Here is a 71085-nt window from a genome sequence, read left to right as displayed (position 1 = left end):
CCCGCCAGCTGAAGATGCAGCCCCTGCGGAAGGCGAAGACGAAGAACCAACCGCCGAGTAAAGGGTGAAACTCGAATAACTTTTTAGCAAATACAATCCAAAGCTTATGTGCATATCAACCTTAAACAATCATTTTTTTTCGTTTCTGGCGAACCCCAATCAATCAGTTAAAATCGGTTTATGCCGCTTATGCATTGCGTTGTGCAAAGTTCTGTAGTAGATAAAATATAGCGACACGTCTCCTCCCCAGGGGACATTGGAAATTGATTATAATTGAGTTTAATTAAATTGAAAAAGAACACTCACCTTCCAGTTGGAACTGTTCCACTCTTGCCGGGTAAGCGAGAAGAAGAACTTGGCCGCGTTGTTGCTCTTGTAGTCGGTGTACTGCGAGGTGAGTTCCCATTTGTGCAGCACTTTGACCTCGTCGCGACTGCCTTCGCCTTCCGGCTTTGGGATGGTATGGGCCAGAATCAGATTGACTCGGAACACTTCGTTTTCCGGAACGTTCGGCTGCTTTGAGTAGTTCTCTTCGTCCCATTTGAACGTTCCTTGGAGACGAGTTTTCTGCTTGTTGGACACGAGGAGGGTCAAATGCTTATCGCGACCGATGTGTATCGTATTCAGCTGAATTAGGTTGATAACTCTGAGAACGTGGTTGACCAAGGAAAACGGTGCACCAGAAAGGACCTTGGCGTTGTCTAGCACATCCGTCTCCAACATAAACATGACGTTGTCTTTCGTATAATCCTCGTGAGCTCTGGCCATGAACTGAATACCCAAGTCCTCGAATGTGTATCCAAAACCGGCGATTTCCTCTTCCTTAGGTTCAAGTCGATCTCGCAACACCAGAGAATCCGTCGGAATGTTTCTCGTTCTACTCTTCAGCGATATTCCACTGGTTAAACCATCCGGTCGATAGAAAGCGTAGCTAATCGACTTGCTGGCAATGTCCCACACGATTTCATTGTTGATCGGTATGTACACCAGGAAGCCCTGCTCGCGAATTGTCGAGTACTCGATGTCCTCAATCGGATTGTAGCTTCGAATTTTGACTACGGCGTACGATGAGTACCGGAGATCCACCTGATTGCTACGAGCCACCTTGTCCATCATCATCTGCTGGGTGGTGTTTCCTCGGATCGTTGCCAGGACCGTGTTTTCGATCAGGATGTCCGCCGGAGTTCCGATGAGCGTCGGTAGGGCGTACTTGATCATGAAGGGCCGCCGAACGATTTGCATGTTGATGTGGCTGTCCCGGAGCAGGAAGTTGATTCGGTTGATCACTGTGGATGGAAGAAGAAAGGGTCGTATATAAAGTGAAACGCTTAGAGCGGGCGTGGCGATACTTACGGTCTCCATCGGTTAAATTGTGGAAGGTGGTTTGATTGAGATGGTACGACAGCACAGCCTTCCCTTCAAACTGGACGATGAACTCAAAGTGCAACGGAGTTGGATTCGAGGTGGGCATTTTCATCGATTTCAGAATGTTGGACAACCGATCGAGCTTCAGATAGCTGGAGTTGAGTTTGGTCAATCGATGAATAACGGCATCCGTTAGACCACGGGCTTTGATGTAGAGCTGTAGATGGATGGAAGGAATTAGAATGGTATGAGAAATTATTTGTTAAAACCGCCGAAACCTACCCCTAGCTGGCCGGTGAACCGTCCCAAAGCTTCGGTGTCGAATTTGATGTAAGCCATCATGGGTAGATCGGTTCGGTGGCTACCGATTAGCAAGGCTTGTAGCATCGATCCGATGTGGAACTTGCGATCCCTATAGTCGAACAGATAGTTTCCTGTAACCCAATACTTGGATGGCGGTGTCTTGGGAAGCTGTCGGGTCATGTAGGCAAGGAGTTGCTTCCTAGTGATGGTAATCATAACGATAGATAAATCGTAGGGATAAAAACACGATCGAAAAACTTACAAATGCTGATAGCACGGATAGGTCGTTTCCGATATACTGAGCACCGTCGTCCGGTAGAAATTGATCATGTGCGGATCGTTTTCGTTCTTGATCACACTGTACAGGCCCAGCAGCCGGCCGGGAGTCGGATTAGATACCAGCAGCATCGTAAAGGCAGCCACCCGCAACTGCAAAGGACTGGATGTCGAGTGGAAGATGGGCCAGTAGGTTTCATAGACCTGGTTCGGCCTAAGATGAGCCGTAGGCATTGTTGCCCACATGGCCAGGAAGCGGATGTCGGTGTTCTGAGGATAGTCTGCCTTGATGATCGGGTCCAAGTATTCGGCTACGTTTTCCAGCTGCAGATTTCCCAGTGCTTCCAAGTAGAGCATCTGTTGTTCGTATTCAAAACTGTCTGTGGAAAGAATGGGATTAGCATGTATCCTACCACCAGACATACCTGATAAGTTCTTGCTGAAACCAAGCCGTCTGACCGGGTTCCAGTTAGAATTACATTACTCAACTTACTCAAAAACATATCGAAGTAGATCTTGACGTACTTCTCGAAATTGTCAGCGGTCATTTTGCCAGCTATGAACGTGTTGTAAATCATAGTTGCGTAACTCAAAACCGCTGCATGTTTGATATCCGGACGGTCTGTTCCAAAGCTCAAGAAAACCTCACACTCCTTGACCACTTCGTACGACGGTTCGGACATGTAGAATGGCAAAGAAATCAACAGCTGCACTGCCGTAGCCGGGTTGACCTGCTGGTTAATGATCAAGTCTCGCGTGAGCAGTATCGTTGGCGAAGTTCCAGTACGAGGAATTATTTCCAGTAAAATGTTTCTTGCCGTCTCCTGGCGATAAGACGTTCCTAGATCAATCGATTCGAACAGCAACTTCAACGTTTCTAGATCCATCGTTCCCATCAACCGGATGATCTCCGACACAGTTTCATCGTATGGTTCTTTGAGCTTTAAATCCACCGATTCCAAGTTATCCGCCAAAGTGTTCAGCAGATCCGCCGTCTTTTTCACCAAGCTGTCCTTCGATTTGGGACTCCTTCCTCCGGTAGCCTCTTCATCTGGACTAACAAACAACATTGGACTGAATAGTAGTGACATTCCCTGAACAACGTTGAACACCTGATCCGGTCCGTCGATGGAATTGTGCGTTTCATACTTCAGTTGAATCTTGGTGTACAAGAATTGCGGATAATACGACTCGAACGTTCGTACGTTGGTTCGCATTGTTCCGTCCATTTCCAGTAGAATGTAACGATACGGTTCCACCTTCCTCAGCTTGTAGTTTGCTATCCTGGAAGTGATGGCTTGGTTCTGCTTGTCGGGAGTACAAATGTTCAACGGAATATTGCTCCTCGTCAGATAGATCGCGCCCGGATAAATATTGCAGCCACCCATGTCGTAAGTCTTGGAAATTTCAAACACATTGGATTTGTTAACCACGAAGTACTCGGTCGGACAGTTCCCGAAAATGCCTTGTTCGTCCACTACGTAAGCCCCGGGGCTGTCACCGTAAACCTGAAGAAGCGACGCCATCGCACGTTTAATGTTACCGGACCAGATGGGTTCGTTTTCTTTGAAAAGGACACTTAGGACGGAACTATCGTTGGCCAATGCTACCCGGAAGGGCTCCAGCAGGGCAGTCACGTTGCTCTGGTCCGGAAAATGGTAATCGTCCAAGGCGATCTGTGTTGATAATGGAGGGCGGAGAAAAACAGCGTTATCTTCTGTTATGTGAAGGAAACTTGTTAAGGAATAAAAGTATTGTAGCTGCCAGGTGGAGAGAGTATTTTGAGACTTAAATGATAAATGGAGAGAACATCATTGCGTCGCCGAACAGAGTTGGTATCGTTGACGATAAACTAGCTTTGGAGCCCACGATGCTAAATGAAAGAGCTGTAGAACATCAAGGCTATCCTAGATCAAGGCTACTGAAATCTCCCGGCTGAAGCCTCAGGAAGTACTTCACGCAAGACTTCACCGTACTCTGTTGAAGATATGGAATGAAAATGAAGACGAATTACCTGCTAACTGCTTGAAAGGCCTCATATGTCTCTTTATAGAAAGGTAAACAAGCTGGAGTGCGTCGATTACCGAGGAATAGCATTCGTCAGTTCAGCATACAAAATCGTGTCACGTATTCTATTCAAAAGATTGAGACCGCTGAAGGAGTTCTTTTTCAGCGAATACCCAGTTGGTTTTCTTGAGGGCCAATCAACGAGGGATCAAATGTTTAATGTGCGACAAATCCTGCATAAATTCTCTCAGTATAACTTGACACTTCTATTTATTGATTTCAAAACAACGTACATACGTTTCAGTGAAAATAAACAAGTTATGACAGATAATGATAGAACATGGCTTTCCGATGAAACTGATTAGGCTGATTCGTGCCACGCTAGGTGGGTCTAAATTAAGTGTTTGTGTTACGGATGAAATTTCGTCGTGCTTCGTGCTTCACATGGTTACAAATGCTCCTAGATTCTGCGAATGATATCATTGGAATTGACAGTCGAGCCGTGGAAGAGGCATTTGTGACTTTTGAAAGGGAGACAACAGGAATTTGCCACACAATCAGCACCAGCAAGTCGAAATACATGATCACTGGTAAACAGCGTGGGTCCATTAGTAATGTTGCTAGCGAAGTGGTGTTTGGTGGTTTTTTTTTAAATAATTGAACGTTTAAAGGATTCGATCAAGAAGTAAGTCAAACTACTAAAACATGGCAGGCTGCGCTGGGCTGGACAAGTCGCACGTATTCCGGAAAATCGACAAGCGAACATAATATCAGTAGTGAATCAGGGAGAGGCCGGTGACTCCGTGGCAGCTCGTGCAAACGATCTAATATCATAGCTGATCAATCCAAATTTGATTCATTTTTTGTACAGCTTTTTTGGCCAACTATTTATCATGTGTAATGGATCCTCTGTATACTAACACAATCACTATGAACACTATGACAACAACAAATTTTACTCACCTTAACGGCTAGGTTTTTAGGATCATACCGCTGCACGTGCAACCATCCGATCATCGTCCAGACGTAGTTGGACTGAGAATGCAGATCCGGAACCAGCGTGACATCAGCCTCCAATCGATATACGATTTCGCTCTTTGGTGGAAATATATCGAACCCATCGCCGCACTTGATGCAGACTGCAACTGATGCAGTGATGAATTGACGATCGTACATGCAAGAGAATAAAAACACGTTGAACTTTCATCTCAATACGACGCATCCATAATAACGATCAATTGAATTTGCAAATTTCGAAATTGAATTGAAAGATTCGTTCGCCGCGAAGCGCCAAGCAAGCACACTGTGTGTGATCCCGTCAGCAGTTGCCATTGGTTAGGGTCAATGGCAAATTGAGTTAGGAGAGCGTGTATGCTGCTCAGGCGCCAGCCCCCAGTTGCTTGAGTCAGAGAATCCCGCTGATAAGGCCGCGGCCGCAACGGCGGCAATGATCGAGAAGCGAACCTCACAACGCAACGCAACACCCTTATCACAATGACGAAACCGTGGGCACGCCGGCATCCCATGTGCATCGATGCTACTTCGTCACAGTTCTGTATGTTTCGGCGGGTATGCTTGTTCGCGACAAAAATTGGACAGATGATTGGGAAAATGGTGCTCCAGGGGAATTTGAATGATCCGGAACATCTCAAAACTATGTACTTAACAATGCTTATTGATCTTCGAAATGATGCAGAAAACATTAGCAATACACAATACTCATTGCAGCAGCAAAAAATAGTCTCAAGTATTGAACTGAAGTTTTGATTTCTGAGTTTGTCTGACATCTCAAAAGTATCTTGGAATGGCTTGTATGGGGAAAATGTGCTGATTTATGACTTGATGACGGCACGTTGGCACCCCTCCAGGAGGTCCTTCTGGGATTCCTCCAAGAAATTCTTCATTTCTCCACAATTTTGTCCCAGGACTCCTCCAGGATTTTTTTATGGGATTCTCAAGGAGTTCTTGATAATATTCTTCGTTATTTAGGATTATTTCAGAATCTTCTTTTGAGATACCTACTTTCTTCTAAGATTCCTGAAAGATTCCATCTGAGGAGGAAAACCAGAAGGAACTTGCTGGAGTATTTCCTCAAAGAAATCATGTGGAAACTTCATGAGGAATGCCATATATAACAACTGTAGGAGCAGGAGGATTTTCTCCAATTACCCACTAATAATCTCTTGGAGGATGTCCATAAGAAACATCTGACAGAATTCCACAAGGATGTGCAGGAATTCCAAACGGAACCTTTGAAGGAAACCAAAAGAGTTCCTAGATGAATCCTGGAAAGGTTTCCTAAAGAAATGCCGTAAGTAGTTTCTGAAAGAATTCCAGAAGAACTTCCCGGGAGAATCCCGGCAAGAGTTCCCAACGGAATCCCGGAAGAAATTAACGAAGGAATCCATGAAGGAGTTCCTAAAGCAATTCCAGATGCAATTCCTGACAGAAGCCCTGAAGAAATTAATGGAGTTCTTGAAGCAATCCCCGAAGTAGTTCCAGAAAGAATCCCGGAAAAGTTTTTGGAGGAATACTGAAAGAAGTCCTTGTAGGATTCCTGGAAGGCTTCGAAAGAATTACTGGAGACGTCCCAGAAGGCCGGGGCCCGTGGCGCAATTGGTCACACGTTTGCTTCATAAGCAGATGATCATGGGTTCGATCCCAGCCCCGGCACTTTCGTCAGTTGTTCTTTCCCCCTGAGATAGGCTGACCAGATTTGTCCCGTTTGAATACGGGACACATTTCGGAAACTCAACAAAAGCAAATCAATGTCCAAAAACAGAACTGCATGATGTAAATAATGCTATTTCAGCTAGAAAGAACGAATAATTGAGTCAAAAACGTTAACTATGCTCCAGTGACGAGTGTTTGAAAATTTTGTTGTCCCGTTAAATACGGAACGGATGGTCAGCCTACCATGAAAGCAGCTGAAACTGACCCTCTTCGTTAGAAAGTGGATACGTCCGTAAACAAGAATGAGGGTGCATGGCTCAAACGGACCCGGAAACTTGGACATCGGCGAACGGCAACCCATAATGGACCCCCAATCGGGCTGGAAACAGGTACAACCAACAGCCACACATCAGCATCCTCGTGTTCATCATACCATGATAGCGTAGAAAGTGAAAGCAGCGCAACGGCAACCAGTTCGATATAGTAGAATAAGAATAGAATACATTTAGGCGCTGTACGAAGTGTAAGTACAGCTTCCAATTGGAATCGCTCACGCAGTGCCCCAGTGGACAAAAAGAGCTGTAAATTAGGTTAAGTGATCGAAGAATAAAAAAAATCTTAGAAGGAGCTGTGGAAGGAGTGAAGTCGCATGAAATTCCAGGAAGGAATCCCAGACGGAAGGTGTTTCTATAGGAGCTTCCTGAAGAAATCGCCGAGAGAACTCCTGGAGGAAAATTGAACATGTTGAACTTTTTCATCCAAGTCAAACGAAATCGTCTCACTTGCCCCGTCTAAACCCGCGATTCATGTGAGCTGAATTTAACCCTTTATAAGGCCGAGAGAACCAGGCACGGAATCCACTCGTTCTTCATTGGAATATAAAGTACATGTGGTGTAATGAACAAAAACGATTTTATTTTCAAAAATTCTATGGTCGATTTTGTATGAAAAAAAAATGGTCTAAATTTTAACTTTTTGTCAACAAAGTTTAAAATGTTATTTTGTGATGCGTTTATCAATCATGCTGATTTTTTCACAGGTTATTGCCCTAATATTCATAAATTACTTATGTGGATTTGAACTCGATTGGTCAACTATTTTGGACGATATGGCAATTTCAGTACATGTCCATTTATTATAGTACATTTTTTCAAAAGGCTGAGTTTCTAAAAGAAATGAAGCAATCAAGTTGAAATTTTGTCCACAAGTAAAAGGAACATAGGCCTTTCATTCCCCATCATTCGATTTTCAATTCGCTCACCATAACAGAATTTTGAGCTTATAAACCTTCATGCACTCAAAAATGGCAGTTTTTGGAGACACATTTTGTTCTAAAAAAAGCCCATTTATATTTGTTATGGCTCAAAAAAATCATGAGTGTTCACAAAGGCCTAATGTGTCTATCAGTTAAAACAGAAGTTGTAAAAATTTTCTAAACGAACAGAAAAAAATATATGTATAAGGTGGCAATATAGTTGCCACTGCCTTATAAAGGGTTAAGTCATCTGTCAGTGAGATGAATTCAATTCAGTTTGCTTACGCTCCGCACGAGTTGAACAATGTAAACACTTGCTTCAACTGAGATGCATTCAAGAGCATTCAAGTGAATACTCAAGTCATTTGCTCAGTCTAAACACATCATTCCATTGGATTGGACATCTTTGAGAAGTTAGCAAGTGAATTGCTCGTTTCAGTTAAACAATGTAAACCAGGCATGAGGGATCACGGAAGGAAATTCTAGAAGAATTCTAGAATAAATTTGTGGAGAAACCACGGAAGGAATTCCCGGAAAAGGCTGGTAATCTTAGAAAAAAATTCTGGAGGAATCTCAGAAAAGATTTCTACAGACATTTCTGAAGGAATTTTAAAGAAATGTAGGAACTCCTAAAGTAATCTTAAATTGCCATTAGACTGTTTTCTATGATGATAAATATTTGGGCAAACATGCCCAACACAACGTGAATCATGGAAACCTTGGATAAATGTCGGACAAATATATTGCGGATTTTTAGAAAATTTTCCACTCTGCGGTAGGCGCCGAGTTCTACCGCAGCTGTCAAAGTCCTACCGCAGCCATGAAAATGATCGTATCATTGAAAAGTTTGGTCAAATCAAAGCATGCTTGCAAAGTGAAATGTTCTGAAAAGCAACAACAAACAATGATCATCGGCGTCGTATCCAAGGCTTGATCCAAGGTATCGTTGGACTGATTGATGATACATTGGTGAAAATCATCAGTCTGACAGCTGCGGTAGCTTTTCAATCTTCCGAAAGTGGAAAATTTTCTTCTAATTAGCAATATTTGCCCGTCTAATGGACACTTTAGATGCTTCGTAAGAAATCCCAGAAAAAAATCTCTGGAAGAATCTCGGGAGTACTTGGACGAATCATAGACGGAACCTCTTTAGGTATCTCAAGAGAAATTCTTGGTTACGAGTGTAGACCTAAGGTTCTGAACTCCTGGGTAGTTTGGTTGATCTTGCATACGAAAAGGTTCATAGAACCTCATAGATAACGCAATGTTATGGTTTATTGCGGAAAGCAATTACAAAAGGATTCAATTAACCAATTGGGTTCAGGAAACTTACTAGCATACACTGAAAAAAAAGGTTTTAACTCGGTAATCCCGGTTAATCAACACTCAATACCCACTCCCACGTCCAGACTTTGTCGCGAACAAGCTTTGCACGTTTGAGAAGACCACTGATAACGAACGTATAGCATACATATATATGTATGTTGTGACTGAGTCCTGATGCCTGGTCCAAATTCTTGGCTTCTGTTTTGAAGTTTTCGTTGGACGATAGAGGCAATATAACTGTGAGCAAGCACTATAAAGTGTACTGTCTAGGCACTGATAACAACGAGTACAGCTGCTGCACGACGGAGGATGGCGCTTCCTTTTGAAGGAAATATTTTTCGTATGATGTCATTTCCGATTTTGGCGTATAAATCTCGTTCATTTTCGACATTTCTTCGATCACACGCGATTTTCAGTACACAGATCTAAATACGACATTGAAGGTATACTAACATGCAACAACCACTATCCACAATTTAGCCTCCATGACTTTGGAGGTTCCACTTAGCACCTTGACGGGCTGGATCTTGTTTCTAATCACTCAAGAATCACTGAAGTCACACCTCTCCATGGAAAGATCGTTGATCACCAAGTTAACAGTTCACGACTAATAGAATCCTTCTTCTCTGCCACCAATCAACCAGGCAGTATCCTTATCTTGATCCTTGTTCACACAGCACTATTCACACTTCACTTGACCCCTTCTTCCAGAGCTAGTTCAGAGAGACGACCGATCGCGCCGACGACGAGACGATGACTGAGTAGATCGCTCCCTAGGGAGCACTATTTATTCTGTTACAGTAGACTGTCGTTCGGGCACAGATTTGAGATTCAAATTTTTCTCCCTGTCCGTCCACTGTAGACCTACAGAGGGAATGTGAGAGTGCCTCTCGTTAGAATTTCAAATTTTCTGTTCTGAGAACTTTCTGTAAAGAGAGGACGAAGAAGTTTTGCGCTAGGCAAATACGGATATACTCTATGCGAGCAGCGGATCTTTCCGAGCCAGGATGGATAAAGAAAATACGGAGAATTCAAATTGGGATGCATTGGTGACGAGGACACCGAACCTGAACCATACCGAAGCATAGCAGTGTTGTTGCAATCCCTGTGGCGTGGTAATATCAGTGGCTGCCGTTTTCGAAATTATGGAGATGTTGGATTCAGCTTTCCAGTCAGTAGATTGAATATGTATCGATATGCAACAGCATTGCTGCAATGTTTAAAGAATTATTGCGGACGCATTCAAAGTGGATTCAGACCATGAATAGTGAGTAGGGGAGTCCAGGCTCGATCACAGGTACATTTGCAAGTACATTTAATATTTTGTCCGCAAATTTAAAACTTCAATAGGGTGAAAGCGCCAATAGTGGTAATCTCTGTTTCTTCTTTTTGATGTTTGGGCAAAAACCGTGTTGCATACAAATTATTTTTTTTTGTATGACTAAGCAGAGCGGACTTCATAGGATTGTCCAGAAAAGAAAGACCATCTTGTTTATGGACAGACTTGTTAGAATCCCAAAATGGCCGCCACAATGGCCGACTTCGGCACCTTCTCGCGATTTTGAGGGCACAAATCTCGTCGTAAACAAAACCAACGCACCTTAGCTTCTCATTTTAAGCTAATTACAAGTGAGCAAGAACAGAATAATAAAATGCACTGTTGTTTGAAGCTTGCTTCTTGAGATTTGTGCGTCTGAAGTTCTAATGCACTAATGAAGCGGGATGTCAAGACGTTTGTCCTTAAGGAATGTTTTAAAGAACCTATTTTAAGAAAAACCAGGACAAATTTCAGAGGATCCCAAAAGGCAGGAAGTATTTGAGAGAATACGTGAAGGAAACCAGGGAGGTATTCCTGGAGTAATCATATAATGAGTTTTTGGAGGAACCCCTGCAGGTATCTCCAGAATTCTTAGAAAGAATTTTCGGAATCCCAGGCGAATAAGGTGCTGTATCCTTTAAAGAATCTTTGAAAGAAGTTTTAAAGAAATCCCTAAAAGCATTCCCAAAAATGATCTGCAGGAAATCCGGGACAAGTTCCAGTAAGAATCCCGCAAGGTATCCCTGAAAAAATCCTTTGAAAGGAAACCTAGATGATATTCTTGGAGTAATCTTAGAATGAATCTTTGGAGGAATCTCATGAAAGAGCTCTGGAAGGGATCTCTGAAGAGATTAAGGAGGGGACCCGTGTAGGTAATTCGGAAAAGGCCCTGGAAGAATCACTAAAAATCTCTGGATGAACTCTGTGGGATTTCTTCGAGAATATCTCATGCATTCGTCTCGGAATTCCATCCAGGATTTTTTAAGGATCTCCGGGTACGACTTGGGATTCCTTCAGGGATTTTTTTTCAGGACCCCTCCCGGAATTCTCCTTGCATTTCCCCTAGGAGATTAGCCGGTTGAAAACAACAAAGCCGCGGGAGCAGATCCACTTCCAAGCGAGTTACTAAAAGACGGTGGAGAAGCACTAGTGAGAGCACTACATTGGATCATTACCAAGATTAGAGAGGTGGAAGTAATACCGAAGGAATGGATGGAAGGTATCGTGTGTCCCATCTACACAAAGGGCGACAAGTTGGATTGCGGAAACTATCGTGCGATCACACTACTGAGCGCTAGCTACAAGATACTCTTTCAAATTTTATGCCGTCGTCTATCACCGATTGCCAGAGAGTTCGTGGGGCAATATCCGGCTGGATTCATGGATGAACGCACTACAACGGGTCAGATGTTCGCCATCCGTCAGGTGTTGCAGAAATGCCGCGAATACAATGTGCCCACACATCACCTGTTCATCGATTTCAAATCGGCACGCCGCGGCGTATGATACAGTCGATCGAGAACAACTATGGCAGATTATGCACGATTCCCGGATCAAGGCGACGATGGATCGAGTGATGTGCGTAGTTCGAGTATCAGGGACGCTCTCGAGTCCCTTCAAATCTTGCAAAGGGTTACGGCAAGGTGATGGTCTTTCATACTTGCTGTTCAACATTTCGTTAGAGGGTGTAATAAGGAGAGCGGGGATAACACGAGTGAAACGATTTTCACGAAGTCCGTTAAGCTGCTTGGTTTCGCTGATGATATTGATATTATTGCTCGTAAATTTGAGACGATGGCGGAAACGTACATCCGACTAAAGAGTGAAGCCAGGCGGATCGGATTAGTCATTAATGTGTCGAAGACAAAGTACATGATGGCAAAGGGCTCCAGGGAGGAATCACTGCACCCACCACTCTGAATTTCTATCAACGGTGATGAAATCGAGGCGGTTGAAGCATTTGTGTACTTGGGTTCACTGGTGACCGCCGACAACGACACCAGCAGAGAAATTCAGAGGCGCATTGTGGCAGGAAATCGTACTTACTTTGGATTTCGCAGAACTCTACGATCGAATCAAGTTCGCCGTAACACGTTGACTATCTACAAAACGCTGATTAGACCGGTAGTCTAGGGGCGGGACAGTGCCTAATACCGGCGCTAATACTGCCTAATAAATATTAGTTTCGTAATCTTCACTATCCACCGAAACATTTTTTGTCTAGTATGTCATGAGTTTTCATACAACAACTAACTGTCACAAAAACAAGAGATTTAAATACGGTTTGACTGCGGTTTTTCTTCAACTTGTTCAATTGAAAATATTAATTTCCGTTGTTTGTTTTAGTTCATCAAATACCCTGTGCTTCAATTATCACCATCGACGATAAAGCTTTCGAAAACCCATGGCCAAAACTGTGCTGAGAGAAATAAAGTAGATGGCTCCATTGGATGGGATCAACAAGTATTTGTGCTGGTTCTGGATCATGATGCTCCTACGAAAAATGTATTACTGATTATAACCCTGAGCGTGTTTTGGAATCATGTATTTCTGTTGTTGGCAAACTGCAAATAAGACAAATAAACTTAATTTGGAAATTGACACTAGTTTTTTAAGCTTCCCTTGGTTATTTGACGTTGCATCTCTCATTTCCAGTTATACCTCTGGTTGCCTCAGAGATGGTTGCGTGCTGATTAAAATTAGATTGAGAGAGAATTGGCATTCAAATTAGCAGTAACAGTAACAGACCTGCGAGTATTATTATTTATGAAGTTCTGCACTCTAATGCCGTTTCCATTTTAAATGCCACTGTTAGTTCCAGACTGTGGGCCTAGCTCAATGATTTTTGGATATTGGACAACGAATGAACCATATGTCCAACATGCATACATTACATAACATTTCATTACATTTTGGTGTTTGTCCTATTATACGCATGAACTTTTTGAACATAACTGTGAATGTGAAGATATCACTGTTTGGTGGTCGTATCCACCAGCGAGTTCTTAGTTGATCCCCCCGGAGTGAGAAGAATGAAATGGAAGCGATTTATAACGATTTCTTTCGTAAATAGTCCGAGTCCTGATTGAATATGTTTCCCTTACAGCGATGAAATTTAAACGACTACTTTTTGGCACATCTTGTTGTTGTCATTGCAAATCAATCAAGCTCGATTGGCATGGCTTACTTGGTTAAATTATGGTATGACTTTGGGATTAATATTTCTTAATACTGCTAATTTCGCTAATTAATATTAGAGCTGTCCCGCCCCTAGCCGGTAGTCCTCTATGGGCACGAAATAAGGACCCTACGTGCAGAGGGGCAACCCTTGGAGTTTTCGAACGGAAGGTGTTGCGTACCATCTACGGTGGAGTGCAGATGGAAGACGGGACTTGAAGAAGGCGAATGAACCACGAGCTGCATCAGCTGCTGAGAGAACCAACCATAGTCCACACCGCGAAAATCGGGAGGCTACGGTGGGCAGGTCACGTCATCAGGAAGGAATCCCGGGACTAATTGCTGGAAACATCTCTAGATAAATTCCATTCGGGATTTCCCCGAGATTATCTCAAGCATTTGTTTCCAGATTCCATCCAAGATTCTTTCAGGATCTCCAGAGATTCCACTTCAAATTCTTTCAGGTTTTTTTTCTGAACTCCTCCCGGAATTCTGTTTGCATTACCCGTAGGGATTTCTCATCCAATTTCTCCTAAGATTCCGTCAGGTATTTCACCTGGGATTCCTTTAGGAATTTTCTCCGGGATCACTTGTGGGTTTCCTTCAAGAATTTTCTACTAAATTCTTACCACAAGTCTTGCAGATGTTCTTCCCAAGATTTCTTCAAGGATGTTCTTTGGGATTCCTCCCTGGTTTTATCCACGATTTCCAGCCGCGACTCTTCAACAGAACTATTCAGGGATCGTTCTAGTCTTTGATCCGGCGAAATTCTGCGGTGCCCTTGAGCAATCACGATAAATAGAGGGTTATTATCTGCGGAATTTCTTTCCTAAATGATTCGTCACTCTGTTAATTAATGCATCATTGAATATATTTTTAGAAAACTATTGAACTTGAGCTACGATTATCAAACGTTTTGTTCCAGAATGTTACAGAATTGGTTACTGAGTTTCAAACTATGTGTGATTGCATCTTATTGATTCTGGGTTTGTTGAAACGTTAAACATACTATTAAAAAAAAACGATATCTTATCTTCAGGGTAAGCCAATCAATACCAGAGTTATAACCGTTTCACTATGCAATCGCCCTTCGAAGCAACCGATAGCGGGAAGATTTGAGAAAAACGCCACTGTCTCCCACGTATGTATAGCTAAAAGTACAAACATCAACTTACCTGAACTAGTCCACAACTTCGTTGGTTTCCTCGCGCGCATCGGCCGCAATCGAAGGGTTGCATAGTGCAACAGAACTTCACTCTGCTTCGTCGCCGGCGGTCCCCGACCTTATGCAACACTGTGTGTTTTCCTAATGTTAAATATCAAGTACCATGAACGTAATCTTAACAGTTGCAAAAAACCTTAGTTCGGGTTGTTTTTTTTTTGAGTGTAAAAGCTATGTCTTCAGATTGAATTTACACATTCATTCACCTAAATTTAATTCCTAAGCTAGTGGTAGACTATTTCCAACGATAGGGGCTTCCATGGGTCCATGGTGAGATAGCGCTGATGTGATTTTAAGAAGCTACGTGCAAACTAGCTAATATCTTTTGTAGTTTTTCGATCAATTCCCTAAAATGAGAAAAAAGTGAGTTAGTATCATTAGTTAGTTCTGGAGCTCGATTTGAATAGGTCGTATGTGCTTTTGTCGATTAAAAATTCGATCAGTTGGATTCGGTTATTATAGCGAAAACCGTTGAAATTGAGCAAAGTTTATACATACAGCAGAATCCTCACAAAACAGGCTTTCTGTTCCATCACTAAAAGTTTGCAAATTATCTGCCATATTGCTACAATGACTAAAATAAACTGATAAAATTTTATATCGACAAAAGCATATACGACCTATTCAAATCGAGCTCCAGAGTTTATATGTAAGTAGCTTCAGCTCTAATTTCGTGAGATGATGTTTTCTGAAATGAACCTACCCAGCGCAGAAATTTTACAAACAATAAGTTAAACAATGATAACACAGAACAAAAAAAAATTAGTTCCTTGACAAATTTGTGCCTAATTCATCAAGTTGGTAATTTTCAATGGAAATCCAACCAATTATGGACTGCAGTGTATTCTATGACATCAAATATACTATTAGAAATTTTATATAAGAAAAATCCAGGTTCGATCAAAAATGCTAGAAGATCTTATCATTCTATAATCAGGAAGTTCCTCTTTTCTCTGACTAAATGTTAAACAATTGAACTAAATGTTAAACAATGAAATTTTCGGTTCCATTTGTTTTTCCGTGCATAATTCCACGGAAGTTGAAAAATATGCACTGAAAATCTAAAGCCAGTTGTTTCGTTTAATTCCCATTGAATTAACCTACTAAGTAGGTGGTGGTAGTGAACAAACGTCAAACAGGAGCAAAAACAATGCGAGCGCCATAGTGGTTTCGCAGCGCGGCGTCACGAACACTAATGCAAATCTACTGATTGAAAATATGCCCATTTGATTTTGCCAGGATCAGCTGATTTTTGTTTACTATTTTCAACCAGTAACTCAGGTAGTGTTCGTGTAATGCAACGTGTACGTACACGCAACACCACTTAAAGCAGAAACCACTATGAGCGAGCGATTAGCGAACTAAAGAATATTTGAATTATCCGTTAAAAAGGGAAACGATGTGAAGTGAGTAGAATGAGACGTCTGTTTGTCTATAATACTGCCCAAATGCAGGTTTTAGCAAAATAACGGACTGTCTCAGTGCAACACCTTCGGGAACGTCGTATCAAAATGTCAAAGAAGCGTAACGCCTCGTCGAGCAAAACAAGACAAAAATAGATTTACGATCCCGCATCCTCCATACCAACGTATCTAAATACCAAGGTAAGAATTCCAACTATTATTCATACTCTTTGCTTTTAGCATTTGAAGAGCAGTTGAACAGCATTATGATTGCTTCCAAGCAAAAACACCTCAAGCAGTTGAAATGCTAATGAACAGCCGAAAGCTTTTGAATAGCACAGTTTATGCTGATTCAAAGCAGCTATGCATTCGAACTGCTTATGTAGGGCAGCAAGCAGTTCAAATGCTTAAACTTTGAATACGGCTTATTCAAATGCGTAGTAATTACCTGGGTAGCTTTCATGAAACATTACTTTTTGCATCAACACATAACCATTTATTCTCACCCAACTGTTGAGAAGGGCGTATTTTCTGCTGCATAATGTCTTGCAACTCGAAAACATTTTGTTGGATCGAATTAATGTCTTCAATATGTTTGATATATGTGAAGAACTTTCAGAAAAAAATATACTGAGAGCCATATTCATCGCGGATCTATTCTGGTGGAAATAACCAGGAAGTCTTGTTGTGCATCATCCAGGAATTCTTGGAAGACTTCCACATGCAACTATTGGAAAAAATACATCTGAAAATGTTGGAGAAATCCTAGCAAGAATTCCTGAAGACATGTTAGGAGGGGATTCCTGAAGGAATTCTAAAAAGAACTTCTACAGGTATTCCATGAAAAACTCCTTAATGAATCTTTTTTATAGGCAAGGCATCCTTGGAGAAAACTCTTGAGCAAACCCAGCAGCAATTTCTAGAGGAATACAATCAAGCATTTCTGTTCGAGTGAGTGTTACTGATTATACTCATTCGAAGAGGGTATTCTGCTTAGAGGGTTCGAAAAGTCGGTACAAGAAGCATTTCTGGTTTAATTCCAAGAGGATTCAGCAGTTTCTGCATGCATTTCTCCTGGAATGCCTGAAGGGATGTTTTGAAAATTCCTAAGATACTAGGATTGCCTGAAGAACTCCAGGAATTCGTCCTGGTATTCCTGTAGGAAGTTACTTGAAGTTACTCCAGCGGTTGTCCAAAAATTCCTCTAGAAAATCTTCCTATAAATGTCTTCAGAGATTCTTCCGAGAATTCGTGCAGGAATTCCTCGGGGAATGTCTGTATAAATTCTGATTTGGATTCCTGTGCAGGTATTCTTGATAGGATTTCTTTAACAAATCCTGTTACTTATCCAGAGATTCATTTAGGAACTCCTCCTAATGTTCCTAATTGCAATACTCCTGATGATCTTCTAGTAGATAAGAGGAGATTGTTCCAGATATTACCGGTGAAAACTCTTCCAGATTTTTCCAGAGATTTCTTTTCTAGGTTTCATGCAATACCAGCAGGGAATCTTGCAGAGTTGAGAGTAATGATTGGAGAAATATCAGCAAGAATTCTAGAAAAATTCTAGTAGGAATTCCTGAAGAAATCCTTGCTGTAATTTCTGGATGCATTTTGAAAGGAATTTCAACAGAAATCCTTAAAGAAATCTCTGAAGGAAGGACAAGAGCATGTTCTAGAAAAACTTCAACAGAACTCCCAGAAGGAATTCTAGATCGCACGCAGAAATACTGGAGAAATTCTAGCAGACATTCTTGGAAGAATTTCTAGAGAAATTTCAGGAGACACTGATATATGTTGGCCCTTTACTGGCATTTACCAAATTTGCTGGCATGTCATAAACATACAGAAAAACTTGTAGTTAGTAGAAATCCCTTAAAATCCATTTTTAACCCGGCGATCAAACCGAGCATAACAAACGTGTTCGACGACAGCAAAGTTACGGAATGGAAATCTAGAACTCAAATGTTGAACGCATTTAAAAGTTGGCTCATCCTAATGATTCTCGCTAATTGGTGCGCGTGTTGCTAATTTGTCAGATTCCGGTTTCAAGATAAATGGGAGTTTCAGAGGGGTTCCAAGGCGTTTCAAGAGGTTTCAGAGGGGCTTTCAGGGTTTTATAGGGGACATAGGTGGCTTTCAAGGGAGCTTAAGGAGATTTTGAAGAGGTTTCATAGTGTTTCAGGAGATTTTGCTTGTGGAACTCTGGAGGTTTCAGGAGACTGTCGAGGGAGTTCAAAGCGTGTCAGAGGTTTACCAGGAGTTAGTGTGGATCTTAAAAGGGCATTTAAAGTTACATAGTGAATCGAATAGCTTTCAAAGTGCTTCAGGGAAATTTTTAAGGTTTTAAAGAGAGTCACGAGGAGATTTTAAGGGGTTTTCAGGCGTTTTAGGGGAGTTTATGGGTGGTTTCCGTGAGTTTTAGCAGGCTTTCAAGAGAGTTTCAGGGGGGTTACAAGGCGTTTAAAGGGAGATTAAAGGGTTTTCAAGGGCCTTTCAAGTAAATTGCAAGGGCGTTTCAGAAGGGCATCAAGGCGCCCCAGACGTTTCCAATGGGTTTAGTAGAGGCTTGTGGGAGTCTCAGGGCGTTTGAGGAGATCTCATGAGATTGCAGGAGTTTCGGGAGTGTCTTCCGGGACTTCAGGGGTTTGTGGAGGGGGGGGGGGTGTGTTGGATCTTTCTAGGACGTTAAATTATATTGGGGGCGTACAAGGCGTTTGATGGCATTTCAGAGGTTTCGGATGATGGAAGCTGTCATATTCAACTCCTGAACTCCCATATCGGAGTGGTTTCCGGAAGTTTAACGGGCTTTCAAGGGGATTTCTAGTCAGGGTTTCAAGGCGTTTCATGGGGTTTCGAAGGTATTTGTGTAGATTTGATGGGACTTTCACGGGAGTTACAGGGAGATTTCTGAGGGCTTTCAAGGGGTTTCAATACGTATAAGGATGTGAAACCCCAAGGGCATTTTGGAACAATTTCCGTGGATCTTTGGATGCTTTATACGGAGTCTCAGCGATGTTTCAACAGAGGTTTAAGGCATTCCAGGTCGTTTCGGAAAGATTTTCGGGTGTTTCAAGGGTTTCAAGGCCTTGCAGGGAGTTTCGAGGTGTTCCAAGGCGTTTCACGTGATTCCATGGGGCTTCGGAGGATTTCAATGGGTTTCAGGGGGCTTTCAAAGAAATCATCAAGAAGTTTCTGATGAGTTTCAATGCGTTTCAAAAAGTATGATTTCCCTATAAATTTCAATCGCAATGCGGAGCACGGAGACGCAATCAATTGCGTGCAGATTTTGCACTGTTCTTCTGACCGCAAAAAAAGAGACCGAAAGGCCTTTGTTCCAAAACATTGACCATGTTCATCCAGTCTAGAGCATAGATGACGACACAATTCGTAGTTGCTACTCCTACATGATTGACTAGAACAAACAGGTGCTTGAGATTAGCTTGTCGTCGTCAATGTGCACTTTCATGAATTTCAAGCTAAAAATAGATAATAACGACACCGGCTACGTCCTTACGGTTACCGGGGATGTGAAGGAATATAAGTTTAACGTTTGTTACTATTAGTGATGAAGATAATCAGGTACCTAGAGCCTACCTAGTAGGCACAAGGAATTGGCATCCCTATCCCACCAATGCAATGTTTTCGTAACAGCGGCTCAAGCGTAGGGCTCAAGCTGACAACCTATCTTTCAACACAGCAGCATAATTTTAATGCGGGGTGAGAAAACAAGAAGACCATAACAGTCCCCTGAGTAGGCACTGCATGAAATTCTCTCCTTCTCTTTCACTCATACAGATATTTTGTAAACAACAAGGCCACGAAACGTCAAAATCCCATACAAAATCAAAACAATGCAGTGCCCTATACTGTACTGTAGGTACTGGTTGTTATTGGACCATACGGAGAGACTGCAAAAGCCTTGGATTTGTAAACATTCTCATTATTCTTCATACGGATAAACTGCCGTAATTGACGCAACTTCTTTCGAGTATTCCCAAGTACACACTGAATGCGCCCCGTTCTCACTTACCCATGATTCCCGATGGCTGGATCCAGCTGGCTGTTGACGTGCTGCAGCATGGCAATGAACTGGGTCATACTCTGCACGACGGACGATCCGGCCGTCAGCCAAACCCGCGGCAAAGTGTACACAATCATCGAGGCCTTGTTGATGGCATCGGTCGGCGTGCAAACGCGCATCCCATTCAGGAGGTACCGATTCAGCAGCGAACCGATCGCCAGCTCTGTCAGGGGACCATCGGCAATGACGCCCTGCCAACAGGTGATGTTCCGCAGTAGTTTCAGTCCGCTGCAAAACTGCCGCTGGAAGAAGGACGATTTGGCTTCCTGCAGTCTGAAATGATTTCGAATAAAACAGTATGGTGAAAATCTGCACAAAATATACGTGGTCATCATCGTAACTTACTGTTTGGGAAACACTGGAATGAATACGTCGTTATCGATCGCCAGCTTTAGTTTGTCCAGAATGGCTTGGAAAAGTAATCTCAGCTGTTTGCAGGTTCGCCGTAGTGATGGATAATCTCGGCTGAGCCGATTGATCAGTCGCACTAGTTTCAGTGTTTCGGTCGTCGACAGTGGATCCCAAACCTGTTCTATCAGTACGGTCAACTTTGGAAGTACGATTTTCTCGATGAGCGTGGGTATTAAGCGCACATCAGGGTCTTCAGCTAAGCTAGCTTCCGTCTCGCCGGGTTGCCGACCGTAGAGGCAACAACTTCGATACCATGCTTCCCGTTCAAAGTCGATTGCGTCTTCCCCGCTAACCGGATTCCACGCGACGTACTTCAATCGGATCAGTGGCCCAAACACCTTCGGCAGACATAAACTGACGTAGGCATCTTTGTAAGAATCCAGCTCGGCCGAGCGCCAGTTCTGGAACCTGTCCAGAATCTCGCCAACTTCGCAATACTCTTCGCCTGCATCGACGAATATCTGCTTCGCTTCCAGGGCGATCTCCTTGAGCGACGCTTGGTACTGCGAAACTTCAATGTCGGCCACCTCATCATCGCTGGACATTCCATCGAGGTGGGAATCGGCCGTTTCGTTCTTCTCGCGATCCCTTCGGCGACGCGTCCGTCGACCTTCTCGTTCTGCGGCACGTCGAATGCGATCCGGATCGTCGTGCTGTCGTCTGATGCCCTCTGCAGAATAGAAAAAAGCAACTTTTACTCTGTGCTCGTTAGGGGTGGGGTTAAATGCTTTTTTATGTTTATAGTAGTTTTAATGTCATTGAAAGATGGAAACAGCATTAGGACGAACATCTGAATGACACGAAGCTCATACAGAGTGAAGAACAGAAGAGATGGTTATTACTGTCCCAGGGTGGTCACTACTTAGTCTAGTGGATAAGGATTTGGAATGCAAATTCGAGTTCTTTTTTCGTTCCGGTCGGGATATTTTCTCGATTTCTTGACATTTTGTATAAGTTGCTTGATAATCAATATACATAGGTAGACATGCAAGGGCAGGCAAAATGAGCCCTCCAAGTTCCAGTGGGAACGTAGAGCCCAGTAAAAGAAGATGAAAAAGAAGAACTTGCGGAGTCATCATTTGTTAATTGTGTGAAATTAGCATACGATGCAGTGACAAGATATGAGCTTTAACTGGTGTCAGAACCTGGTTTTCCGTAAAATAGTTATTTATGTAACGAGTTGCAAAAAGTTGATTTTTTCAGCACGAGTCGTACATTTATCCAACGAGGCTTGCCGAGTTGGATAAATACGAAGAGTGCTGAAAAAATCGAGTTTTGCAACGAGTTCCATACAAAATTTTATGCAATGATTTTTTCATAATGCAACCCATTTTAGTTGCATAATGTTCATAATGCAACTCAAATGAGTTGCATTATGAAAATTATTCAACTATTTTTCATTATGCAACTCATTTCAGTTGCATAATGAGCCAGTTCGGAAAAATTGGCCATTATGATACCAAAATGAGTTAAATAAAATGTAAATTATGATACTGAATTGCATAAACTTATTTTATGCAATTCAGTATCATAATTTACATTTTATATAACTCATTTTGGTATCATAATGGCCATTTTTTCCGAACTGGTTCATTATGCAACTGAAATGAGTTGCATAATGAAAAATAGTTGCATAATGTTCATAATGCATTATAAAAAAAAAACATTGCATAAAATTTTTTATGGAACTCGTTGCAAAACTCGATTTTTTCAGCACTCTTCGTATTTATCCAAAAATGTACGACTCGTACTGAAAAAATCAACTTTTTGCAACTCGTTACATAAATAACTATTATTATGCTAATACGTGCATCGCTAGATGGATCATGATCAAGTGTGGGGATCACAGACGAAGTGTCTGCTTCATCTGTGACCTTGGATGGTTTGGCGCTGTCTATAACCTACGTAGACACAATTTAGTCAATGTCAGACCCACCTCCCCGTCTTCCCTCGACTTTTGACATACAAAATGTTCTAAATTTGTATGGACCGTAGACTCCGGCCAGAACCAATCCCTTCTAGAGTCTACATAGATTATAGACAGGCCCGTTTTAAGCAGGAAGATTACTGTTCAACTGACAGTGAAGGAAGTTTTTGCTCCTCTAAAGAGGGATACGCAAGGAATGGCTTGCCCATGAACTTGACCAAAACGAAGTATGTAATGATTACGGATAGAGACAGATGCAGGCATAGCAAATGTGTTTGAAATTCTTGAAGATTTTAGAACGTGTTACAATGAGAATCACGTGTATAATGGGTCCTTCTAGTTTCGAGAAGCTCCAAATCTGTTCTGTACACGCCTGTGGCACTCCATAACAACAACCGCAGTAACTATCCGATTCAGATATTCAGATAGGTAAAAAATTGATTATATTCAAATGACACACATAAACGAAAAACCAATACTTACTGTTGGCGTCGGCCATCTCCTTGGCTTGATCCCTCACGTCCTGCCGTCTCCGTTCGATGAGCATGCTGGAATACTTGGCCATCGTTGCGATCGCTCGCTGCTCCAGCCCCACTATCAGCGGCAGTTTTTCGTCCAAGCACTCCACCAAATCGCTGACGTAGCACTTGATTTCCTGGTAGAACCGATACTTGGCCGCCGCAACCGGTGCCTTCTGCTCGCTCTGCAGATGATCCAGCTTAAGTACTTTCACCTCCTGGGTGATCCTTTCGATGTCGGTGATATGTTTGAAATTAAGTTCCTTTGTGGTTTGGAGTTTCTCATTCAGCTGTTTCAGGATCTCCTGCGGCATTCGGGGACCGGATGCCTTCTGGTCTTTTCCGGCTGTAGCAACTCGCGCAATGAGCCCGGCAGAAGCAGCCTTGGTGCTGGCCTTCGTCAGACCGGACGTTTTGGCGTACGCTTGCTCCAGAAGGGCACCCGTCGATAGGATACTATCGTCTTCGTTGGACTGATAGGACTGACTGTAACCCTGGATCATGTACTGCGAGATGACCGATTCCTGGTGAGCGGATACCAACTGGGCGCCGGTAACTCCCTTGCGAATCTGTTGATTTTCCCATTCTTTCGTCTCCAGGTCGGAATCCTCGGCGGAATCTGCAATGGATAGATGAGCAACTGTTTTAATGACATAAATTCTATTTTGTTCATAGGATCAAACATCGGCTCAGATCAATATCTCGTTTATACATTAGAACTCAGCGACCATTGCGATTCAATATACAGCGCTTCTCAGCAGAAGGTATGACAGATGAATACCGCCAGAAACTGACTGAGTGGTAAGAAATCACTGTAGGACGACAACCTAAGTCCTGAACTATGTACTGCAAGTGATGAGTTCAATGTTTCCAAGAACTACATTGAGTATGAAACTCTTTAAAACCCCTCTGAAATCCTCCTGAAGCTCATCTGAGAGCAGTAATCCAAAATGTTTTCAAATACTGTAGGCCTCTCAAGCTTTCTCAAAGCCTCCTGTAACGACTCTGAGTCCTGAGCAAGGATGGGAACACAGCTCAGAAGCGTGCAATAAAAAAAGGTGTATGCACCCTTAAACGAAAGTACACAGCGAATGAGTAACTTGCGAAAAGACACTCATATTTGCGTACGACTGGATCAGCACAAAAAATGTGCTGATCCGGTGTTACACAAGTTTGCATGAAATCTTTTGTCTTTTTGATCGCTGCGTGAAAGTTACTCCTTGCTCTGTGTACATCGATCTTTCTGTGTGGACGATTTTAGCCTTGTGGTTTTATCAAAAAGTTTGCCAAATGAAGTCATTAGGGAGGAAATTAGACTCACCTCGTGGAGAGTTGCTTTCGCAGGTCTGTCACGACATTAGTATGCGTGTGCGATGATTCCTACTCTATTCAGCAAACCACAAGGCAAAAGTCATCCATACATCGTTTTTTTATGCACGCTTCTGAGCTTACAAAATACCAAGTGACGTGAATGTAACTCTTTGCAAGTGAGTATTCCCATCCTTGGTCCTGAGAACCTCCGGAATCTCTTAATACTTCTCTGTGACCCGCTGATAATCCTTTGAAATGCCAAAACGATCATTGTGCCACTGAAAACTTCCTGAAATGCCTGTAGCCCCCTCGAACGCTCTGTAACACACCTAAGCCCTCCTAAACACCCGAAAACGACCCTGTACGCCTCTGAAACACACAGAACATCTTTTGAAACTTCCTGAAATGCTTAAAACCTTTTTGATCCTCCTAAAGCCCCGGGAACGCCTGCGGAATCCCCAGAAATACCTCTGAATACCCCCTGTACCTCCCTCGGACCACTCGCACCTGAGACTCACCGAAATCCCCAAAAACGCCCCTGTAACGTCTCTGAAACTTACTGAAAGGTCTCCGGAAACTCCCTTGTAGCAGTAAGCTTTTCTGCGTGGACAATGTGTGTATCTAGAACTAAACTGCCGCTGGAAGCATAATTGTCCCATGTGCATGGCAATATTGAGATTTTGCAGCCCATGATCATGTACCCTGGGGTACTATCATATGGGGGAATAGAAATAGGTACTTTGTTCCGAAAATTGTTGAAAAAATGCAAGGCCGATTTGTAACATTTTTAGAAGTTACATACCGTCAAACGGGGTGACTTGCAACACTTGATGTCTTCTGTCTATGTTTATCAACAAAAGATAAAAATCGAACATTTACATACCAAAACTCAGTTGAACTATGAAGTGCACATGCTATCTGAGTACCGTCAGTGTACCAGTAGCCGCTCATGACCCAATAGCCGCTCACTGTTGCAAAAATCAAGTTTTCACGCATAAATACCCCCTTTTCGTCGCTGATATTCTTGGACAATATAAATTATATGAGAGCAAAGCCATTTTATGCAATATTTACCAAATAACATAAATTTTAAAAACAAAACAGTGAAATTTTTTGAGCGGCTATTGGACCCAAAAAAACTGTAGGAAATTTTATGTGTTCCAATAACCGCTCACGCAAAAAAATACGTGAAAATCGTAAAAACTGTCGATTTTAGTACACATTGTATTTAATCACTAGGGACAATGGAAATTCGCGGCAAAATTTCTTAAATTTCGCGGACTACTATTGTGAATTTCGCGGCAATTTCGCGGTCTCATATTTTTGACCGTTTTGTTGAAAAAAACTCCAAATTTGCATGTCATATGAATGATTTACTTTGTTTTGTGAGGCGTAATCATAAATTCCCCCCAAAAAGCAACAAATTTGATAAAAAGTATAACCAAGCATACTGTCTAATATGTCATAAACTCGTAACTAACTTTACACTGTCTACAGTTATCAGTCAATTTATACTAAAATATTTAAAATTGATCGAAATTTGCAGGGTATTTTTACAATTTTACCTAATTTCGCGGCAATTCGCGCAATTTCTCAAATTTCGCGGCCATAGTCCAATTTCGCGGATTTCGCGGCTTCCGCGAAATCGCGAATTTCCATTGTCCCTATTAATCACTATTATACACTCCCGCTGAACAGGAAAAAATAATTGTAAAAACATAGAGTTGCAAAAATAATTCACTTTTCCGCAAAAGTCTATTTAAAAGATGGCATACATTTGTCCGTGAGCGGAATTAGGACCACTTTGGTCTCACACAAATTGTAATTAAATCATATTTTTATGAAAAGTTCTACATAAGTCTTGTTTTGTATCTGATTGTACTTAGATTAAACTAACTTAAAATGCAAAAACATTACAAATTGGCTTACCAGTCATTTAACAGATGATGTTTTTCTGCAAAACTGGCCTTAGATGAGCGGAATCTGGTACCCTGATGGTAGTAGCCACGATTTTTACTTTTATGAAAATAGTTCCAACAAAATATTCATAAATTTAAATAACATTAGTCTCAAAAAGTAACAAAAACGTGAGCCTCAAATCGTTGCCTGCAAAACAATGAAAACCAAATTTCCCAAAAATAATATTGTATATGCGGATTCTATACATAATGAGCTATATGAATTTCCATTTTACTTTATAAAAATATTATTTACAATATCTTTGTTATATTCATATGTTTTGAAATATTGTACCTAGACGGGGTGACTTGCAACACTCATTTTCTTAACAATTTAAAGTCCAGAAAAACGAAATATTGTTGTTTAACTAAAAATTCACCAGCAAAAGTCTGAAGGATCATCATATGAACTGAAAAATACATTAAAACTTATGTTAAATTAACAATTAGTAACTTGGTGTTTTTGAGCCCAATATTTCCATATAAAAATTCACAATTCAATTTCCTATGTAAAAACAAATACAAAAATAAGTATGTCAGCCCAAACGATATCACAATAGTAGCAAGAATACTTATCAAATATGCTTGAAACTAAAAATTAATATTTGCGTGTTTGAAAAGGGATTTACTTTGGGTGTTGCAAGTCACCCCGCACGACGTTTTGTATCAAAAACGACCTTATTTGGCTTTTTCAACATGAAAAAATAAATCAATCTATAACTTGTTCACTCTATTTTATAGAGGGGCCGGCTATTAAAACTATTACAAATAGTTTGAATTTTAAAATTGAGTTTAACCAACATTTTTTATTAATTGAAGCTGAAAAGTGTTGCAAGTCACCCCGTTTGACGGTAAGCGCATAAGCGTCACGTTTCATTGGAAATCCTATGGAACTATAAAATCGCTCCAAAACAAAAATTAGTGCTCAAATTCAAAATTGGTTGATGTTAGAACACGATTCAGCACTAATACTTCATAGGTGAGGCAATTTACTTTTTTCGAACTTTGGACGCGATTTTCTCGATTGTCTGCTTTTGCACATGGGACATTTATGCGTCCACCGGCAGTAAAGCTCTCTAACAAATGTGGAAAGCAAGCAAGTACAGTCCATTCAACACGAAATAGGGAGGTGATCAACAGGCATTAATGAACACTGATAGGCTTCGCGATGTAAAGGCGTCCTGGACTATTGTCGAAGCTCTCCGAAACCCCCAAAAACGTCCCTGTAATGCTTCCGAAATTCGCTTAAAAACTTCTGATACTTCCTGAAATACCACCGAAAACCTCCTGAAGCCCCTCGAACCACATGTAACGAACCTAAGACTCTCCGAAAGCTTCTAAAAAAACTTCTGTAACGCCTCCGAAGCCTTCCGAAAATCATCTGAAACTTTTTTGCCACCGAAAACCGCCTGAAGCCCCCTCTCGGACCCTCTGTAACCCACCTGATACCCTCCGAAACCCCCGGAAACGCCTAAACTAGCTAAAAATCCTCTGAAATACTACCGAAAGCCCCCTGAAGCCCCTTCGGACCACCTGTAATGCATCTAGAACCTTCGAAACCCCCGAAAACACCCCTATAACGCAATCGGAACCCCCTAAAAATCCTCTGAAATTTCCTGAAATGTCTCTGAAAACCTTCTGAAGCTCTCTCGGACCTCTGTAACGCACCTGAGATTCTCTAAAACCCTCGAAAAGCGCCCTTGAAGCCCCCCATCCAGATCCCGATCTAAATAGTTCGATAAGAAGCGCCAGAAGTTGACGGATGAGAAAAGCATTGCCGGAAGCCGGATTTGTCGAATGGAATTATACAAGAAAGAGAAAACAGCCGAGGAAAGATTACCTCAGCAATATGAGGCAGAAGATATGCGAAAATTTTACGAAACTTTCGACGGCGTGCGCCCGTGCGGAGAAAAACAGCGCCGTCTACCGTCATGTGCAATAACCGAGAAGAAGAATAATTTGCTGACAAATAAAAGGTGGTAGCTGCCGACTGGGGAGAGCATATATCGACACTTTGTTGAATGAAGAGAAGACAACTTTGTTCAAGAGGTTGGAGGAGTTTTTTGTCTGTAAATTCCAAGCTGGCTTTCGTAATCAAATGCGTTTACTCTGCGACAAATCCTACAGGAGACTGTTATGGTCTTCTTGTTTTCTTACCCCGCATTAACATTATGCTGCTGTGTTGAAAGATTGGTTGTCAGTTTGAGCCCTACGCTTGAGCCGCTGTTATGCTGGCTACGAAAACATTGCATTGGTGGGATAGGGATGCCAATTCCTTGATCCTATATCGATACCTGGAGTCTGGAGTACAACTCGCAGACGCACCATCTGTCGATTGATTTCCAAGCGACGTACGATTCAGTGAAAAGAATCGAGTTATGATAGATGCTGGTAAAGCATGGTTTTTTGAAAAAACAGAAACAGACACTTTCGTGCAACGCTGAATGGGTTGAGTTCAAGTGTACGAATCGCGAATAAGATTTAGACGTCCTTCATAAGACGCTCTCGAATTTGTTGTTCAATCTAACTGATCTCGGCCCCCTGTTGATTAGTGTATTTCACCACCCTTCCGTTAGTCAGTCAGTAGGCCTCAAATAATGTGCGACTGTGGGGAGGAATTAACAAGGCGGAAGCTCAAGACTAAGGTGGCCCACACTTATATGAAAAACAAAAATTTCGAAAAATACCAAGTCTTACCTCCTAAATCAGTTGTTTTGGACTCCCAGAAGCTACGTTCAAAATTTGAGCAAAATCGGTTGAGCCTAAAGGGGCGCTCAAAACGCTTGAAGTTTGTATGGGAAAACTTGGCCAAATGTATGCAGAAATTTTAAGTTTTCGAATTTTGCCGCTAGGTGGCGCTGTAAGCGTTCAATAATCAAACCCATTGGTATTATTGTAGGTGACTATATGCCAAACAACTTTGTCCAAGACCGCAAAGTGATCCAACGTCTGTGAAAAAAGTTATACCCTAGGAAAAGTGAGGATAAACTTTATTGTTATTTTTCCAATACATGTAAAGGAATAATATCAATAATGAAATCTCAATACTGTTCCTCACTTTGCCTAGGGTATAACTTTTTTCACAGACGTCGGATCACTTTGCGGTCTTCGACAAAGTTCTCTGGCATATAGTCACCTACAGTAATACCAAAGGGTTTTGTTACGACATCGCAGAAAGGCATGACCGTCCCAGTAGGCAATCAGTGTTCGAATCGCAGAAACGGTTTTGAACTAAGGAAGAATGAAAATGTGAATGAAAGAATGAAGCAAAACAAAAGCAGATGATAGACCATTACAAAGGGATGGAAGTGAAATTGTAGCTAGATGATGTCTCTAGTAATTTTGTAAGTTGCCAAATTGCAGGAAAATTAGCGTAAAGAAGCTAGGAAACGGTGTCGGGTCGTGGTGTGTACGAAGAATGAATACCAATTCTTGTAAGTAAGATTAGAAATTTGAAATTGGTGTAATTTAATTATTGAAAATAAACTCGTTTTAGTTTGAGCTGCCACAAAACAGAGCTGCTTCAGAAAATTGGGAAAACTATCCGAACATACTCAAAAAGAATTGAAAAATATTTGGATGGGCCTTCAAAATACCGTGATTCCAACATGATTGATCTGGAGAAACTACCTTGCGACGATGGTTCCATTGAACGTTCGGAAAATATGGACGGTTGTACTAGCGATTACTCTGATGTGCAAGCGGTAATGAAACGTTGCTTTGAAAACAACAATAAATCGGACAGAGCGCTGGTGCTAGGTGAGAAGTTGGAAGCATTGGAAGAGAGCAGAAGACGAATGGATCAAGAACTGGATATAGAAATACAAATAAAGCGGAAAGAAATGGAGTTAAGGCTGGAAATAGAGAAGAAGCGCTTGATGTCGGAAAAGAAGTTTCGAGAAAAGCAAGAAGAAGAAGAAAAGTTACTGCAGGAAAATATTTTGCGAGAGCGCAAATATCAATTAGATCGAATGAAGGCCAACCAACGATCGTTTTTGGACAACTTGAAGAAGCTGGATGCCAAAATTACGAAGCTGAAAACCAAAACTAAGCGTGTCGCATTGGGCAGGCAGTTTGAGGATGAGGATGACAGCGACACTGAAGATTCAGAAGTGGAGGACAATAAGTACATCAAGAAGCAGTCGAGTGACAAGGGCAAGCACTTCAAATTAAGCCAACACGGGCTGGGGCGGCCACAATGTGTTCCAACTAAGGCCCAGTTAGCTGCAAGAAGTGGCATGTCTAAAGCATTGCCCACTTTCTGCGGTAAAACAGAGGAATGGCCTCTCTTTTATGGAGCTTATCAGGCATCGAACGAAGCATGTGGATATACTGACGTGGAAAACCTGGTTCGATTGCAAGCCTGTCTAAAAGGTCCAGCCCTTGACATGGTTCGTGGACAATTGATACTTCCAAAGTCGGTCCCGAGGGTTATTGAAAAGCTCCATCAATTATTTGGGCGTCCTGAACAGCTGTTGCAGAGTCACCTGGACAAGATTCGGAGTCTGAAACCACCAGAAGCGAATAACTTGGCCGGCTTTATTCCTTTTGGAACTGTAGTTGAGCAGTTGTGTGAGCATTTGGAGGCAGCGGAAATTAGACAACACTTAATCAATCCGTTGTTGATCCAAGAACTTGTGGATAAGCTACCGCATAGTGACAAGCGAGGATGGGTTCGTTTCAAGCGCAGGAGTAAAAAGGTTTCTCTACGGACATTTACCGATTTCGTCTCGGAAATAGTTTCGGAAGCATGCGAAGCTAACGTGAAAATAGAATACAATTTTGCACATGATTATCGACTGGACAGTCTTCCGGCAAATACCGAGTCATTGCCAGCAACAGTGATGGAGGTCGATGATGGCGAAAATGAGGATTCACATCCTGATGAATGGAAGGATTCCAATCCGTGTGAAGAAACGCCTTTGCAACAACGAGGCGATGCAGTCGAAACTAGTGGACACATTCGAACGAACACAAAGGTTTTATTCCGAATGGTTCCAGTGCATCTGCATTACGGCGAGAAGACGGTTCGTACACTGGCGCTCTTGGATGAAGGTTCTTCAGTAAGTTTGGTCGAAAAAGGGCTAGCCGATAAACTAGGAGTGCATGGTGTCCATGAGAAACTCACTATTGAGTGGACAGCTGGCATCGGTCGAATCGAGAAAGATTCAAAACGTATGGACCTCTGGATATCAGGAGATAAAAAGGATGAACAACTGTTCATTGAGTCAGTTCACACCGTTGAAAAGCTGAAACTACCAGCACAATCGTTGAACGCAGTGAAGCTTTCTCAACAATATCAACATATACGAGGTCTTCCTATTTCCTCGTACAGTGGTAGACCGGAAATACTAATCGGGGTCAATAATATACATTTGTTTGCCCCGATTGACTCAAGGATCCGTGGAGCAGCTGAGCCGATAGCTGTGAAATGCAAATTAGGATGGACGGTTTATGGCCCAGGACAAGAACATCCAGTCGATCAAAGTCGTCACCTTGGGTTTCATAAAAGAGCAAGTGAAGACAATTTCAACGGTGGCTATGGAAACTCAACAGCAACGGAAAAACAAAATGAAGAAGGTAAAGTTCATAAACCGGTACACAAGGAAAACACCAAGAGCATGTTTAAGCGAATCTCAGGGAAAGATAATAGCAAGGGTAAAGAGCAAGAACAAAACCAAATAGTGTGTAAACGTAATGCGATGTCTGAAGAATGCGATGGTAAATCCAGGGCAGCATGCATTACTGGATCTTACGGGCTGGGGCTTGTTACGACATCGCAGAAAGGCATGACCGTCCCAGTAGGCAATCAGTGTTCGAATCGCAGAAACGGTTTTGAACTAAGGAAGAATGAAAATGTGAATGAAAGAATGAAGCAAAACAAAAGCAGATGATAGACCATTACAAAGGGATGGAAGTGAAATTGTAGCTAGATGATGTCTCTAGTAATTTTGTAAGTTGCCAAATTGCAGGAAAATTAGCGTAAAGAAGCTAGGAAACGGTGTCGGGTCGTGGTGTGTACGAAGAATGAATACCAATTCTTGTAAGTAAGATTAGAAATTTGAAATTGGTGTAATTTAATTATTGAAAATAAACTCGTTTTAGTTTGAGCTGCCACAAAACAGAGCTGCTTCAGAAAATTGGGAAAACTATCCGAACAGGTTTGATTATTGAACGCTTACAGCGCCACCTAGCGGCAAAATTCGAAAACTTAAAATTTCTGCATACATTTGGCCAAGTTTTCCCATACAAACTTCAAGCGTTTTGAGCGCCCCTTTAGGCTCAACCGATTTTGCTCAAATTTTGAACGTAGCTTCTGGGAGTCCAAAACAACTGATTTAGGAGGTAAGACTTGGTATTTTTCGAAATTTTTGTTTTTCATATAAGTGTGGGCCACCCTACTCAAGACGCAGAAGTGAAGCAGTGAAGAGTTCGTTATCTGTCGTAACCGGTTGCACGTTCAGGTTCAACTTCAGGAGAGAATGATACGTTTGTAGAGAAATGATGGTAGAAGTTCTTTCCTAGGAGTAGTTGCTGATTGATAGTGCAGCACGTAGTGAGAGATAAACTCTTTCTAAAACTAATTAAAAAGGTACTCATGTTAGCGAGTCAAACTGCCTACTGCTCGAGTCCGTTGAACTCTATTATCCGAGCGAAGCCATTCGCCTGCGTTTGGTCGGTGACGTACAGTAGAGAAGGATTCTCCATACGACGTAGATTCGTTAGAGCAAATTGCAAGCATCCTAGTAAGTATAGCTTGCTGTTCACGAACTACGCGATTTTCACTGTATCCGGTCAAGTTGTATGTTTCACGATAGTTTATTATCAATACTCACCTTCTCGTTGAACGGAATAGAACTGCTCCCGCCGTTCTTCGCGTTCCTTCGCACCCGTGATGGCCGCCATGTCGATTCGATCGTCATCCTCGTCTGACCCATCACCTGCTCCATCTTCTCGGACCACCCGTTTCTTGCTCTTATCCTCCTTGGGTTCATCCACCGGAATGAAATCACCTGAAAATGTCGTAAGATTAAAAACCGAATACTAGAACCAATCCGCGAAACCAACCTTGCTCCCTCGCTTTCTGCCGCCGTTTGCGAGCGGCATGAATCATGGCCGCATCCGGAATGACCCCGTTCTCCAGATACATCTTGAAGTTGTCCGGTTTGGCGAACCGGTGGTGGTGACCCTCGCCGGCGCTTTCATCTTCCTCTTCTTCCTCCGAGGACATGTCATCCCTGCCGGCACAGAGGGCAGCTCGGCCGTTCAGAATCTGCTGTTGCTGCAAGTTCGGATCGGATTTCTTGACCACCAGCTAAAATAGGTTTTGTGTTCAGGGGGAATGGGAAGAAAATAACAAGAAAGCGAGCAAAGATTAGAAACGGGCGAAATGACATGGTTTTTTGTTCAAGCGTGGAAAGAGTAAGCATTCACGGAGGGAACATTTGGATGCTCCAATAAACAAAAAGAGGAAGGCCACATTTTTAGCCTTAAAATTAAACTTACGATTAGGAGCCGTTTTTCGAGAAATTTCTTTTGGGGCTACCAGAAATTCCTACATTAATGACTCCAGGAATTCTTTTAGAAAGCATCTTGTGAAACATAAGAGAGTTTCTGCCTGTATGATCTCCTAATAAAAACTCAGAAGAAGTCCTTCAGAGGCACTTCTAGTACAATTCTCCAAGAAATAGCTGAAAAAACTCCTGGAGAAAGTTATTAGAAATCCTTGAAGTAAGTCCTAACGCAACTTCCAGAGGAACCTTCAGAGCTGAAGAGAAGATATTTCTGAAACCATTTCAGGGAAGACCGATTTTAGAAATCTTATGAAGAACACTGAAGAATTCCCAGAATCTCTTGATAAATGGCTACACAAATTCCAGGAAGAATTTGAGTAGAACGTGCTGGAGGTACCTTCTGGTAAAAACATCCCCTAAAAAGTTCTGAGGATATAAATATTTGAAAAAAAAAAGTTGGATTAATTCCCGGAGTTATTCTGGGAAAATCCACGGTACAGTCCCTGTAGAAGAACCCTTGAGTAAATCTCAAGCAATTCGGAGACGAATTAATGAGGAAATTTCTTAAGAGACTTTCAGAAGAATATCCGGGGAAACTTCTGCTGGAGACAATTCTTGAAGAATCTCTGGACAATCCGTCAGAACTTCCTACAGGAATCTGAGAAATCTTGTAGGAATACATAAACAATCCCCTGGAAAGAATACCTGCGGAAGTACCTGATGGATTCCTGGTGAAATTCATTGGGAATTGTTGAATAACGTTTTATTGGAACATATGGAGGAATTTTTGCAAGTGCTGCTGGAGGAGCAAACCTCTTTGCAGATTCCATTAACAATTCTTTAGAACATTTCTCTAGTGGAAGTTCTAATGTAACTCTTGGCGAAATCTCGAATTGGAAGGAGCTCCTGAAATCATGTTTAGAGAAATCTGTTTAGATTTTGTTTGCTGAAATTCTGACAAAGGCCCTGAAAATTTCTCCACATTACTACAGGAACATTCTCAATAGAATTCTTGAAGGCATAATTGAACAAATTTTCTAATGAACCTGATTGAAAAGAAAATCTCTGGATCCCTATTGAAACATCTAGAGGAATCCTTGAAGAATTCCTTCCGAAGGAATCCCCAGAGAAAAGGAGTACCTGTAAGACTTGCTCAAGAAACTCTTTGAGTTATTCTTCTAAAAAGCAATGAAGAAGGCCTATGGAAGATTTTCCTAATGAGTTGTTAGACGAATCTTTGAAGACTTTTTCTATTGATAGCAATGTCAATTCCTGGAGAATTAACAGAAGAAGTCTCAAAAGGAACTTCTTGAAGAATATTTGGACAATCCTCAAGAAAGTTACTAGAATTAATGAATAAACTTCTAGAAGAATACGTATAGAAGTTTCTAGAAGGAACATCACATCCTTGAAACAATTTATAGGGAATTTCATTGAGGAACTCATACAAAAACCCCTGGAAAAATAATCATTGAAAGAAGTCCTAGTGAATCATCTAAAGGAATCTTTGCAAAAAAATTTAAGAAAATTCTTTGAAGTACTCCCGGCGAAATTTTTCAAGAAGTACTTGGAACTCTAGGAAAAATCAATGTATACATTCCTAGAGAATCCGTGGGAGAAATTGTAGCGAAATTTCCTCAGCCATTTCTGGAAAAAATACTGAGGAAATTAACGGAGCAAATCCTTGAAGAACTCAGCTAGAATAGAATGTTTTGTTAAAAAAACAAATCAGGAACAAAATCCCAGATCTTTCTTAAGGAGTCGATTGAAAAATGCGTTTAGGTCCCATGGGGAGTCCTCAGAGATATTTTGCTAATGAAAGCCCTTAAAGAAACACTAGAGAAATCTTTGAAATAATGGATTGGAAATTCTTTCTTGGAAGAATAATCAGATTCTCTCCTAAAAGAAACCCTAAAGAAATTCCTGAATCCTTAGAGGCATTCTTGAATAAATGGAAGTAGAAGACTCTGGGACAATATTTAGGGGAATTCCCGTAAGAGCAGCTGGAAACGTTCTGACGATGTGTTCTGTAATTATCCTTCAATTATCCTCTACGAAAAAATGTGCATTTGTAAGGTTCTTTTGAGGATAACTACTGATCCTTATCCTCTAAAGAATTTTGATGTTTTAGCGCAACACTAACAACGCTGATGGGTTGATTTCTAATTACTTGAAGAATCAGTGGAGAAGTTCTTGGAAGAATCTGCAGATAAATTATGGTACAGAAATCTTTGAAGGAATATCTTAAATTTTCTGGAGAATCTTGCAAGATGTAGAAATGTTAAGCATTATATCTTCTAGTTCAAAATGTGGCATACCTCAAACACTTGTTTACTGGAACTTTGTCCCAAGTACCATATCTGATTTTATTATGATTTCAAAGCTGTCTTAAAACCAAACTTTGGTAATGATAACCGTAGTAAAATATGAAACGTTTCTATTTTGCAAGGGTTGTTCTAATTGCAATCGCATTATTGTTTGAGAACGATTAGCATGACCTCTAATAGAAATTCGAGACAGTGATCCCCAATTTCAATAAATAATTATATTAACAAAACAACAACTTATGGTTGAAAACAAAAACAATGATTGGAGACATCTTCAGCCATAACACTGAGGCAAAATTTGAAAAGTTTTTTTTTCAAATATATGATATTGTGTAACAGTATGATCTTCTTAGCATGACTAGGTAAAACTTTTGTGCGCATTTCATATTCGTAAAAAAACAATTTTGGATTTTTTTTTTGTGTTGGAATTGGTAGAAAAAATTGAATAATAATAACCTTACCACAAAGTCGTCTGTGCGTATTTCTGTTTGGATATTAGAACTAGATTTTTCACACTTTTCCCTTTTATGTTTGTTATCTTTGTCCGGCTCTTCCGAGCTGCGATTTTTCAGTGCACTGCTGCTACTGCTGTTGCTATTTCCGGGAGACGACGATTTGACGACGACGGCAGACTTTGACGACGATGAATCTCCACCGAAGCTGGAACCGTTTTTCTCGGCATGTTTTTTGCGGCGACGTTCTTTGTCCAGCGACTTCATGACCTTCTTGCTCTGGGAGGTTTTCTTCACTTGGAATATTTCGCCTTCCTCTGCGTGTGTAACGGGGGTTGATGATGATTTTGAAACGAGAAGAAGATGGGAAAATACTGCGATGATTGGGAGGTTCAATGGAATAATGCTGCGATGTGCTGTTAGGAAGAACATATTATTTTTATAAATCTATTTATGGCCGGGGGCGTGGCGCAATTGGTCACAAGTTTGCTTCATAAGCAGATGGTCATTGGTTCGATCCCAGCCCCGCACTTTCGTCAGTTGCTCTTTCCCCCTGAGAGCAGCTGACACTGACCCTCAGCCCATGGCTCAAATGTACCCGGATATCTGGACATCGGCGAACGGCAATCGGACTGGAAATAGGAACAACCAACTAACTGCCACATCAACATCCTCGTGCTCATCATTCTACGGTGATAGGCTAGAAAGTGAAAACAGCGCAACGGCAACCAGTTCGATATAAGAGAATTGAAAAAGAATACATTTTGGCGCTGTACAAACAGCTTCGCTGTAAGTACAGCTTCGAATTGGAATCGCTCACGCAGTGCCCTAGTGGACAAAAAAAGCTGTAAATTAGGTTGAGTGATTGAAGAATTAAAAAAATCGATTTATGTTTCCCGTGAAGGTCCCATAATTTGCTCCATTCACAAGAAAGGCTAAATGGAATGTGAAATCTTTCAAGCGATCACCATGTTGAATACCGCCTACAAAGTCCTATCCTAGGTAAACTTTCGTCGTTTATCACCTAAAATATATGAGTTCGTCCCGGGTAGAAGGAAATAACTAAAGAAGATCAAATTTTGCCATTAAAAATGAATAGCTGAATGGCAACATTTGTTATTGGTTTGATGGGAATAAGAGCTAAAAGAACAAAATTAATAACTGACATTGTACCGGAAAATAACTCAATAATAACTACTTTTATGCTTATAAGAACAAACCAAGGACAAAATATTTCAAAATGGAGAATAACTGAATAAGTTTTTATCGAGTTATTGAGAACAAAGTAAGTACAAAAGATCATCATAATTGTAAATTTTGTTCTTCAGGTTGAAAAAAAAAACTGTACTGTATGTTCAGAAATGTTTTGTCCTTAGTTTGATCTTATAATAACAAAATTAGTTATTACTTACTTTTCTCTGAACAGCTATGGCAGATTATGCACGAATACGGATTCCCGGATAAACTGATTCGGTTGATCAAGGCGACGATGGATCGAGTGATTTGCGTAGTTCGAGTATCAGGGACACTCTCGAGTCCCTTCGAATCTCGCAGAGGGTTACGGCAAGGTGATGGTCTTTCGTGCTTGCTGTTCAACATTGCTTTGGAGGGTGTAATAAGAAGAGCGGGGATAAACACGAGTGGGACGATTTTCACGAAGTCCGTTCAGCTGCTTGGTTTCGCCGATGATATTGATATTATTGCTCGTAAATTTGAGACGATGGCGGAAACGTACATCCGACTAAAGAGTGAAGCCAGGCGAATCGGATTAGTCATTAATGTGTCGAAGACAAAGTACATGATGGCAAAGGGCTCCAGGGAGGAATCACCGCGCCCGCCACCCCGAATTCATATCGACGGTGATGAAATCGAGGCGGTTGAAGAATTCGTGTACTTGGGCTCACTGGTGACCGCCGACAACGACACCAGCAGAGAAATTCAGAGGCGCATTGTGGCAGGAAATCGTGCTTACTTTGGACTCCGCAGAACTCTACGATCGAACAAAGTTCGCCGTAACACGAAGTTAACTATCTACAAAACGCTGATTAGACCGGTCGTCCTCTATGGGCACGAAACATGGACCCTACGTGCAGAGGACCAACGCGCCCTTGGAGTTTTCGAACGGAAGGTGTTGCGTACCATCTACGGCGGAGTGCAGATGGAAGACGGGACTTGGAGAAGGCGAATGAACCACGAGCTGCATCAGCTGCTGGGAGAACCAACCATCGTCCATACCGCGAAAATCGGGAGGCTACGGTGGGCGGGTCACGTCATCAGGATGTCGGATAGCAACCCGACTAAAATGGTTCTCGAGAGTCATCCGACCGGTACAAGAAGACGTGGAGCGCAGCGAGCTAGGTGGGTCGACCAAGTGGAGGACGATCTGCGGACCCTACGCAGAGTGCGGAACTGGAGACAAACAGCCATGGACCGAGTGGAATGGAGGCGGCTACTATGTACAGCAGAGGCCACCCCGGCCTTAGCCTGACCGGTAAGGTAAGGTAAGGTACTTTTCTCTGGAACAAAGTGAGTTATTATTTTTTGTTCTTTTAGCTTTTATTCCTAACAGACCAATGACAAAATTAGCTCTTCATCAATATTTTATTTAAAATAAAATAAACACTAAATAACTCATCAATAACAAAACAAGCTATCAGAAGAACTTATTTTACTATGATTGCATATTTCGTTCATTCAGTTATTTACAGTTATTCAATTATAACTCAGAAATAACAAATTTTGAAATTTAATTTTTTGTTCTTAGCGAGTTATTTAGTGTTATTCATAAATATCATAAGAATGATAAAATACGATGATGGCAAAATTTGTAATTATTTTGTCCTTGGTTTGTTCTTTGCCTCTACCCAGGGTGGAAAACTATCCTCCAGAAATTCCATCTTATCACCTGTTCATACACTTCAAGGTGACATACGACAGTACCCGATCAGAAAGGCATAACAAAAATTTAACAAAATTATATCAACGGTTGATAGATATATCACCGTTTGTTATATTTAGATATATTTGACAAAAAATGATTTGGAAACCTGATTTAATTATATCAGAATTATAACAAGGTCAGTTATAATACAAATAAATTCATTTTTATCATCTTTATATGAACGTTATAACAAATTCAGTTATAGTTTTGAAAATGCAGTTTATGTCAAATGAACATTTTACAGGTGGTATTTGGTACGCAGTTACGCCGCTGTGCGGTGCTACTGTGCTTGTATAATACAGTATTTTTGAAAAGTTTGAATCATGATCCAGACCTTTATGAAAGTTCAGGTTATTCGTTAAATTTATTTATCGACATACTTGTAAACTGAGAGTTATCCCTTATTGGAAGTTCAAAATCGATTTCTTGATTTTCTAGGTTCAAATTCACTAACACAAATCAAACCTTTAATAAACTAATGCAGTATTTTTGACATGTTTTAGTCATGATCCAAACCTTTAAGAAAGCTTAGATAGATATTGTCGCGCTTATCTTGGATTCTCTGCCAGCTGCGTTCGAAACGCGCAGCATCAGATGGCGCCAGACCGCGCACGTAAGCTTTGTACACGGTGTGCACCTTCTGTCTAAACTGTTTTTGCAGCCGCCGGGTGGGATCTGTCACGTATAATCAGCCACCTTGTACAAATCAAAGGGGCGCAATCTTTCCGCGTAAACTGCGGCTGGTTAACGTTTATTTGTCATTGAAATCATCGCCGTCATCAAACATTTGAAAGAAGTTTTTTCGATAAAAAAAAAATCTTGCTATGAAAATATATTCACACACACACATTCATGTGGAATAGAATGCAGTGAATATATTTTCATGGTCGATGTTTTGACTTCCAACGAGAAAACTGCTTTTGGTTTTCCGAAAAATGATGACGGATGCTTATGCCTTAAGATCATCAGTATCTTAGTGATGAGGCCACAATATTTAGGACCTTGGTGAATGATTCTATATAGCATCGCACAACAACAAAGTTAAAAAATGAGAAATGAGTATCCCAGATGTTGTCATTGTAGGTGAGCTAGATACATTGCTAGGTGATCGAAAACATCCTTGGTGGACATAGGATCTGGGACCATTTGGGCAGGGGGGGCCTATTATGAGCACTTTTCGCTATAACTCAGTCAATTTGTTACCACTAACCGTGATTTTTGAAACACGGTGAGATAAGTACCTAGCCATGTACACAAAATGAAGTCAATTGGTGTAAAATTTACTGAGTAATGGCGGTACGTTTTTTTTTGTTTGTATTAACGTGTATTTTAACTTAAAAGCTAATTCTACACTATGGCGGTAAGTGCTCAAAAGAGGTCCCCCTATCCAAATGATCCCATATCCTACACGGAACCGCCAAACTACCCAAAATTGAGTTCTTTTGACGCAATCCCACAGTTCCGCCCAATAAGCCAAATTTGAGTAAATCGATTAAACTCACACTAGGTAAATTGCCTTTACCTCCAGCAAAAAAATATACTTAAGAGTAGGTAAATTCAAACCAAGACCCCCCCTCATTCAACCCAAATTTGAGTATACCTACATTTACTCAAAATTGGCTTATTGGGCTCAAGGACCCCCATTGGGTAGATGCATCTCTGTTTGTTTTTGACAACACCGGTGGGGGAAAGAGGGAAAACAACCTAATTTTGGGTAACTAGTTTATTCGATACACTCAGCTTTGAGTAAAATCGGCCCAAAAATTAGGTAGTTTGATTTCTCCGTGTATGTCCACCAAGGATGTTTTCGATCACCTAGCAATCGTTTGACTCATTTGTCTATAACTCAGTTCAGAAGCCTAATATTGAAATATGATGTAGGCAAACTACGGCAAACTTTTAGATTAGTGTTTTTCCTACAATGTTCACCAAGGATTTTAACACTAATATTTACGGCGTAAAAGTGTTGATACCGCCTACCGATACTAAACGGTCGGATTTTTCAATCGTTTAGTATGAGTAGATGGTACTAGCGCTCTCAGCCTTTATATATGAAACTTAGAGCATGACGTCCTTGGTGATAATTGTAAAAAAACCCTAATTAACAAGTTTGACGAACATCACATTTTAATATTAGTTTTCTGAACTGAGTCATCTGAGCTATTGAAAAATGAGGCCAGGTGAAATAAAACATCCTTGATGCCCACAAATACTAGCTAGTCTTCTTTGGAATATATTTTAAACCGTCATGGCGTACACCCCTATTTAACGGTCCCCACTGGTTCTCTCTGAGAGTTTCTGTTGCAATAGCATTTCAAATAGAGCATCCGTGAAAACCAAATTGCTAAGTAACAACAAACTTTCATGTAAATTCAGAGCATAAGAGTAAGATAAGGAGAATGAAAAGAAAGATAGTTCTTGAACGATACTGATAGAGAGCATACCATTAGGGAGCTCGATCTAATTTAGAATATTGAATTGTTTGTGTAAAACCTTTTATAACAAGTAAAGCTGTTAGTACACAGGGTCAAATATTTGTCCAAAAAGAAACCAATGCTCAAACATCTTGTTTGACTCGATCGATTTTTCATTAGTGTCAAACTGATGTTGTTTCTTGAGTTCTTTCCTTGTCAAATATTTGACCCTGTGTACTTCAGGCCTAAGTGATATCAATACCTGTGACTTTAGTGTCTTAAATAATTACAGCTCGGAGACGAACCAGCCTCGGGCTGAAAATCTCGATAATGAAGACAAAAAAAATAATAATTACAGCTGGCACGTAGAAGATCCGGCAGTAGTAAATGTTGATGCCAGTAAATGCTTGCTGAACTAGATGATAGGGAGTGAAAAACGGTTGCACTAAAAATTTGTGAGGTCAAGTAGAGGTTGTGTATTAGTTATGGACCCTGCGCCTGTATTGGACCCCTTACAGAAAAATTCAAATGCCCAAATCAACTGTTTCCAGGCAACTTCCACCGGGGGAACATCAATTACATTGCTACACAGCAGTTCCTGGCAAACAAATCGCCCAGTGGCCACAAAAATCGGTCATTTTAACTATTTAATGAATGTAAACACTCAAAAGGGCCCACTATACGCACACTCAGGACGGTCCACTATAGGCACCGTCGGCTGTGAGGCAGATAACATGGAAATCAAATGGGGGTCCACTATAGGCACCAAGATATTTGTAAATAATCCTATAGTGGACCCCGGTAGGGTCTATTATAGGCAACGTCGATCCACAGACAAACAGACGTCTCACTCTAGTCACTTCTCATCGTTTCCCTTTTTAACGGATAATTCAAATATCCTGTAGTTCGCAAAACACTCGCTCGTGGCGCTCGTATCGTTTTCGCTCTTGTTTGACGTTTGCTCACTACCGTCATCTACTCAGTGGATTTGCGGAACACAGCATAATTAGCATTGGGCAATTATGGTTTCATGACGAAGATTTTAATCGTATTTCGTTGCAAGTGATACGTCTGATTGTCTTTGGTCGATCCATACTTTTAAATGCGTGTTTCACTGAAATAATAAAATAATGTTGTATGTTTGACAGTCTTAACACAAAGAGAGGACATGAAACTTGTTAATTTTCTCATTGGGACAATCCATTGAGGTAACATGGCTAAAAAGCCGCAGATGTAAATTTTGATGTCTTAGGGGGTCCACTTAATAGAGTTAATACACTATAGAGGACGAATGTCGCTGCTGTTCCCTTTGTTCTCGTTCGCAAACATCCCGGGTATCTACCTGTCAAACTGCATACTGTTTCGCTTTGACACTTATATCCCTCCCTATCTTCGCCAGCAAGAGATATTGCGGCGGCGACGCCAGCAACATTCTTCCTCTATAGTTTATTACCTCTATTGTCCACGTCCACTACTAGCACCCAAACCCCACACGTTACGATTAAAATAATAAATATTTTTTATAGTTTTAGCTTAACCACCAATCTGAGCCTTTAGATCTGCTGAAAGAAGTTCAGGCAACAACTAAAAAGCCTACCCTTCGGCAACAGTTTCTCTGCGCCGTTTTCTGAAGAACGGTTAGAAAACTTTACGATTCTCGGCATAGATTTAGCCTTTGGCTCGAATACTCTATATCGCTAATCGCGTGACCAGATCTAATACGGAACAAAGGTGGAAATGATATATTGGACAGTGTATGTAACACATAATGCCGAACAGCAGCTTTGATCGCATCTGACTCGGAACTGCACAAGATAGGACTTTTTTATGTACAGAAGTGAAACACTAGGATATTGAAGGAACCCTGTGTTCTCGGCCAATATTGATTTCCTTTCTTCAATTGGAGGACACTAAGTAGGTTCCTACACAATAGTCCAGTTCAGTGAGTTGTTGACAAATGAATAAGGATGCAGCAACTTCAACCTAATTCACTGAACATAACTAGGTAAATATTCTCCTGAAACCAAAACATTAGTTCATATGCGCAAAACAACTGTGTGGAATCGGAATGCTTCCAGCAGAGCAAGGAGACTCGAAAATTGTTACCTTCATCGTCGAAACTTAGTAATGACATTTTGGAGGTGGCCTTGGACGTCCCGCCGGAAGCTGACGAGGATCCTCCGCTGCCGGTGCCGCTGCTCTTCTTGTCCTTTTTATCTTTCTTCGATCGTTTTAAGCCATCCGATCCGCTGAACGACGGCGGCGGAGGCGGAGACGGGTCCACTTCCATTCGGTTATCCTTGGCGGTGGAATCGGCGCCATTGTTGGTGGTGGTGGCGGCCGCCGCGGGTGTTCCGCCGCCCTCTTCATCGTCGTCGTCGTAGCTGGTGAAAACACGGCGCTGGATCGGTTTTTTCGGCTTTCGGAACAGGGACATCGCGGGCGGGTGGAATTCACACGGATCGTTGTCACTGGCTGCTAGCGCATACCGCGAGCACTGAATTTTGGAAGGAAAGTTTGATTTTTCGACGAATTTTCCGAAAAATAAATGCACACGCACGGAATTTTCTGCGTTTTTTTTTCGCGAGTTGCTGAAAGTTTTGACAGACGGCGCAAGTTTGGGCGCGGTGGGTGTTGAAACGCATCGCCGAGGGTAGCAACTGTCATCAGCAGGCGTTATGAACGTTACGCGGAATATTATTTCGATAAAAATGGTGAGTGAAGATTTGGTATAATAATTTGACATAAAACATTGATATTTATATCTCTTATACATTATAAAATAAATTGTTTATTTCTAGATTGAGTTTAAATAAGGGCGAAAGTAACATGAGAGAGTTCTCTTCATCGACTCTCTCTTCTGCAAATTATTATTTACACTTCGCTAGATTGCATCATAACCTAGCGATTTATGACCAAAAAGTGGAACCATACTTGCATCTTGTCACTTTAATTTGAAGAAGAGAGAGTCGATGAAGAGAACTCTCTCATGTTACTTTCGCCCTTATTTAAACTCAATCTAGATTTCAGAACCGAGTTCAGACTCATTTAGGGATGTGATTTTATTTTAATGATCGCAAATGTGTTGCACGAAAATTTAACAAATTTACTTTCCAATTTATTACATAATTTGCATCAATAACTTTCGTAAGGCTTATCAACATACAAACCGTGCGATTAACATTACAAAAACTTTTCATAGCCCTTTCCAACAGCCTCTTCTACGCTCTTATAACCATTCTCCCTCAGTATCTGATCCAACTCTTGTTTAACTCTAGTCACAACCGGTGGCCCATGGAATATGAACGCCGTGTAAAGCTGAACCGCACTGGCACCGGCCAGGATCTTGTCGTAAGCGTCCTGTCCACTGAAGATGCCGCCGACACCGATAATCGGAATTTTACCGTCGGTCCATTTGTACACTTTGGCAATCAACTGGGTCGTCCGCTGGCGTAGCGGTACCCCGCTCAGTCCTCCAATTTGACCCGCATTGATACTCTTCAAGCTGGACGGGCGATTGATCGTCGTATTGGACACTATCACTCCGTCGATGGCGAACTCTTTCTGCGTCACGACCGTGACAATTTCTTGGACATCCTCGTCCGCTAGATCGGGGGCAAACTTTACTAGGATCGGTCGCTGCTCTTCCGGTGGGAGGCTACTTCGTGCCTTCAGAACTTCACTCAGCAAAACCTGCAGCGTGGTTTTGTTCTGCATGGCCCTCAAACCAGGCGTATTTGGACTGCTAATGTTAATGACAAGATAATCCGCTAGGCAACTGAATTTCTTGATTCCCTCGATGTAATCCTTGTACGCGTCTGGCGAATGCTTATTTCTACCGAGATTAACTCCTAACGTGATTCGATTTTGGCTTTCTTCGCGCATTTTCTTCAACCTCTCGTATACAACTTCATGACCTTCGCTGTTGAATCCGTACCTAAAATAAAGTTTCATTTCATTTTATTACTAACAATGAGGGGCGCTTCATAAAGTTATGGGGTAGGGTGATCGACATCCGAATGCCAAGGAAGGACTCTAAATTCAACTATACACTCTGGTCCTCTGAAAAGTAGGGGGTGTTGATGCAGCGGAAAATCAGCAATATATTACCAAACGCAATAGACCTTTCCCAACCCATCCATTACCCACCTATTTACAATGGCCTTATCCTCGTTCAGCCGGAACACCCTCGGCCGCGGATTGCCCGGTTGTGGCTTCGGCGTGACCGACCCGATCTCCACAAAGCCGAACCCGATCCGTTGCAGCCCGTTCACAGCCTCCCCGTGCTTATCGAACCCGGCCGCTATCCCGACCGGATTGCCAATGGTCATTCCCAGCAGCCGGGTTCGCAGCGTTTCCGGATCCCGATAGCTGGGCCGCACCAGCGACAACTTGACGCCAAAAACCGCCAGCTGGTGGGCCGTCTCCGGCGGGATCAGCCGCACTATGGGCATGAAGATGCTCTCGTAGAACTTTTCATTGCCCTTGTAGAGGCAGATAGCGCTGAACGTGACCGCGCCGAGCGAGGTCACTTTCACCAGGGACCGGAACTTGTTCTGGCGGGGTGGAATGAGGAGTTTGTTTAAGGTGGGATTTTTTTTGGTAATAATGCGCATTACTTACCGGTGTACTTACTCGGCATGGATTCATCGTAGTCGTAGACTTCCTGGAGCTGGTGTTAATTTACAAAAGCAAAACTCATAGAAATATTATAAAAACTTTTTTTTTTAAATTACTCAAACATGTGTTTTTGTTATTGTTTGCCGGCAAGTTTATACCAAGCGTTACGGAAACGTACAACAAAATAAGCTCTTGAGTTACACGTGTTACTAGATGCGGCGGTATGAGTCTAGGCTAATGCTTGATTTTTAGTACACATCAAGAAATACACGGAAAAATATTAAAACCCAAAGAATAAGTTTTAAAAACTCAAATTTGGCTAAACTGCTTTTAGTTTTAACTCAAAGTTGGGTTGTTTTCTCCCTCGCCCCACCGCAATGTTGTCAAAATAACAAAGAGAGAAGCACCGACGCCAGGGATGCCAGATGTGAAGACATGTCTTCAATGTGAAGACATTTGAACTTCTGTGCGAGGGGGACGACTCTTCCCGATATCCTAGATTTTTAGCCAAAACCTACAAGGAATCACATATTTTTTCATAATTTCAACAAAACTGAAGAAATTAACAGAAAATCGATCAAAATCAACCATATCCGAAATATCCGATAAAATCGATTATAATGTTGGCTTATCCACATAAAATCGAACAAAATCGATGCACATCCCTGAACAAAAATGTCAAATTTTCTCGTTTTTGTTTTGTTCGCTCTGTTCTTCCGGATGGAACTTGTTTATAAACAACAGCTGATCATGGATGTGGCTGTTGTTTACATAGTCTACGCATTGTTTTAATCCTCAGTATGCCATTATGTAGCAAATATATCTTCTCAATAGCATGCATTTCCCATATTTCTGAGGTTATTCGTTGTACCATTCGCTAATTCCAGCAATTCCAACTGCTGAGCGACCAGCTGATGGCCGACGCCTCGGTCGACGCTGCTGATTGTTTACCGGGAAGGGTTGTCAATATTTTCGACGTGGCGTCGCGACGTCGTAACATTTTAAGAGATGTTAGCCGTTTTCAGCGCCGATTTTCGACGATTTTCAAACGATTTTTTTTCATTTTATTCGATTTTTCAGATATGTTCCATTTTTACCATTTTGCTGAAAATAAATAGCATAAAATCGATTTTATCTTGGAAAATGGCAGAAAATGAGAAAAATCCGATAAAATCGAACCGATGTTCAGTATAATGAAAACAATTATGAATAATTCAGAAAATCAAACAAAATTACGGCTTATCGCACGGTAACTGAAGCCAATTGATTACTGTCGACCCCCTCGCTTCTGTGAAGACATTTATTTTTGTGAAGACATATTGAAGACATTTCAAATTATGTGAAGACTTTTGAAGACTTTTGAAATCTTAAAAATAGTATTTATATTTTTGATCCACCCCAATATTTCAAATCTTGGAACAATTTCAGTTGAAATGCGTTTCAATTTTTGTTGATAAAAACTTACAGATTCCTACAGTTTCTCGGGAATTTCTCCAGGAGTTTGCCGAGAATTTCTTCACAGGTGCCTTGGGAACTCCTCTAGTAGTTCCTAGGAAATTCCTTCATGTATTCCTCGGAAGGAGGAGGAAAAGTTCCTCGAGAATTCCTCCTGGAGTTCCTCAGGAATTGCTCTAGAAGTTCTTCGGGAATTCCTCCAGGAGTTCCTCAGGGGTTCCTTGTAAATCACTTCATGAACTTCTCGCGAATATCTCTAGGAGCTCCTCGCAAATTCCTCCATGAATTCCTCGGGAATTCCTCCAGGAGTTTACCGAGAACTTCTTCAGGAGTTCTTCGGGAATTGCTCCATGTATTCTGCGCAATTCCTCCAGAAGCTCCTCGAGAATTTCTCCAGGAGTTCCTCGGGAATTCCTCTAGGAGTTCCTCGGGAATTCCTCCAGGAGTTTCTCAAGAATTCATTCTGGAGTTTCTCAAGAATTCATCCAGGAGTTCCTCAGGTATTCTTCCAGGAGTTCCTCAAGAATTTCTTCACTAGTTCCATGGAGATGCTTTCAGGAGTTTCTCGGGAACCTCTTCAAGAGATTCTCGGCTATACCTCTAGAGGTGCCTCTTGAAATTTCCTCCTGGAGTTCCTCGGGAATTTCTCTAGAAGTTCTTCAGGAATTCCTCAAGGAGATCCACAGGAACTCCTTCAGAAGTTCGTCGAAAACTCCTTTAGGAGTTCCTCAGGAATTCCTCTAGGGGTTCATCGAAATTCTTCCCGGAGCTCCTCAGGAATTCTTCCATAAATTTCCCAAAAAAATCCTCCAGGAGTTACTCAAGAATTGCTTCAGGAGTTTGCAGAGAATTTTTTCCGAAGTTCTTCGGGAATTCCTTCAGAGATTACCTGCGAGTTCCTCTAATATCTCCTTTACGAAATACTCGGGAATTCCTCTAAGAGCTCCTTTACGAGATACTCGGGAATTCCTCCAGGAGTACCTAGGGAATTTTTCACGAGTTCCTCGCGATTTCTTCCAGGAGTTCTTCGGGAATCTCTCCAGAAGATTCACGGGTAGACCTCCAGGAGTTTCTCGAGAATTCCTAAAGAATATCCTTGAGAATTTCTCCAAGTGCTCCTTGGGAATTTCTCCAAGAGCTCCTTGGGAATTTCTCCAGGAGCTCCTTGGGAATTTCTCCAGGAGATCCTCGAGCATTTTCTCTGGGAAACTTCCACGGAGGAGAACTTTCGGGAGTTTATCGGAAGTTCAACTGGATGTTTCTATGGTTACCTCCAGTTACTCCTGACGAAATTTCTGAGGAACTCCTGGAGGATTTTTTGGAAACTTATGGAGGAATTCAGGAGGTGGAGTTCCCGAGGAATTTCTGGAGGAATTTCTAAGGAAATCCTGTAGGAACTACTGACGATTTCCTGGAGGGATCCCTAAGGATCTTCTGGAGAATTACCCGAAGATCTTCTTGAAGGATTACCCGAAGATCTTCTTGAATAATTCTCGAGGAACTCCTGCATGAATTCCCGAGGACCTTCTGGAGGAATTCTTGAATAACTCCTGGAGGAATTTCCGATGAACTCCAGGACGATTTTCTGGAGGTATTTCCGAGGATATACTGGTTCGAGAGATTGCGGGAGGCATACCCGTGGAACTCTTGGATGATTTTTCGGATTTTTTTGTAGAATTCGCGGAAATAAATACGAGAAACTTCTTTAGGAATTTTCGAGAAAAAAACACGAAAAGTACTAGGGAACACCTGGAGAGAACCATGCATAATTGCTGGAGGAGATCTTGATGAACGTCTGAAATAAATTTCATGGAAATTCTGGAGGGAATTTTCTGGGAAATACCTGAAGAAATTCTCGGGGACTCTTGGAGAAATTTTCATGAAACTCCTGAAACTCCCCGTGGATTTCGTGGAAGAATTTTCCGAAAAACTCATGGCGGAATTCCCGAAGAACTCCTAGAGGAAAGTCCGAGGAACTTCTGGAAGAATTCCTGAGGAACTTCTGGAGGAATTCCCGAAGAACTCCTGGAGGAATCTTCCCGAGGATTTCTACTAGGAATTCCCGCGGATCTCCTGGAGGAATTCCCGAAATACATCTGGAAGAGCTCCCGTAAAACTCCTGGAAGAATTTAAGAAGAAATTGTGGAAGAATTCCTGAAAATTTCCTGAAGAATTCCCCGGACACTTCTGGAGGATATCCCGAGAGACTGCTGGAAGAATTCCCGAGGAACTTCTAAAGGAATATCCGAGAACCTACTGCAGAAATTCCCAATTATCTTCTGGGAATTCCCGAAGAACTCTGTGTGGAATTTCTTATGAGCTCAAGAGTGAATTCCCGAGGATCTTCTGGAAGAATTTCCGGATTTTTTTTGAGAGACTCTTGGATATAAATAAATCCGAGGAATCATGCATTATTGCTGGAGGAGTATTCGGAAGACTTCTGAAATAAATTTCGAGGAAGTTGTAGATGAAATTTCCGGATAATTTATGTAATTAATAAAAAAAAAATCGTTGAGAAATTCCCTGGGAAATCCCGGAGGGACTCTACCACAATTACTGCAGCAATACTTTGGTTGCTTCTAAGGGGATTTCCGTAATATTCTTGGGGAATTCATGAAGGGATTTCCGGGAAATTCCTGGAGAAATTCTCCAAGACTCGCGGCGAAATTCCCATGAAACTCATTAAGGAATTTTCTTGGAGCTCCAAGATACACTACACTCTTTGGGACTTTTGTAGAAATTGCCTGGATTTTTTTTGCAGGAATTTCTAAAGATGGTGGAATTTCCAAGGAACTCTTGGGGAAATTTCCAAGGGATTCCTGGATGAATTCGCGAGGATATTCTAAAGGATTTTTTGTAGAAATAAATCCGAGGAACTTCTTGAGGATTTTTTGGAAAACCCTTGAAATATTCGAGGGAAATTCAGAGGAAAACATGCATTATTGCTGGAAGACTTCTTGGGAAACTCGAAGTAAATTTCATGGAAGTTCAGAAGGGAATTTTCGAATAATTTATGTTAATATTTTCAGTAAAATTATGGAGAAATTCCCTGGGTAATCCTGGAGGAATTCTACCCCAAATGCTGCAAGAATTCTTCGAAGGTTCTTGAGGAATTTGCATGGTAGTTTTGGGGGAAGCCATGGACGAATTCCCGAGAAACTCCTGGAGAATTTCTCGAAGACTCCTGGAGAAGTATATCTGGAAACTTGGAAAGTAATTCCCGAGGTACTTCTGTAGGAATGTCTGAAGAGACTTCCCGGTGAACTTAATAAATTTGTTAGGAAGCTTTGTCAGGAATCACCAAAAAAACTGGAGGAATCCCAGAAGAAACTCTTGAAGGGATTTCAGACTCTTGGAGGAATTACAACGCCTTTCTTGATATAAGATGTCATCATTAAGGTCATCACGCATTATTACTTAATATAGAGCGCAGTGAGAACATAGCATAAATTTTGATTTTTAACATTAGTTTTATACCAAAGCCACAATATGGTGTGTGAAGACATGTGAAGACATTTCAACGTGCCTTGCGAAGAATTCAAAAATTTCACCTGGCATCCCTGACCGACGCATCCGCTGCTCTTCCGTGGAAGAAGCCAAATTTGGGTTTTCTTGAGTTAACCCAAATTTGCGTCATTTGAGGCCTCCGTTGGGTGAAAATAACTTACCAGTGGGTTAATTTTTTTGCCGCTCTCAAACGAGAACTACTCACTCACCACTTTCGCTGTTTGACGCAAATTTGAGTTATTCCACGGAAGACCGGGATTGCGTCAAAACAACTTAAATTTGGGTTGATTTGTAGTTCCGTGTATCTCAGTTAGGGTTTTTTACGAGGGGGGTGACAATTCAAGATAAATCCGGATTTTAGACTTAATCACCAAACAAACAGCTTTTCCCTGAGTTTTATGCGAAATCCGATTAATCCGATGATTAATCAGTACAAATCGGGCTGAATGGTGTTGGGAATATGTATTTTGTGCATTCGAGCACCCCTCGTGAAGAAGACAACTTTTATGTTCATGGATACACCATGATCATGTTGTGTATTGTCAGATAATGTTATTGTTTATATTTGAGAATGTAAATAGTCAATAAAATCATTCGTTCGTGTATCGTCAAACTGTACGCAAGTAGTTTGCTTTTACTCCGGTCCGGAAAGTTCCTTTCTCGTCCCGCTGTTGTGTGTTCCGCTGTGTGATAGCTCCAACAGGCTATGGGTCCAGGTATGGACGAGAAAGCGAAAGTCGCCGCGTTCGACGGGTCCGGATTCCATAACTGGAAGTTCCGGATGGAGACCGTCCTCGACATGCACGGTTTATTGGATTGTGTCCACCGGGAAATCGTCGAGATTGAAGAGTTGCGTGAGATGGCCGACGATTCCGCGCAAGTGAAAACCGAGAAGAAAAGGCAAATGGCTGAGCGAAGTGCCGCGGATAAAAAGTGCAAAGCGATTATCGTTTCGGCCATCGCTGATAATCAGCTTGAACTTGTGAAGGACTGTGCGAATCCGAAGCAAATTTGGGACACGCTAAAGGCGGTGTTCGAGCGTTGTGGTGTTGCCGGCCAGTTATTCATTCGGAAACAGCTCCTCCGGTTAAAGTATGAAGAGGGGGCTGATAGTAATTTGCCGGAACATTTGTTAAAGTTTGATCGTTTGATTCGCGAGTTGAAGGAGAGTGGTGCGGCAGTGGCAGAGGCTGATGCAATTTGCCATTTGTTGCTGACAATGCCTGCGTCGTTCGATTCGGTGGTGACGGCCATCGAGACGCTTCCCGGCGAGGGGGGTGACAATTCAAGATAAATCCGGATTTTAGACTTAATCACCAAACAAACAGCTTTTCCCTGAGTTTGATGCGAAATCCGATTAATCCGATGATTAATCAGTACGAATCGGGCTGAATGGTTCATATCTTCTTTATCGGAGGAATATCCATCCACATCTTTAATAATAGAACTGACATATTCTGTCATTATGACAACTAGTAACACTGCCACGTAAGAGTGTGTTGTGCATACACGGGTTGGAATTTTGAAAACAACATTCCAAACTTTTGTTGCATTTGTGTATTTAATATAAGGAAAAACTTTATTTGAGACTTAGTTACTTAGTAATCCTCGCCAATTACCATGACAGCTAAAGACGTAGTCATAAATATTTCATAAATATATTCAGGCCTGCAACCAGAGACTGAAAACTGTGTTATGTTCAAAATTTAACATGCAGGTAAATATTTTTCATCATGAGCATAATAATACATGTTTATGCAAAAAACCATGCATGTATTTACAGCCAGCTTGTACCCTATTGCTTGAGGAAGCCATCGAATTGAGAATGATTGGAGCTCGAAACAACATAAACCAAAAAGAATCAGCATCACCATATCTTGCAGGATCGGAACAGAAAGCAAGGCAGTACCGTTTTGCGGGGTGTCATTGGGCCAAAGTGGAGTGACATTGGACTATTTCATACGTTTACCCCCAAACGACGGTACCTAGAGTGATGTTCACCAGAAAAAGGCTGGTCTTATTATTGCTGATTGTCAGCTTATCCAAAAAGATATTTGATGTACTTGTCGTACTTTATACTTATGACACACATGTGATACAAGAATCACTGTACAATTGCGCTTGAAATGAGTGCCATACTGAAAATTCTCTCAGTTCAAGTCAGTCTTGTTGAAATTTTCTTGGCACTGCGTACCGTTGTACAGGAATCACACTCGTATCACATGTCTGTCTGGGGTATTAGTGTGCGAAGGGGAATCAAAAGGAATGAACATAGGGTCTAGGACCAGCTGGGCAGGTGCACCTATTTTGGGCACTTGTTGCTATAACTCGGTTAATTTCAAACCGATTGGCAACCGTGTTTCAACAATCAAGTCAATCGGTTTAAAATTGACTGAGTTATAGCAGCAAGCACCCAAAATAGATGCACCTGTCCAAATAGTCCCAGGCCCTACATCAAATCCTGTGAAACTATGATCAAAACGAGCATCAAGGTGCATCAATGAAATTGTAAAACATATCTCTAATGTGGCAATATGTGATCAGAATGACACAATCTGGGCGCAATAAAGTCGAGTATTTGAAAATAGAAACATTGGGTATTCTGTGAATTGAGAAAAAAAAGGAAAAGGAAATGATTCTAAAAATGACCATTTATTGCACAACTTTATGATAATCACGAAGCTACACTGATTGCCTTCATCATCGGTAAGTGGATCGCTGTCCTCATACTTCATCCGCTTTACAACTAGATGCTGTAATACGTAGGTCGGAGGTCCATACCAAGGTCCATACTCACAAGTACGCCTCACTTCCCGATCGTTCTCGTTTGTCAGTACTGCAGCGACCGTCGAGGTTTGAGAACATGATTGCTGACTAATTTCCAGGTATTCGGTTTCATAAGCTTCAGGTGTCTCCATTGCCGTCCATGGAGTATCTTCCGGAGTGGTTTCCAGATGACTGTCACATGGACGCTTCTTGGGCTGCTGTGATAATATCACCGGGAATATCGTATTCGGCATGCTTAACTCGAACATGTGAAGAAAAGATAGATATTTTCCAGCTGCCAGATTTTTACATATCACCTTCAATAAGCTCCGCTCTCCCAACACGAAGCGGAAGTTTTTCAAAGGCCCGTTGAAGCCAATCATCTTCTGCCATTCACAATCTGATTTCCCCAAGGGGACGGCAACCTATTTTTTCACTATGGAGTTTGACAGGTTGGATTGTGCCTCCTTACGTGGAGCATAAATTTATGCTCTTGCCAAAATATTCACCAACACAGTCGTGAAATTTGAATGTTTACATTTTTACGAGGGATATTGGTGCAAAACGCTTACATCACATTAGATCTCATAAAAGTGTTGATCATGAAAGAGCGGCATTAATTGATAATTTTCAATTTCAAAGTGTCGATATTTAGGTAAAATTCCTACAGAGAGTGAGAATTGCTTGTGAAAAGACACGCAACACCTCTTTTCGCAAACTTTGTTCGCCAAAGTGCGTTTTTCCTTATTTCCTCCCGCTACTGTATTGAGTAAATGTTGGTATTAGTGAGCACTGGTTGCGCATGATAAGCGGTACCAAAATCAGATCACCGTAGCATCCCCGTGGATTTCCCGGTTGTTTCTGGAAGGTGTTTGACTTCCTCCTCCATCGCGTTTATAACGTCATCATTTAAGTAGGCAAGGCCGCCATGGATATATCGCAGCTGCTCCAGTATCACCTTGATACTTACTGGAATCGGACCGACCACTTTGCTCAATTCCCTCCAAAAATAGTCCATATTTTCGCCACTTTTAGCACCAAACAACAGAAATAATTGCGAGATTTTGGACGAGAATTTGGTGCGCGCAGAGTATGTTAGAGGATACAGCGGTGCACCCCTCGTCACTCTACACACATTTGTGGAGCGACCTAACATACCTCATTATCGAACAACATTGTAACCTTGTAACCGAACCTTTTGTCTGAAACCGAATTATACGATCAAACAGAGTAACCGCGTGTGTTTTGTTTTGCGAACTATTTCGTGTCCGTTCCGGGTTATTTTCCTCACAGCCGACGCAGATCCACTGTCGAACCTGTCCGCTTTGACCCACAGGTTACGGGCCCGGTGGAGGTTGCGAGGAAAAGTTGTGTTTTTCGCTCGAAAAGTGGAAAAAGTTCCGCGGTAGTTCGGCGTTTTGGAACGGGGAAGGCGTCGCGTCGGTGTGGTCGTTGGTGCCGGCGTCGTCGTGGTTGCATTCGGTGCAAGTTTTTTCGATTCGTTGTTGTCGGTTTGCGGTTAAGTTCGTGTGGTGAAGATGGATCCCATCAGCAAGTTCACGAAGCTGAACAACACGAACTGGTCATCCTGGAAATTCAGGATGGAGATGCTCCTGACCAGGGAGGAGCTCTTCTACGTCATCGATGGAGTCAAGCCCGAGCCCGCCACGGCTCAATGGACCCGTGATGACCGGAAAGCGCGCGCGACGATGGGGCTGTGTATTGAGGAGAACCAATACAGCCTCGTCAAGGCGGCGGAATCGGCCCGCGATTTCTGGGACAGTCTCCAGAAATATCACGAGAAAGTCACTGTGACTTCTCGAGTATCCCTTCTCAAAAAGTTATGCAACCTGAACTTGCGAGAGGGAGGCGACTTGGAAGCACATCTCTTCGAGTTGGACGACCTTTTCAATCGGCTGGAAAACGCCGGGCAGGAGTTGGAGGATCAACTGAAGATCGCTATGATCCTGAGGAGCCTGCCGGACTCCTACAGCGGGCTTGTCACGGCGCTAGAAAGCAGGCCGGACGAAGACCTGACAGTGGAGCTGGTGCGATCCAAATTGTTGGACGAGTACGAGCGCAGGAAGGAGCGATCTGGCCACGGAACGTCCGGCGAAGCCAAAGCGATGAAGAGCGGCGTGAAGTCGCACAGTGTGGTGAAAAACAAATCCGAGATCGAGTGCTTCTTCTGTAAGAAGAAGGGCCACATGAAGCGGGACTGCTTGCGGTTCCAGGCCCTGAAGAAAAGTGAAGAGCGAGAAGAAGAACCTAAGAAGAAAAGTGATCGCCCGAAGGCCAAGCAGGCCACGGAGAAGAGTTCTAGTCCGGTGCTGTTTATGGCCGGCGAGAAGAGGCACAGTTGCTGGGTTGTGGACAGCGGGGCTAGCAGCCACATGAGCAATGACAGAAGTGTGTTCACCTCGCTCAGTGAAGAGAGCGCTCCTGAAGTGATTCTTGCGGACGGAAGTGTAGTGAAATCGGCCGGGTGTGGTACCTGTGTGCTGACTGGTGTTGACGGCTGTGGTGGTGCAGTGGAGATTACTCTCATGGAAGTACTTTTTGTGCCGTCGTTGAACAGTAGTTTGATTTCGGTGGCGAAGTTGGCTGCTAAGGACTTTGTGGTGATTTTCGGCAAGGACTATTGTGACATTTGTGATCAATCGGGGCAAGTGAAAGTGAAGGGCGCCCGATTGGACAGCCTGTACCACCTGAAGACGGTTGAAACAGTGATGAAAGCCGAGAAGAAGCAGCACAACGAACTGTGTCAACACCAGTGGCACCGGCGTTTCGGCCACCGCGATCCGTCGAGTGTGAACAGAATGGACAAAGAAAAACTAGTGGCTGGTATGAAGCTGAAAGATTGTGGGATGCGGTTGAGCTGTGAAACGTGCCTGGAAGGAAAGCTGTCTCGGACACCGATTCCGAAAACGGCGGAGAGGGCGTCCACGCAGGTGTTGGATTTAGTCCACACGGATCTGTGCGGGCCCATGCGAACGGCGACACCCAGCGGCAACCGATTCCTGATGACCATCATCGACGACTACAGCAGGTATGCGGTCGTGTATCTCCTCGCCAGGAAGTCGGACGCTGCCGACAAGATCGTCGAATATGTCAGGTATGTGCAAAACTTGTTTGGTAGGAAGCCGCGAGTCGTCCGCTCCGACGGAGGCGGCGAGTATGACAACAAGAAGCTTCAGACGTTCTTTGCCGAGGAGGGGATCAAGGTTCAGTTCACCACCCCCTACACGCCACAACAGAATGGGGTGGCGGAGAGGCGCAATAGGTATCTGCAGGAGATGGCAACCACAATGCTGCTGGACGCGAAGCTCGATAAAAAGTATTGGGGCGAGGCGGTGCTAACCGCTACTTACCTGCAGAACAGATTGCCCTCGCGCTCGGTGGATACTACTCCATTTGAAAAATGGTACGGGAAGAAACCAAATGTTGGGCACTTGAGGGTTTACGGGTCTCAGGCGTGGGTTCATATCCCGGATGTGAAGCGTGGCAAATTTGATAGCAAAGCACGCAAACTCACATTCATAGGCTACTCAGAACAACATAAAGGGTATCGTTTCGTTGATTTGGCGACGGAGAAAGTTACCATTAGTCGTGACGCTAAATTCCTAGAATTCGATACTCATTCTCCGGTTGAGGAGGGAACCGATACGGTGGACGATGGTGTGGAATGGCTCTCCGCACAGGACGATGGACGGGATCAGCGACCGATAGTCGAACCGGCATTGGACTGGCCGGAAGACGGCGTGGCTGAGGGCGAGGACGAGGCGTCCGACGACCCCCGAGAGCCAAGCGATGATGATCAAAGTGAATGTGAGCAATTCTTCGACTTGAGTTCCAGTTCCGCTTTGATTGATCCCCTTGATATCAAACGAGATCCCGACGAACGCCACCAGGATGAGATGAGTAGTCGAGCTTCCCGTAAAACCCGTAACAAGTTGCCTAGCAAGTACAGCGATTTCGTAGTAGGAGTTGCCACTCAAGCGTTGACGGAGCCGCAGTCGTACACCGAAGCGTTGAAGTGTCCGGAGCGAGATTCGTGGAAGCAGGCCATGGATGAAGAAATGTCGTCGCACGAGGAAATCGGTACCTGGGAGTTGGTGCCGCTGCCACCCGGCAAGAAAGTCATCGGAAGTCGCTGGGTGTACAAGGCGAAGATGGACGAGGCTGGGAAAGTCGTGCGGCTGAAGGCGAGAGTTGTTGCACAAGGGCATACGCAGCGATTCGGAGTGGACTTCAACGAAGTTTTTGCGCCGGTGATTCGCCACGCCACACTGAGAACTTTGCTTGCTATAGCAGGCAGGGACAAACTGATTCTGAAGCACTTGGATGTCCGGACCGCGTATTTGAACGGCGAAATCAGCGAAGAGGTCTACATGCGGCAGCCTCCCGGTTACGTCGTCCGTGGACAGGAGGAGATGGTGTGCCGTTTACGCCGGAGTATCTACGGCCTCCATCAGTCAGCTAGGTGTTGGCACAAGAAGCTGTCCGAAGTGCTGAAGCGAATTGGATTCGTACCGAGCTCCGCTGATCAATGCTTGTACATCTCTGTGAGGAACGGAAGGGTCGTGTATCTCATCGTCTATGTGGACGACATGCTAGTCGCTGGAGCCGACGAGGAGGAGTTGGCCCGCGTGTACGGCCAACTAAAGGAACATTTCGACGTCAACTGTCTCGGAAACGCGAAGCATTTTCTGGGCTTGGAGATTACCAAGGACTCCGAAGGTGTATACAGTCTGAGCTTGCAATCGTACATCAAACGGATGATTGCGACGTTCGGCATGAAGGAAGCCAAGGAAGCGCGGACGCCGATGGATCAAGGCTACCTCAAGGACACGACCAGCAGTGTAGCAATGAAGGACATTACTATATACCGAAGTCTCGTGGGTGCTCTAATGTACGTCGCGGTCTGCGCACGGCCGGACATCGCCGCTAGCGTCGGCATCCTAGGGCGAAAGTTCGGTGGACCATGCGAGAGAGACTGGACAGCGGCGAAGCGGGTGCTCCGCTACTTAAAGGGCACATCCGATTGGAAGTTGAAGCTCGGTGGATCGGGCGGCGCTGATCTCGAAGCGTTTTCCGACTCCGACTGGGCTGAAGATCCAGAAACTCGAAAGTCGACCACTGGATTTGTCGTCTTCTTCGCAGGAGGAGCTGTCTCTTGGGCGAGCCGGCATCAGGACTGCGTCAGCCTCTCGTCCATGGAGGCAGAATACGTGGCTCTGGGCGAAACGTGCCAGGAGGTGTTATGGATGAGGCGTTTGCTGGAGGACCTGGGCGAGAAGCAGAAGAAGGCCACCGTCGTACATGAAGACAATCAAGGTTGTCTGGCCTTTGTACAGTCCGATAAGACCAGCAAGCGGTCGAAGCACATAAGCACCAAGGAGTGCTTCATCCGTGACCTTTGTGAACGAGGAGTGATCAAGCTCAAGTACTGCCCGAGCGAGGTGATGCGTGCAGACGTTTTCACCAAACCATTGGGGAACGTGAAGCACCATTTCTTCGCGACTTCTATCGGCCTTCAAGGCAGCCGAGGGGATACCGCTGAGGAGGAGTGTTAGAGGATACAGCGGTGCACCCCTCGTCACTCTACACACATTTGTGGAGCGACCTAACATACCTCATTATCGAACAACATTGTAACCTTGTAACCGAACCTTTTGTCTGAAACCGAATTATACGATCAAACAGAGTAACCGCGTGTGTTTTGTTTTGCGAACTATTTCGTGTCCGTTCCGGGTTATTTTCCTCACAGCCGACGCAGATCCACTGTCGAACCTGTCCGCTTTGACCCACAGAGTAAACGTAAACAGAGTGAACTTGTTTTGACGTTTGATTTATAAGTATTTGTTTGACGATCATGTGTGTGCGTGTGTAACGTGTGTAACGCATGGAACAAAATGCACTGAAAATAAATTAGCGAATAAAAATTGAAGAAATCCGACATTATCCGAGATAATCGGATTAAATTGATTGAAAATACTGAAATCACGAAAATGAATATAAAATGCATTGTTTCAATAAAAATGCGACATAGTCAAGGCACAGCGGATAAATGTCGCCCCCCTCGCTTCCCGGTGGTGTGACACTGGCGTTTGTCAAGAAGCGGTTGCTCGATGTGAACCTGAAGAAAACTATGTTGGCCCCTGCGGTCGAAAATGAGCGAGAAAGTGAGTGTGTTGCCATGACGAGCAGGCATGTGTGGAGAACCTTGAGGTGCTTTCGGTGCGGCAAAATAGGACACAAACAAGCCGACTGTCGTGTGCGTTTGCCAGTGAGTTCGAGTAAGTACGAGGTGGTGAAAGACCGAAATAATAGAACAGACGTAGTTGTTGAAGAAAAGCGTACCTCTGATCGTGCAGACGTTTGCTTCATGGCGTCGCAGGAAGAAAAAGAAGAGCTGGTGAAAATGCAGTGGTTCCTAGACTCTGGTGCGACGGACCACATGGTGAACGATCCCAGTTTGTTTAAAGTGATGCGACGATTGGAGCAGCCGGTGCCAGCACAGACGAATTTATACAGACGTAAGAGTGCGGTACAAACCACCTAAAATTTTCGGTACCATGTTTTCTTCTTTTTACTTATGCAGAAGTTCACCGAGGGGACTAGTTATTACCATTTTTGCGTCAGTTTTTACGCATTGGTTTACCCCTTTTCCACATTTTTTGACAGTTTCGCCCATTTCGCCTCTTCTGATCCACCGCCTCCGCCACGACAAAAGTTTGTTGTTGTTGTGCTGCCATTTTAACTTTTCAGCAGAATCAACTGTTCGATTTATTTTGTATTACTACTCTTATTTTCGTGCTTTCGTAAGTATTTTCATACTTATGATCATTACTTCATTAATAATTAATGTTGTTTTTCATGAGACAGGTAATGCAAACGCTCAAACGAATCTTTACGCGGTTCTGGAGTTGCAATCGCTCGAGCATTCGTAGCAGTCGTCGCAGCAAGAACAAGTTGTTTGGCTTAAGAATTCTCCAGAGCGGAACGGAATGCCGATGTCGATGAGCTCCTGACACGATTTTGCCCACCCTGCTGGAGGCGAAGCAGTTTTGCAATACCTCCAGAAAGTTTATTTGGGTTTTTCTGCATCCGCGGTTCAACGTTTTTCGACCACTGATTGCAATCCGAAGCCCCTTGAACTGGATCACCTTCAACGAGCATCACGATTTCAACGCCGGTATTTTCCCGAAGTGAAAAGCATCGCACCGAAATTTTACGGTACCATCCCGCAGTACACCCAGCTGGACCAAGGTCCTGTGCGACTTTATCACGGATCCGGGCATTGGAGCGCACGCCCGGATCAAAGGGAAGCCGAGGGGAGCCCTTCTTCATCGGGGGCCTTGAGGCGCGTCGGGGTGAGTTAATTCAGATTGATAATCTAAATCGAGCAGTTTTTATTTTTCAGGCTTTGCCAGTTGATAATTGATTGCCAGAAATTTAACTGGCCATTGAACCCATTGAAATAAGAATGATTAATCCACATATCGATAATTGTACGTATCTCATATCGCGGATTTCACAGTTTTCTCGAAAATCACGATTTTTGAGGATCTGTGGTTTTACCTTCTGAGCAACTTCTGAGTATCAGTTTTCAGTCTGAAAAAGGTATAAAACTCAGTCTCCTTTTACATTACAGTAGTTCCTTGAAAAAATCCTCCAGAAATTCTTTCTAAAACTCGACTTAGAGTTTTTTTTATGAATTTATTCAGGGGTTGCATTACGTGATCCTTCCAGGAGTTCCTTCAACGATTCCTACAGGATTTTTCAAGGATTCTTGCATGAGTTCTTACAGGAATTGATCCTGGAATTCATTGAGGAATTCCATCAGCAACTCCTCCAGGTGTCCTTTCCGGCAAGGAATTCCTACAGTGGTTCTTTCAGGAAATCATGTAATTTTTTCTTCGGGAGTTTCAGAGATTCCTCCAACGTTTTATCGTGTAGCTCGGGGGTTTTTGCTGGGATTCTTTCCGGGATTTCTCCGATAATGGAATTCTCCTTCAAGGAATCCTCCTGTAGTTATTATAGGGATTTCTCCAGACGATCCTTTGGGACAGTTCATAAACTACGTAGGCTCTAAGGAGGAGGAGGTTTGTTTCTGGCCAAAATCTACGCTGCATACAAATTTTGAAAATTTTGTATGAACAAAAGTCTACGAGAGGGAAGAGGGGGTATGAGATAGCCAAAAATAAATCTACGTAGTTTATGGACAGCGCCTTTCGAGATTTCTCCAGGACTTTCTTCAAGGTCCATCTAAGAGATCTTTCAGGATTCTTTCTGAGCTTTTTCAGGATTTCTTTATGGTTTTTCTCCAGGAGTTCTTTCTGGGATCCCTCCAAAAGTTCCTTCAGGGATTGTTACGACGACTTGCGATTCAAGGGCGCACACCGGGGCTCACCTGCGGGAGGAGAGAAGGACCAATGTTACGACGACTTGCGATTCAAGGGCGCACACCGGGGCTCAACTGCTTAGGCTGCTGCTATTGCTGCTGCTGCTGCTGAGGGAGAACGGGCTGTTGCCTTTGCTCAAATTCTTGTAGGAATTACTTTCGCGGGGGACACTCGGAATTGACTCGGAATGAAAATTCGTCGAAAAACCAGATTTACAAAACGAATTCACAGCTTGTATTCAACACGTGTATTATCTACTACTTCGCGTTACAGAATGACGGCCTAGCAACCGACTAGCCTACCCTAACATGTGATTGCTTGGATCGAATTCAAATATGAATCGGTGTTTCCAACAGGGATCATTTTGAAGTTTTTTTTCAGGGAATTTTGGGTGTTCATTCTGGCTTGTGATTCCTCCAGAAGTTCCTGAGGGGAATCCTCCTGAAGCTCTTTCATGGATTTTTTCGGGGATTAACTGCCTATGATCGCATATCAGTCCCATATTAGCTGGGTTCTCATTTATATGGGACAATTATGCGATCATAGGTAGTTAAGGTGTTTCTTCAATGTTTCATCCAGGAGTTCCTTAACCCTTTATAAGGCCGAGAAAACTAGAAGAGTTGTCATCGCATACTATTATGCAAATGATTATATACATGATTACATGTACAAAACCATTTTTGTTTGAAAGAAACTCTCAAAAATCTAGGTGGCAATATAGTTGCCACTGCCCGTTTAGGCCAAAAACGCTGGTGGCAATATAGTTGCCACTGCCCGTTAACCCCAAAAACGAGCTTTTGAGGTGGCAATATAGTTGCCACTGCCCGTTTAGGTCACCAGCGCTGGTGGCAATATTCTTGCCACTGCCCGTTTAGGGTACTTTTCGTCTTTTGACTTCGACAAAAACCCGGAAAAGAGATTTTAAAGTGGATTGGGGCTTAACCCATAATATAAACTGTGTAGTTCAGCTCATGTCAACCCAGAATTTGATTATTTCTTAAAATATTTACCAAATCTATAATTTGACAATAAGTTTGATCTAATTTTCTTCACGCGGTCAAAATTAGCCATTTTTGAGACTACAAATGGCTCCTAAATTGTTGTTAAGGCTTTGTTTAGTACCAAAAAAATACCAGGCGTTGTTAGTAGTCCTAATTTTGCGTAACAAAAAAAAGTTAAAAATAAATTGTTATAAAACAGAGAAAAAAATACAAACAGTAGGTGGCAATATAGTTGCCACTGCCTTATAAAGGGTTAAAGGATTTCTCAAGGATTCCCAAAGGATCCTTCCAGGAGTTCCATCAGCATTTTTTTTTTCAATAAAGATTTAATCAGAGATGCTTCCAGGATATTCGCTGTGTGTCAAATGCTCACAAACAGGAGTAAAAACGATGGGAGTGCCGTAGTTGCATGATTGTTCAACTAGAGTTTTTGAATTAATCGTTAACCCTTTATAAGGCCGAGCAAACTAGAAGAGTTGTCAACGCATACTATTATGGAAATGATTATATACATGTTTACACGTACAAAACATTTTTTGTTTGAAAGAAACTCAAAAATCTAGGTGGCAATATAGTTAGGGCTCAACCTATAATATAAACTGTGTAGTTCAGCTCAAGTCAACCCATAATTTGATTATTTCTTAAAATATTTACCAAATCTATAATTTTACAATAAGTTTGAGCTAATTTTCTCCACACGGTCAAATTTAGCCATTTTTGAGACAACAAATGGTTCCCAAATTATTGTTAAAGCTTTGTTTAGTACCAATAAAATACCAGGCGTTGTTAGTTATCCCAATTTTGCGTAAACCAAAAGAAAAAATCGAAATAAACTGTTATAAAACAGAAAAAAAAACAAACGGTAGGTTGCAATATAGTTGCCACTGCCTTATAAAACGGTAAACTTTTGGAAGTACAGACTGCGTTGCTCACTGTGACGTCTGTTAGTTTGTGCTAGTATGACGTATTGTTCATGACGTAAGACACTGAAAGGTTTCCTAACAATATTAATAAAAAATGCCAACAATATTAGTCCAAAAATCCGTTAGAAAGTTAAGAATTAGCTCCCGTTTAATTATTTTTTTTTTCTATTTCTTGCAGGCTTCATCATGGCTGTTCAATATTTATCTCTCCGGTTACCAAACCCACGTGGCTTATACAATCATAGACGTTTCCATCCTGGCCATCAAGAAATCCTTATTTTACTACATATTATATTTGTTAATAAGTAATAAAATTAACCTTAGGGGGTGGGGCTCTATAAAAAAATCCGAAAACCGAGGGTAGGTTCACCATATTCTTCAAAGTTGAAACTCTCGAATCGTTTATAAGTTATCTTGCATTCAATTGTAAGATAAAAGCTGCTTGGTGACGCATTCCATAACTAATTTGAAATCATACACTTTCTACCAAAATTTTAAAATTGCATGGTGTGGTGATGCAAAAGCTTTACTTTTGAAACGCTTCACTTCTGGAGCTGTTCCAGATGTCCCAGAAGATTGAATATAATAAGGTTCACCAGGTCCTCCCGAATCGCACGGTGATGCAAGAGTCTTAATTTTGAAACAGTTCTGGAACTGTTTCAAAGGTCCAAGAAGATTGATTATATTTAGGTTCACCAGGTCCTCTCGAATTGCATGGTGATGCAAGAGCCTTATTTTTGAAACGGTTCACTTCTGGAACTGTTTCAAAGGTCCAAGAAGAATGATTCTATTTAGGTTCACCAGGTCCTCCCGAATTGCATGGTGATGCAAGTGCCTTACTTTAGAAACAGTTCACTTCTGGAGCTGTTTCAAAGGTCCAAGGAGATTGGTTCTATTTAGGTTCACCAGGTCCTCCCGAATTGCATGGTGATGCAAGAGCCTTACTTTTGAAATGGTTCACTTCTGGAGCTTTTCCAATGGTCCAAGGAGATTGGTTCTATTTAGGTTCACCAGGTCCTCCCGAATTGCATGGTGATGCAAGAGCCTTACTTTAGAAACAGTTCACTTCTGGAGCTGTTTCAAAGGTCCAAGAAGATTGGTTCTATCTAGGTTCACCAGGTCCTCCTGAATTGCATGGTGATGCAAGCGCCTTACTTTAGAAACAGTTCACTTCTGGAGCTTTTCCAAAGGCCCAAGGAGATTGGTTCTATTTCGGTTCACCAGGTCCTCCCGAATTGCATGGTGATGCAAGAGCCTTACTTTTGAAATGGTTCACTTCTGGAGCTTTTCCAAAGGTCCAAGGAGATTGGTTCTATTTAGGTTCACCAGGTCCTCCCGAATTGCATGGTGATGCAAGAGCCTTACTTTAGAAACAGTTCACTTCTGGAGCTTTTCCAATAGTCCAAGGAGATTGGTTCTATTTAGGTTCACCAGGTCCTCCCGAATTGCATGGAGATGCAAGAGCCTTACTTTTGAAATGGTTCACTTCTGGAGCTTTTCCAAAGGTCCAAGGAGATTGGTTCTATTTAGGTTCACCAGGTCCTCCCGAATTGCATGGTGATGCAAGCGCCTTACTTTAGAAACAGTTCACTTCTGGAGCTTTTCCAATGGTCCAAGGAGATTGGTTCTATTTAGGTTCACCAGGTCCTCCCGAATTGCATGGTGATGCAAGAGCCTTACTTTAGAAACGGTTCACTTCTGGAGCTGTTCCAGATGTCCCAGAAGATTGAATATAATAAGGTTCACCAAGTCCTCCCGAATTGCATGGTGATGCAAGCGCCTTACTTTAGAAACAGTTCACTTCTGGAGCTTTTCCAAAGGTCCAAGGAGATTGGTTCTATTTAGGTTCACCAGGTCCTCCCGAATTGCATGGAGATGCAAGAGCCTTACTTTAGAAACAGTTCACTTCTGGAGCTTTTCCAAAGGTCCAAGGAGATTGGTTCTATTTAGGTTCACCAGGTCCTCCCGAATTGCATGGTGATGCAAGAGCCTTACTTTAGAAACAGTTCACTTCTGGAGCTTTTCCAATGGTCCAAGGAGATTGGTTCTATTTAGGTTCACCAGGTCCTCCCGAATTGCATGGAGATGCAAGAGCCTTACTTTAGAAACGGTTCACTTCTGGAGCTGTTCCAGATGTCCCAGAAGATTGAATATAATAAGGTTCACCAAGTCCTCCCGAATTGCATGGTGATGCAAGCGCCTTACTTTAGAAACAGTTCACTTCTGGAGCTTTTCCAAAGGTCCAAGGAGATTGGTTCTATTTAGGTTCACCAGGTCCTCCCGAATTGCATGGTGATGCAGGAGCCTTACTTTAGAAACAGTTCACTTCTGGAGCTTTTCCAATGGTCCAAGGAGATTGGTTCTATTTAGGTTCACCAGGTCCTCCCGAATTGCATGGAGATGCAAGAGCCTTACTTTTGAAATGGTTCACTTCTGGAGCTTTTCCAAAGGTCCAAGGAGATTGGTTCTATTTAGGTTCACCAGGTCCTCCCGAATTGCATGGTGATGCAAGCGCCTTACTTTAGAAACAGTTCACTTCTGGAGCTTTTCCAATGGTCCAAGGAGATTGGTTCTATTTAGGTTCACCAGGTCCTCCCGAATTGCATGGTGATGCAAGAGCCTTACTTTAGAAACAGTTCACTTCTGGAGCTTTTCCAAAGGCCCAAGGAGATTGGTTCTATTTCGGTTCACCAGGTCCTCCCGAATTGCATGGTGATGCAAGAGCCTTACTTTTGAAATGGTTCACTTCTGGAGCTTTTCCAAAGGTCCAAGGAGATTGGTTCTATTTAGGTTCACCAGGTCCTCCCGAATTGCATGGTGATGCAAGAGCCTTACTTTAGAAACAGTTCACTTCTGGAGCTGTTTCAAAGGTCCAAGGAGATTGGTTCTATCTAGGTTCACCAGGTCCTACTGAATTGCATGGTGATGCAAGCGCCTTACTTTAGAAACAGTTCACTTCTGGAGCTTTTCCAATGGTCCAAGGAGATTGGTTCTATTTAGGTTCACCAGGTCCTCCCGAATTGCATGGAGATGCAAGAGCCTTACTTTTGAAATGGTTCACTTCTGGAGCTTTCCCAAAGGTCCAAGGAGATTGGTTCTATTTAGGTTCACCAGGTCCTCCCGAATTGCATGGTGATGCAAGCGCCTTACTTTAGAAACAGTTCACTTCTGGAGCTTTTCCAAAGGTCCAAGGAGATTGGTTCTATTTAGGTTCACCAGGTCCTCCCGAATTGCATGGTGATGCAAGCGCCTTACTTTAGAAACGGTTCACTTCTGGAGCTTTTCCAATGGTCCAAGGAGATTGGTTCTATTTAGGTTCACCAGGTCCTCCCGAATTGCATGGTGATGCAAGAGCCTTACTTTAGAAACGGTTCACTTCTGGAGCTGTTCCAGATGTCCCAGAAGATTGAATATAATAAGGTTCACCAAGTCCTCCCGAATTACATGGTGATGTAAGCGCCTTACTTTAGAAACAGTTCACTTCTGGAGCTTTTCCAATGGTCCAAGGAGATTGGTTCTATTTAGGTTCACCAGGTCCTCCCGAATTGCATGGTGATGCAAGAGCCTTACTTTAGAAACAGTTCACTTCTGGAGCTGTTTCAAAGGTCCAAGGAGATTGGTTCTATCTAGGTTCACCAGGTCCTCCTGAATTGCATGGTGATGCAAGCGCCTTACTTTAGAAACAGTTCACTTCTGGAGCTTTTCCAAAGGTCCAAGGAGATTGGGTCTTATTATGAGTGTCACTTCACGGTGAAAATCGATCACGGTGACACATTGCGAATCCACGGTGAAAAAGTTGTGGGTTAATCAAATGGCAATCACTTTCACCGTCCTTATTACCGGTGTCACTTTTTTGTTTTCACCGTGAAGTGACACTCGTAATCAGGCCCATTGGTTCTATTTAGGTTCACCAGGTCCTCCCGAATTGCATGGAGATGCAAGAGCCTTACTTTTGAAATGGTTCACTTCTGGAGCTTTTCCAAAGGTCCAAGGAGATTGGTTCTATTTAGGTTCACCAGGTCCTCCCGAATTGCATGGTGATGCAAGCGCCTTACTTTAGAAACAGTTCACTTCTGGAGCTTTTCCAAAGGTCCAAGGAGATTGGTTCTATTTAGGTTCACCAGGTCCTCCCGAATTGCATGGTGATGCAAGCGCCTTACTTTAGAAACAGTTCACTTCTGGAGCTTTTCCAAAGGTCCAAGGAGATTGGTTCTATTTAGGTTCACCAGGTCCTCCCGAATTGCATGGAGATGCAAGAGCCTTACTTTTGAAATGGTTCACTTCTGGAGCTTTTCCAAAGGTCCAAGGAGATTGGTTCTATTTAGGTTCACCAGGTCCTCCCGAATTGCATGGTGATGCAAGAGCCTTACTTTAGAAACGGTTCACTTCTGGAGCTTTTCCAAAGGATGTCCAAGGAGATTGGTTCTATTTAGGTTCACCACGTCCTCCCAAGCTGCATGGTGATGCAAGACGTTGTTAGTTTAAATTGGTTTCATTTGTGCTCATTCTGCGAATGTAGTGACGTGAGAAAAGTCGGAGTCGTATATTGAGGTGAGAAATCTCGACTAGAATGAGGTGACTCTCCATTTGATTTACACGGCGAGTCACTTCATTCGAGACGGGATTCCTCATCTCGATATACGACTCCGACTTTTCTCACGTCACTCCATTCGCAGAATGAGCACAATTTACCAATACCTTCTGGAGTTATTCCAGAGGTCCATGTAGGTTTGTTCTACCTATGTGTACCACGTCCTTCCAAACTGCAAGGTGATGCAAGACATAAGTTTAAATTGATTACATTTACCAATACCTTCTGTAGTTATTCCAGAGGTTCATGTAGGTTTGTTCTAACTAGGTTCACCACGTCCTCCCAAACTGCATAGTGATGCAAGACGTTGTTAGTAGAAATTGGTTTCATTTGCCAACACCTTCTGGAGTTATTCCAGAGGTCCATGTAGGTTTGTTCTATGTGCACCACGTCCTCCCAAACTGCATGGTGACGCATTGTTCTAACTAGGTTCAACACGTTCTCCCAAACTGCATGGTGATGCAAGACGTTGTTAGTTTAAATTGGTTTCATTTACCAATACCTTCTGGAGTTATTCCAGAGGTCCATGTAGGTTTGTTCTAACTAGGTTCATCACGCCCTTCCAAACGGCATAGTGATGCAAGACATTCAGGCTTATTCTGCGCGGCGTGTGAGGTGAGACGAGTCGAATGAGGTGACAAAAGTCAACTCGCCCCATTTGATTTACATTAGTCGTCTCACGTCACGTGAGACGAAACCGTCCGTCTCACCTCACACGCCGCGCAGAATAAGCCTGATTGCAAGTTTAAATTGATTACATTTACCAATACATTTTGGAGTTGTTCCAGAGGTCATGTAGGTTTGTTCTAATAATTAGGTTGACCACGTCCTCCCAAACTACATGGTGATTCAGGAGTAAGTTTAAATTGATATCATTAACCAATACCTTCTGCAGTTGTTCCAGAAGTCCAAGCATGTTTGTTCTAACTAGATTCACCACGTCCTCCCAAATTGCATGGTGACGCAAGATATCAATCGTATATGATTCGTTGGAATTCATGACCTATTTGTTTTTGATAGTGTAAACTGAAATACCAACGATTTACTTTCCAAAGCGGATTCTATCGTCATGTTGCATAACTAAAAGACCGCGCTTGTTCATTTGTTAAGGAGAGGGATCAAGTCAGGTTTCAGTTCACTTGGTATATGGATGGTTCCTAAGTAGTTAATTAATTGGGTACACTAGTCTTTATTTCAAGTTGAGTACCTAACTGTAGGGATTAGATAATTTATTGAGAACATTAAACAACAAAATCATAATACATACCTACACCCTCATTCTTGTTTTCGATCGAATCCACATTCGAACGTAAATCGTTCACATTTCCGTTTACGCCAACAAAATCAAATGGGTTACGGATTCGAACGATTCAAATACGTTAGAAAACCGATACGTCCGTAAACAAGAATGAGGGTGATACACTGGGTAATTTGCTTCCGAAACTACCTTAAACCTAGCGCCAGTTCACATCACTAACTTTTTATCGGCGCATTTCTCAATCAACTGTTTGAAATCCTACTGAGATTTTTGGGCGCCTCGAAACGTAGCGCCGACGAGTAGATTTGGTTGGTTTTGCTCCAGGCTCACATGATCCGTCTCCAGAGTCTTCCCAAAATCCAGCTGCTTCTCGG

At 42.5% G+C, this 71085-nt stretch overlaps 5 protein-coding genes across 6 annotated transcripts in view; 2 read left to right on the top strand and 3 right to left on the bottom strand.

Annotated features, from left to right (window-relative positions):
- LOC115263432 (arginine kinase 1-like) overlaps window positions 1-119 on the top strand; it is a 15515-nt gene extending 15396 nt beyond the window's left edge. The window contains exon 3 of the mRNA XM_029866732.2: window positions 1-119. This exon is cut by the window's left edge and continues 364 nt beyond it. Within this exon, the coding sequence (XP_029722592.2) occupies window positions 1-61 (61 nt within the window). The 3' untranslated portion in view covers window positions 62-119.
- LOC115263428 (vitellogenin-3) overlaps window positions 1-9965 on the bottom strand; it is a 54823-nt gene extending 44858 nt beyond the window's left edge. Inside the window, exons 1-7 of one of the 2 annotated variants that reach the window (XM_062859037.1) lie at window positions 9659-9965; window positions 4915-5096; window positions 2438-3620; window positions 1931-2324; window positions 1648-1867; window positions 1354-1582; window positions 307-1286 (exon numbers count right to left, since the gene is read on the bottom strand). In XM_062859037.1, coding sequence (XP_062715021.1) covers window positions 307-1286; window positions 1354-1582; window positions 1648-1867; window positions 1931-2324; window positions 2438-3620; window positions 4915-5096; window positions 9659-9692 — 3222 coding nt within the window. In that variant the 5' untranslated portion in view covers window positions 9693-9965. The remainder of the gene's footprint in view (window positions 1-306; window positions 1287-1353; window positions 1583-1647; window positions 1868-1930; window positions 2325-2437; window positions 3621-4914; window positions 5097-9658) is intronic. The other variant, XM_062859038.1, reaches the window with a different exon arrangement.
- Window positions 9966-14549: 4584 nt separating this feature from the next.
- LOC109418448 (PAX3- and PAX7-binding protein 1) lies at window positions 14550-44787 on the bottom strand. The gene is made up of 8 exons (XM_062842168.1): window positions 44289-44787; window positions 36837-37144; window positions 33603-33849; window positions 33371-33547; window positions 23231-23884; window positions 20755-21490; window positions 20359-20682; window positions 14550-15269 (listed from the first exon to the last, which is right to left on the bottom strand). The coding sequence occupies exons 1-8, from the start codon at window positions 44617-44619 to the stop codon at window positions 15215-15217; spliced, it is 2832 nt and encodes a 943-aa protein (XP_062698152.1). The 5' UTR covers window positions 44620-44787; the 3' UTR covers window positions 14550-15214.
- LOC134289482 (uncharacterized) lies at window positions 29695-32851 on the top strand. The gene is made up of 2 exons (XM_062855355.1): window positions 29695-29968; window positions 30031-32851. Exon 2 carries the CDS (start codon window positions 30143-30145, stop codon window positions 32426-32428), a length of 2286 nt encoding a protein of 761 aa, XP_062711339.1. The 5' UTR covers window positions 29695-29968; window positions 30031-30142; the 3' UTR covers window positions 32429-32851.
- A 476-nt stretch (window positions 44788-45263) lies between the features above and the next one.
- Window positions 45264-46907, bottom strand: LOC109426175 (dihydroorotate dehydrogenase (quinone), mitochondrial). Its single transcript, XM_029866335.2, has 3 exons — window positions 46806-46907; window positions 46332-46738; window positions 45264-46119 (listed from the first exon to the last, which is right to left on the bottom strand). Exons 1-3 carry the CDS (start codon window positions 46830-46832, stop codon window positions 45366-45368), a joined length of 1188 nt encoding a protein of 395 aa, XP_029722195.2. The 5' UTR covers window positions 46833-46907; the 3' UTR covers window positions 45264-45365.
- Window positions 46908-71085: the final 24178 nt, after the last annotated feature.

The sequence above is a fragment of the Aedes albopictus genome, chromosome 3, assembly GCF_035046485.1.
Source record: "Aedes albopictus strain Foshan chromosome 3, AalbF5, whole genome shotgun sequence".
In the NCBI taxonomy this organism is placed as follows: Eukaryota; Metazoa; Arthropoda; class Insecta; order Diptera; family Culicidae; genus Aedes; species Aedes albopictus.
This window is presented reverse-complemented; position numbering and strand designations above follow the sequence as displayed.

What these genes read in the sequence shown, in the direction of transcription:
- LOC109426175 (XM_029866335.2), bottom strand. Translation starts at nt 46,832, where the DNA reads ATGAATCCATGCCGAGTAAGTACACCG. An exon ending in CATGCCGAGTAAGTACACCG is followed by an intron (nt 46,739 to 46,805) that starts GTAAGTAATGCG and finishes CCACCCCGCCAG; the next exon opens with AACAAGTTCCGGTCCCTGGT. An exon ending in GATAAGGCCATTGTAAATAG is followed by an intron (nt 46,120 to 46,331) that starts GTGGGTAATGGA and finishes ACTTTATTTTAG; the next exon opens with GTACGGATTCAACAGCGAAG.
- LOC109418448 (XM_062842168.1), bottom strand. Translation starts at nt 44,619, where the DNA reads ATGTCCCTGTTCCGAAAGCCGAAAAAACCGATCCAGCGCCGTGTTTTC. An exon ending in GCAGAAAGCGAGGGAGCAAG is followed by an intron (nt 33,548 to 33,602) that starts GTTGGTTTCGCG and finishes CGACATTTTCAG; the next exon opens with GTGATTTCATTCCGGTGGAT. An exon ending in GGAGATGGCCGACGCCAACA is followed by an intron (nt 21,491 to 23,230) that starts GTAAGTATTGGT and finishes TCTATTCTGCAG; the next exon opens with AGGGCATCAGACGACAGCAC.
- LOC134289482 (XM_062855355.1), top strand. Translation starts at nt 30,143, where the DNA reads ATGATTGATCTGGAGAAACTACCTTGCGACGATGGTTCCATTGAACGT.